The 72,089-nt window shown below is 40.5% G+C and overlaps 3 protein-coding genes and 1 pseudogene across 3 annotated transcripts; 2 read left to right on the forward strand and 2 right to left on the reverse strand.

Annotated features, from left to right (window-relative positions):
* The first annotated feature begins 19,757 nt into the window (after positions 1-19,757).
* On the forward strand, positions 19,758-21,805 carry LOC104232546 (isovalerate--CoA ligase AAE2-like; annotated as a pseudogene).
* A 98-nt stretch (positions 21,806-21,903) lies between these two features.
* Positions 21,904-26,541, reverse strand: LOC104232545 (protein STRICTOSIDINE SYNTHASE-LIKE 6-like). The gene is made up of 4 exons (XM_009785772.2): positions 25,911-26,541; positions 22,651-22,961; positions 22,430-22,562; positions 21,904-22,358 (listed from the first exon to the last, which is right to left on the reverse strand). Exons 1-4 carry the CDS (start codon positions 26,343-26,345, stop codon positions 22,080-22,082), a joined length of 1,158 nt encoding a protein of 385 aa, XP_009784074.1. The 5' UTR covers positions 26,346-26,541; the 3' UTR covers positions 21,904-22,079.
* A 21,926-nt stretch (positions 26,542-48,467) lies between these two features.
* LOC138885061 (uncharacterized) lies at positions 48,468-49,313 on the reverse strand. Its single transcript, XM_070165951.1, has 2 exons — positions 48,917-49,313; positions 48,468-48,808 (listed from the first exon to the last, which is right to left on the reverse strand). Exons 1-2 carry the CDS (start codon positions 49,311-49,313, stop codon positions 48,468-48,470), a joined length of 738 nt encoding a protein of 245 aa, XP_070022052.1.
* A 2,359-nt stretch (positions 49,314-51,672) lies between these two features.
* Positions 51,673-53,011, forward strand: LOC138885062 (uncharacterized). The gene is made up of 4 exons (XM_070165953.1): positions 51,673-51,742; positions 51,800-51,810; positions 51,897-52,352; positions 52,589-53,011. Exons 1-4 carry the CDS (start codon positions 51,673-51,675, stop codon positions 53,009-53,011), a joined length of 960 nt encoding a protein of 319 aa, XP_070022054.1.
* Positions 53,012-72,089: the final 19,078 nt, after the last annotated feature.

Here is a 72,089-nt window from a genome sequence, read left to right on the forward strand (position 1 = left end):
GATTCGACATGCCTATCGGACCTAAAGAAGCACCACGATTATCGAAATACAAATTTAATGTTGATGCGGCTGTCATCGTATCGGCTATCGAGCGCATCAAACATACCAAATGGCCTCGACCTTTACAAACCAATCCATCCCAAAGATGTCCCAACCAAATGTGCAAATATCATGGCACTTATGGCCACAAAACGGAGGATTGTCGACAATTGAGAGAAGAAGTAGCCCGATTATTCAACAACGGGCTCCTTCGAGAATTTCTGAGCGATCGAGCTACGAATAATTTCAGAAACATGGACTCTAACAAACATACCGAACCAAAAGAACCTCAATACGTTATCAATATGATCATCGGTTGAGTCAATGTCCCTCAAGGACCGATGTTGGAATGCACCAAAGTGTCCATCACAATGGAAAAACAGACTCGGGATTAGAAATCAGAAGGAACCTTGTTTTTCAGTGACGAGGACGCAGAGGGGATCGTGCAACCTCAGAATGATGCTCTGGTAATATCTGTACTCATAAATAAATCTCGGGTTAAGCGTGCGTTAATTGATCTAGGTATCTCAGCCAATATCATCCGGTCGAGAGTCGTAGAACACCTCGGTCTACAAGATGAAATTGTGCCCGCAGTCCGAGTCCTGAATGGATTCAACATGGCATGTGAAACCGCTAAAAAGGAAATAATGTTACCAGTCAATGCCACCGGGAGCATCCAAGAAGCCAAGCTTTATGTGATCGAAGGTGACATGAGATACAACGCCCTGTTCGGAAGGCCATGGATCCATAACATTAGGGCAGTGCCTTCAACCCTTCACCAAGTGTTAAAATTCCCGACACCGGGAGGGATTAAGATGATCTACAGAGAACAACCAGCCGTAAAGGAGATATTTGCAGTCAATGAAATAATTTCGATATCAACACTCTCGTTATCAAAGGAACCAAGCTCGAAAGCAAAACATGAAGCCAAATAGCAGTTACTGATGCCTGCCTCGACCCAACAAGACAAGGAGGGGACTGCAAAGATGATGATTATGGGGTTCCTCGATCCTTTATAGTCCTCGATGATTTTGACGCTACCAAATCAACAGTCGAAGAGCTAGAGCAGGTCATATTGATCGAACATCTCCCCAATCGAAAGGTATACCTGGCACAGGGTTAACTCCCGAGCTCAGAAAAAACTCATTCAGTTTCTTATAGCTAACATGGATTATTTTGCTTGGTCCCATCTTGACATGACATGGATTCCCCCATAAATAAGCACCAACAAGCTAAGCCTGGACCCGAAATTCCATCCGGTCAAGTAGAAAAGGAGGTCCGAGTTCGAGGTCGAACACTCTTTCATCAAGGACGAGGTATCTACACTCCTTAAAATAGGGTTCATTCGGGAGGTAAAATATCTGGATTGGTCAACAAACGTAGTGGTAGTCCCTAAAAGGGGAACAAACTAAGAATGTGTGTAAACTATAAGGATTTGAACAAAGCCTGTCCGAAATACTACTTCCTTCTGCCTAGCATCGATTGCATGATTGATGCCACGACCGGCCACGAGATCCTCATCTTTCTCAATGCCTATTCAGGGTACAACCAAATATGGATGGACCCAGATGATCAGGAGAAAACTTCCTTCATTACCAAGTACGACATGTACTGCTATAACGTGATGCCATTCAGACTAAAAATGTTGGTACCACTTATCAACACCTAGTAAATCGGAGGTTTGAGAAACAAATAGGAAAATCAATGGAGGTTTATATTGACGACATGTTGATTAAGTCCCAGCGAGCAGAGGACCATTTAAAACATTTGCAGGGAACTTTCAACATTTTGAGGAAGTACAATATGAAGCTGAACTTAGAGAAGTGTGCATTTGGAGTCAGATCAGGTAAATTCCTCGGGTTCATGGTATCCAATCGAGGAATCGAGATCAAGCTCAACAAAATCAAAGCCATCGAAGATATCATGGTTGTGGACAACGTGAAGGCTGTGCAAAGATAAACCGAACGCATAGCCGCCCTAGGTGATTCATCTCGAGGCCATTTGATAAGAGTCACCGATTCTTTTCACTGCTCAAAAAGAAGAACATCTTTACATGGACCCCGGAGTGTCAACGGGCCTTGGAGGAGCTCAAACGATATTTATCGAGTCCACCGTTGCTTCATACACCGAAAGTAGAAAAGCAGTAGTACTTGTATTTAGTAGTATCAGAAATAGCGATAAGTGGAGTCCTGGTTTGAGAAGAACAAGGTACGTAATTTCCAGTTTACTATGTTAGCGGGACCCTAGGGGAGGCCGAGACTAGGTACCCTCACCTAGAAAAATGGCGCTCGCTTTGCTAAGCGCCTCTAGAAAACTAAAACCTTATTTTCTGTGTCACCCTATATATATTGTAAAAACTTACCCACTGCGAAATATTATGCACAAACCTGAGCTCTCGAGACGATTGGCCAAATGGGTCGTTGAAATCAGTGGGTACGATATTGAATATCGACCGAGGACAGCCATCAAATCTCAAACTTTGGTAGATTTCGTGGCCGACTTTCTGCCAGCCCTAATACCCGTGGCCGAACGAGAGTTGTTGGTAAACTCGGGGACATCCTCGATAATTTGAACCCTCTTCACGGACGGTGTCTCGAACGCAAAAGGGTCCGGATTCGGAATCATTTTGAAACTGCCAACATGCAATATGGTTAGACAATCTATCAAGACTATAAAATTGACTAACAACGAGGCCGAATATGAGACCATGGTTGCAGGTCTCGAACTAGCCAAAATCTTGGGGGCGGAAGTGATTGAAGCTAAGTGTGACTCCCTCCTCGTGGTAAACCAAGTTAATGGAACATTCGAGGTCAGAGAAGAACGAATTCAAAGATACTTGGATAAGTTGCAGGTAGCATTACATCAGTTCAAGGAGTGGACCTTACAACACGTACCTTGGGATCAAAATAGTTAAGCCGATGACCTTGCTGACTTAGGGTCGTCGGTCGAAGACAATAAGCTTAATTCGGGAGCAGTAGTGCAACTCATGAGATCGGTGGTAGAAGAGGGTCACGCCGAGATCAACTGTACAAGCTTAACTTGGGATTGGAGAAACAAATATGTAGAATATCTAAAAATCAGAAAGCTACCTCTGAATCTAAAAGAATCGAGGGCCCTCTATACAAAGGCAACCCGATTTTGTTTATTCGAGGATGGAACCTTGTTTAGGAGAATCTTCGATGGTCCACTGACTATATATGTCTAGGACCAGAAGATACTGATTACGTTCTGAGGGAAATTCACGAGGGCACCTATGGAAATCATTCGGGCGCCGAATCATTGGTTCGGAAGGTGATCAGATTAGGTTATTACTGGATCGACATGCAAAAGGATGCGAAGGAGTTTGTATAAAAATGTGATGAATTCCAACGACATGCTCCGATGATACACCAACCCAGGGAGCTGATGCATTCAGTTTTATCGCCATGACCGTTCATGGTGGGGATGGACATTATCGGCCCCCTTCCATGGGTACCCAGCAAGGCTCAATTTATTTTATTTGTGACTGGCTATTTTTCTAAATGGGTTGAAGCCCAGACATATGAGAAGGTCAGGGAGAAGGAGGTCATCTATTTCATTTGAGACCACATCATATGTCGGTTCGGAATGCCGGCCGAGATCGTGTACGATAATGGGAAACAATTCAACGGTAGTAAGGTGACCAAGTTTCTCGAAGACCACAAGATCAAGAGGATCCTATCAACACCTTACCACCCTAGTGGGAACGGACAAACCGAATCGACCAACAAAACCATACTCCAGAACCTTAAAAAGAGGTTGACCGACGCTAAAGGAAAATGGAAGGACATCCTACCCGAAGTCCTTTGGACATAACGTATGACCTCGAAGTCCAGTACTGGGGCCACTCCGTTCTAATTAGTTTACGATACCGAAGCTCTAATACCATTCGAAGTCGGGGAGCCAAGTATCATATTTTGTTATGCAACAAAAAAATCAAATGACGAGGTCATGAATATGAGCCTGGAGCTATTGGATGAAAGGCGTAAAGCCGCCCTTGTCCGGTTGGCTGCCCAAAAGCAACGTATCGAGGGATATTATAACAGAAGAGCCAACCTTCGATACTTCAATGTCGTGGACTTAGTATTAAGAAAGGTCATGTTGATCACCCAAAACCCGAACGAGGGAAAGTTGGGACCGAATTGGGAAGGGTCGTATCATATCATCGAAATCACCAGAAAAGGACCTTACAACCTCAGAACGATGAACGATGAACAATTACTGAGCAATTGGAATGTAACTCACCTAAAACGATATTACTTCTAAGGTATGACCCCATTCATTTTCTTTTATTTATATTTTGGACTAACACTTGCAGGTGGTCGGCAAGAAGCAATATGAAGTTTTTAGGTCTGAAAGCACGCGTTGCACTCTTTTTTCCTTGAACGAGTTTTGTCCCAAATGGGTTTTCTAGTAAGGTTTTTAATGAGGAAATAATGGATCGTGCTAACTTAGAATCAAAGAACGATCATGAATCAGTGTCGAAGATCGCATTGACAATATTAGGGGACTGCCGTCTGAAAACAAACTCGGACGACCCAAGCTACTAGATCTCGAAGGCATAAGACCTATTAGGCAACCCCCAGATTTTACAGTCCACAGCCACCTCCGCTCGGGGACTATTATCTTGGGCAAGCCCGGATAACTCGGGAAATCAAGTCCACTAGGTGACTCCCGAACTAAAAGCCTACGACCATATTAACATGGTTCAGAGATGTCCGAGACCCTTAACAAAAACTAGGCCTTCAAAAAAGAAAATTTTTCATAACATCGGTTCTAAAGTCTACCCTCGACAAACTATAATCCGAATTACTTACTTTGGGAGAAATTTATGGTAACACCAAACCCCCAAAACGCCTTAAAACAGAATAATTCAAAGGCAAGATTTGTTTGAACCTTCGAACATAGCCTAAGTTATTTCATGCTAAGACATTTCAATCTTTGTGAACATAAATAATAAAGCAAAGGAAAAATTCAAAATCTGAAAGGGAAAGAAAGCCTTATATACATTTATCCAAAAATTATTTTATAAGGGCCAAATGGCCCCGATACATAAATCAACAACAACCAAAACGACCTCAAAAAATAAAAGACAAAACGTCTAAAAAGATCCTAAGTGGCCTAATCTTCACTGTGGGTCGCGTCGTTGCCTTGGGATCTTCACCACCTTCAGGCTCATCCGAATCTTCAGACCCCTCAAAATCCTCCTCCTCGGGATAAACTAGCTTCTTGGACTTGGCCTCAGATATCTTGGCACTCTCGATCTCACCTAGCAGGTTGAAGCCGTGAGCTTAAACTCCTTCGAGGGCCTCCCTTCGGGATTGCCACTTCATATGCTCCACCAAATGCTTCACTTGATCCTGAGTTGCCTCGGCATCAGCCTTATGCTGGGACACCTTCTCATCAGCTTTGGCCTTGACCACAACAATCTCTGACCTGGCCGCCTCAAGTTCCTTAGCCAGATTCTCTTGGCTGGTAACCGCCGATCTCAGCTGAGACCGAATCTCCTCGATTTTTTTGGCCTAGGTCGAGGCCTTTTCTTCTACAACCCGGATCTAGGCCGTAGGCGACGCTAGTTGTGCTTTAACAACCTCCTTTTCTGAGTCTAGGAGGTCCATGTTTTTCTTCCATTCATTGGCCTCAGCTTTTATCATATCCACCTTCGCCTGGAGATGATCGATCTGCTTAAGTGTCTCTTGGATCTACAGGTCGGATCATTAGCCACTATGTCCAAATCATCGTCACTATCTTCAAGTACTTGATTTACCTGCTCGACCCATTCGGCATGCTCCTTCCGAGCCGCTTCTAGCTCGGCCTGGAGTTTCTTACTGAGAAGCTTGTAGGTATCCCTCTTCTCAGTAAGCTCCCGAACCTCGACCTCGTGTTGGGTTAACTCCACCCGATATAAGAGGAAAGTTTCATGGTGAAGTACTGAGGCCTGCAAGCATAAAGAAAAGTGTTACGATTATTTGCAACTTAAAATCTAAAGTACATAATAAAGAGGCACTCGATGTTACCCGATTCAACGCCTGTTGAGCTTCATTGGACAGGCAAGGTAATTCCACCTCGTCCATTTTGGCCTGGTCCTCTTCGATCACCAAACACTGAAGATAGCTAAAGATCTCCATTGGGGCAGAGAGAACCCGGGCATCCTCCAGGATAGAGATAATTATTGACAATTTTTGATCAGGATCATTACTTAAAGTTGGAAAACCGATCCACTAACCTCGGACTTAAAGAAGACCCGCTGACTCCCGAAGATGGTGCCTTCTTTGGCACCGTTAAGTCAGCAAACCCGGTAACATCCTCCGAGGCGGTAGATTCTAAGCTATCGAAGAACTTATTAAGATCTGCCGCCCATTGAGGCCCCTCGTGTGAATTATTTTTTAGCATACTGGCCTCATTGATCATGGAATTGGAGAATAGAGAAGACTCGGAGAGATCAATCACCCAAAGCGCATCTTTCGGGGCACTTTCCTCTGCTCAAGGAATATCATCTCCGGTCTCCTTCTCGACCTCCCTAGCTTAGGGCAGAGCGGCCTCACCCCTCTCCAATTTAGAGACCCCGATCACCGCTCTCTCAGCAGCCTCTCTGGCTTGAGGCAATGCAGTGTGGACTCGTACCCGAGCTACTAGCTTGGAATTTTCTTCTTCTTATTCAGACTCATCCCTCAGTCGGTGGAATAATTCTGATGGGAGGGCGCCGATGCTTTTCTTAGGTTTGCGCACTTGCCTCCTTTTTGGTTTCTGCTTCTCCGAATTCGGGGAACTCGGAGCCGCTTTTCTTTTCTTCTCTTTATCCTGCTTCAGAGCAGGTGATTGAGGGAGTATGACTTCATCTCCAGACGGGGGCCTCATGGCAACATCCTTCCCAAGGCCTACAAAGAAAAAGAGATGAGTAAGCTCGAAAATAAACCCGAGTGATGTCAGTTCTAGGAAAGAATCTAACCATGAGAACGGGCCTCCCACTGGCCCTTTGAAAGTTTGCACCGCGCGCGCTAGAAATAGTGATTCTGTGATACAATGCACTCAACCCACTCCTTGAGTCGGGAACTACAACTGGAATCCGAGCAACAGTTGCACCACGAAACATCGCTAAGATGGGAGGAAAAGGAAAAGCAATAAACGAAATCATAAAGGTAAGGTTATACTTACAATTCATGTTTCATTTATCAGAAAATGGCATGTCCTCGACCGGGATTAGATCTGAGGTCTTAACTCGAACGAATCGGCCCAACTAGCCTCGGTCTCGGTCCTCGTCTATGCTCGAGAATGGGGCCTTAGTGGCTGATAGGCATGTTTTATCAATCCTCCTCGATAGAGTTGGAGACTGTACAGACGCTTGAGATAATCGATGGTGAAGGGGCACTTGTCGATTTTGCTTACAAAGAAGCGGATGAGAATTACTATCCTCTAGAAGGAGGGATGAATTTTACCGAGGGTCACCTCGTACCTCTTAAAGAAGGCGATGATGACCAGGTCTAGAGGGCCCGGTGTGAAGGGATAAGTTTAAACACTTAGAAAACCCTCCACGTGGGTAGTGATAGACTCCTCGGGCGAAGGCAACACCACATGCTTACCAGCCCAATTACAATCTTTCTTGACTTTGGAGAGGACATTGTCAGTGATGGAGCATATATATCTCGACGCCGACTCGCATCAGCCCGGTACGGAAGAGGTTTTTTCAACTTTAAAGTTGTCACTGGTTGGGCACCTCGCAGGAACGAACATAGTTAAGGAGGGCTCCGATGTCTTTTCCTCAGCAACAGTAGACATGAGCATTTTCTTCTTCACCCCCTCGCGAGGCAGAGGGAGTTTCTTTCTGGGGAACAGACTTTGAGGTCTTTGCCATTTTTAGGAAAGTTAAGAGGAAAGAGGAAATTAAAAGGATGTGCTTGATAATTTGAGTTAAAGGGCAAAAGTTCTTATGAAGTGATCTCAGAGTAATCAGAGAATTGGTGTTGGGGGAATATAGAAATTTCTAATGTAATAGGGCAGAAGTTTTAAAAGTAAAGTTTGAATAAAATAATGAGGGGGTATTTATAGTTTGTAAACGACGGTTCAAAACCCGTAATGGACGACCAACAACTGACGAACATTTAATGCCATTAAAGACGAGACGTTTTGTCAGTTTTGCCATTTCTGGCGCGAAGAATCGAGACGAAGATCGAAGGCTCATGTCGTTTCTCGTCATTTACTCTCCGAAAAATGAGTGGACTATCTGTATACGGTCAATACCGGACTCGCATACTGCATGAAAGATCGATACTGAAACAAGATGGGTTGGAGATCGACCTCGGGTCCCTTCGAATCGATGTATGAAGTTAGAACGTACCATCGAGCCCGTAACTCCGGAACCAACTCTGTCTCTGATTAAGCTCGAGGAAATACTATCAAACCGAATAACGAAAGGCCAAAATATCTGTAACCAGTCGGATATCACGGCGGGAATCTCGGCACGTATCCACGAGAGACTGACTAATTAGCTAACCATGAGATTTCTTACCTTTTGTTGAATTGTATCTAAAGTAGGACTCCCCTACTATATAAAGGGGGTCTGATTACTTGTAATAAACATTGTAAAACGCATCCTAAAGCAATACACTATTATTTCTAGTTCTTATTATCTTGTCATTCGATTTCGACATCGATTGAGGCACTTCTTAACTCTAGGGTGACCAACCTTCAAGGCTAAGACTATTCAATTTGTGTGGTTGACATTTATTTTCTTATCACTAATTTCAATATTAATCTATTTTCTCAATTTGTATCAAGTTATATCACGTATCTTTAAAACCGCGTATAAATTCAATTATTATTCGATTTTGAGGGTAAACATGCTAATACCAATATAAGCTTTCTTTTTTATAACTGTGGTTTCAGGACCAGCTTGTGTGTGCTCGACTAATGCCAATATAATCCATCATTAACCCCGTATAATCACAAATATTATCTAGCAAGATTGATGAAGTCTTCCTTCGTGTGATGTCTTGCCCTTGATCATGTGGGATACAGAAACAAAGGATGTATCATTTCCTAAATCTGAATCTGGAAGTTGGCTTTTGTCTTTGCCCATCTGAAATCTTCCTTTTGATTTCTCTTGGTAGATATTGTTGAATTTGGGCAAAACTATTTGTCCCACATCGGTGGGAAGAGAAGGGTTGGGGGATTTTCCCCCTATAAAAGAAGGCTTAATGTTTAGGATTTAAACACACCTCTCATTTGCCTTCTCATCTGTTTAAGGCATTTGTATCTTCTCTCTTTAGTATTATTTCACTTGTATTTTTGGAGTGAAATAAAATATTGGTTGTGTCCGAGGAGTAGGCAAAATTAGCCGAACCTCGTAAATTCTGGTGTTCCCTTTATTGTTGCTTTATTGTCTTATTTATTATTTGGTGGCTGTCATAATTTTTGGTATAGTAGTTGTGACTTATTCACACTATATACATTTGGCTTCCGCAACAATTGGTATCAGAGCCAAGGTACTGTCTAAGTATGCTCTGTGGTTGCAGCATAGTCTGATCTTCCACATCAGAAAAGATTTATCTTGGTAACTGAGTCAAGGTTCTGTCTGAGTATGCTCTGTAGTTGCAGCTTAGTCTGATCTTCTACATCAGAAAGGAAATAATCTTGATTTGTGTCGTCAGCTATTAAATAATATTTGTGTCAAATATGGGAGACAATAAACAAGAAGAATCTACATCAAGTGTCAACAATACGTCATCATTGGCATCTTCGCTTATGACAAGAATTGTGTCAAATGCGAAATTTGCGGTAGAAATATTTGACGGGTCCGGACATTTTGGGATGTGGCAAGGCGAGGTTCTAGATGTCCTTTTTCAACAAGGGCTAGATCTGGCCATTGAAGAAAAGAAACCAGATGTTATTGGAGAAGAAGATTGGAGAATTATCAACCGTGTTGCTTGCGGTACCATTCGATCCTACCTTGCTAGAGAGCAGAAATATCCATACACAAAGGAAACTTCTGCAAGTAAATTATGGAAAGCACTGGAGGATAAATTTTTGAAGAAAAACAGTCAAAATAAATTGTACATGAAGAAGAGACTGTTTCACTTCACCTATGTTCCTGGTACCACGATGAATGAACATATCACCAGTTTCAATAAGTTGGTCACAGATTTGCAAAATATGGATACAACTTATGATGATGGTGACTTGGCCTTAATGTTGTTGGCGTCACTTCCTGATGAATACGAGCACCTTGAAACTACTCTACTCCATGGAAATGACGAAGTTTCTCTCAGAGAAGTTTGTTCAGCTTTGTACAGCTATGAACAAAGAAAGCGAGAAAAACAGAAGGGCGGAGAAGGAGAAGCACTGTTTGTGAGGGGTCGTCCTCAAAATCAAACGAGGACAAAGAAGGGAAGATCCAAGTCAAGATCCAGACCCAGCAAAGATGAATGTGCCTTTTGTCGAGAAAAAGGGCACTGGAAGAAAGACTGTCCGAAGTTGAAGAATAAGGCCAAACATAACAATGGAAAGGCCATTATGGATTCAAATGTAGCTGATTGTGATGATTCAGACTTCTCATTAGTTACAACAGAGTCATCAACATCATCAGACATATGGTTGATGGACTCGGCTTGTAGCTATCATATGTGTCCCAACAGGGACTGGTTCGTGGAATTTCAAGAAGGAGAATATGGAGTCATCCACACAGCGGATAACAACCCTCTTACCTCATATGGCATTGGTTCAATACGATTAAGGAACCATGATGGAATGATCAGAACATTGATAGATGTTCGATATGTACCGGATTTGAAGAAGAATCTCATCTCTGTGGGAGCCCTAGAATCAAAAGGGTTCAAAATCATTGCAGAAAATGGAGTGATGAGAGTATGCTCCGGTGCACTAGTGGTAATGAAGGCTAATCGGAAGAATAATAATATGTACCGCTATCGTGGCAGTACAGTTATTGGGACAGCGACAGTGACATCTAGTGACGACAAAGAGGCAGAAGCAACCAAGCTATGGCACATGCGCTTGGGACATGCTGGAGGAAAATCCTTGAAAACTCTATCAGATCAAGGATTGTTAAAAGGAGTCAAGGCTTGCAACTTGGAGTTTTGTGAGCATTGTGTTAAAGGGAAACAGACAAGGGTTAAATTTGGTACAGCGATCCATAATACTAAAGGCATTTTGGATTATGTACACTCTGATGTTTGGGGTCCTTCCAAAACACCTTCATTGGGTGGGAAGCACTATTTTGTAACCTTTGTTGATGATTTTTCCCGAAGAGTATGGGTGTATACAATGAAGAGCAAAGATGAAGTGTTGGGAATTTTTCTCAAATGGAAGACGATGGTGGAGAATCAGACAGGCAGGAGGATCAAGTGTATTCGCACAGACAATGGAGGTGAATACAAAAATGATCATTTCAATAAGGTCTGTGAAAATGATGGCATCGTCCGACACTTCACTGTTAGACATACACCACAACAGAATGGAGTGGCAGAACGTATGAACCGGACCTTGCTGGAGAAGGTACGGTGTATGTTGTCCAATGCTGGCTTGGGCAAAGAATTTTGGGCTGAGGCAATTACATATGCATGCCACCTCATTAATCGTCTACCATCTGCTGCTATTGATGGCAAGACACCATTTGAAAAATGGTACGGAAAACCTGCTGTAGATTATAACTCTTTGCACGTGTTTGGCTCAACTGCATATTATCATGTGACGGAGTCAAAATTGGATCCAAGGGCAAAGAAGGCTATTTTTATGGGAATTACTTCTGGAGTCAAAGGATATCGCTTATGGTGTCCTATGACAAAGAAAGTAATATTCAGCAGAGATGTTACCTTTGATGAATCTGCTATGGTAAATAAGGTAACAGAAGACACCAAACAAAATAAAGGTGCTTCTAAGCAGGTGGAGTTTGAGGGAAAATTTATTTTTCCTACACAAGAAGCAGAGGAGGAAACAAATGAAGATTACCCTCTGGAAGGAGAGCCAGTAGAGGAGATTCCAACTCAGGAACCTCAACAACAACTTGAATCAATAGCAACCAGCAGGCCAAAAAGAACAATAACAAAACATGTTCGTCTCATAGAGACGGTTGCTTGTGCAACCTCAATTGTAGCTGATGATGTTCCTACTACTTATAAAGACGCTGTCCAAAGTTCAGAAGAAGATAAGTGGAGGATTGCCATGAATGATGAAATACAGTCCCTTCATCAGAATCATACATGGAGATTGGCCAATCTCCCGAAGGGAAAGAAAGCAATTGGGTGCAAATGGGTATTTGCAAAGAAAGAAGGATTTCCTAACCAATTAGATGTTCGCTACAAAGCAAGATTGGTGGCCAAAAGATATGCTCAAAAGGAGGGAATTGATTACAATGAAGTGTTTTCTCCAGTTGTAAAACATTCCTCCATTAGAATTATGTTGGCTTTGGTAGCACAATTGGATTTGGAACTAGTTCAGATGGATGTAAAAACTGCATTTTTACATGGAAACTTGGAGGAGGAAATCTACATGACTCAGCCAGAAGGATTCAAAGTTGCTGGAAAAGAAAATATGGTGTGCAAACTTGAAAAATCGTTGTACGGATTGAAACAATCTTCTAGACAATGGTACAAGCGATTTGACGAGTTTATGTTGCGGCAAGGGTACAAGAGAAGCAAATACGATCATTGTGTGTATTTGCACAAGCTTAAAGATGGTTCCTTTGTATATCTTCTCCTATATGTTGATGATATGTTGATAGCTTCCAAGAATTCGGAAGAAATTGATAAGTTGAAGATTCAACTGAAGAAGGAGTTCGAGATGAAGGATTTGGGTGAGGCAAAGAAAATTCTTGGCATGGAGATAATTAGAGATAGACGTTCAAAGAAACTCTGTTTATCTCAAAAGGAATATTTGAAGAGAGTACTTCAACGTTTTGGCATAGATGACAAGACTAAGCCAGTTAGTACTCCACTTGCTTCCCATTTTAAGCTAAGTACTATTATGTCGCCAATGGATGAAGCTGAACGAGAGTATATGTCAAAGGTACCATACGCAAATGTTGTTGGTAGCTTGATGTATGCAATGGTTTGCACAAGGCCTGACATTTCACAAGCTGTTGGAGTTATTAGCAGATATATGCACAATCCAGGGAAGGAGCATTGGCAAGCTGTGAAGTGGATTCTACGGTATATTCATAATACTGTAGATGTCGGGTTAGTTTTTGAGCAGGAAGACAATCAGTCTGTAGTTGGATATTGTGACTCAGATTTTGCGGGTGATCTGGACAAACGAAGATCAACTACTGGTTATGTGTTTACTTTTGCAAAGGCACCAGTTAGTTGGAAGTCTACTTTGCAGTCAACAGTTGCTTTGTCTACAACAGAGGCAGAGTACATGGCTATTACAGAGGCTGTGAAAGAGGCAGTTTGGCTTCAAGGATTGCTAAAGGAGCTTGGTGTTGAACAAAAAGGTATCACAATTTTTTGTGATAGTCAAAGTGCTATTCAATTAGCGAAGAACCAAGTTTATCATGCAAGGACGAAGCACATTGATGTTCGGTATCATTTCGTACGAGAAATCATAGAAGAAGGTGGAGTCACAGTGAAGAAAATTCATACTACGGAGAATCCTGCTGATATGCTGACAAAGGTGGTGACTGCGGTCAAGTTTCAACATTGTTTGGATTTGATCAACATTGTTGAAAACTGAAGATTGAAGATGAAGACACAATCAAAATTTGTTATTGAGAGAAAATTGAAGATGTGGAATTTTGCCAAGGTGGAGATTTGTTGAATTTGGCAAAACTATTTGTCCCACGTCGGTGGGAAGAGAAGGGTTGGGGGGATTTCCCCCTATAAAAGAAGGCTTAATGTTTAGGATTTAAACACACCTCTCATTTGCCTTCTCATCTGTTTAAGGCATTTGTATCTTCTCTCTTTAGTATTATTTCACTTGTATTTTTGGAGTGAAATAAAATATTGGTTGTGTCCGAGGAGTAGGCAAAATTAGCCGAACCTCGTAAATTCTGGTGTTCCCTTTATTGTTGCTTTATTGTCTTATTTATTATTTGGTGGCTGTCATAATTTTTGGTATAGTAGTTGTGACTTATTCACACTATATACATTTGGCTTCCGCAACAATTGGTATCAGAGCCAAGGTACTGTCTAAGTATGCTCTGTGGTTGCAGCATAGTCTGATCTTCCACATCAGAAAAGATTTATCTTGGTAACTGAGTCAAGGTTCTGTCTGAGTATGCTCTGTAGTTGCAGCTTAGTCTGATCTTCTACATCAGAAAGGAAATAATCTTGATTTGTGTCGTCAGCTATTAAATAATATTTGTGTCAAATATGGGGGACAATAAACAAGAAGAATCTACATCAAGTGTCAACAATACGTCATGTCTAATATTGTTAGGACCCGGTGGCACTAAACACTACTACACAACGGAATAAAATAAATGATCAACGAAACCAAAAATAAATGACACAATATTTAACGTGGTTCACCTAAAACGTTTAGGCTACGTCCACAAATCCGACACCAACTTCCACTAAAACATTTAGCAGGCATACAAAGAGAGACTTCCCCAATAATTTGGAGGTACAACAATTCCTGAGCTCTACCCAAAATAGTGGCGCACACAAAAGTGTTTCCCGAAAAATACCCGACTAGTATTTCTACTCACTATTTTGTCACTCCCCTGTTAGGAAACATTCCTAAAGGAACTATATCGCTCTCCCTCTCAAACTCTTTCTTCTTGAGTTTTGATATATTTTTTGGTGTGTTATACAATGAAATGGAAGGGGGTATTTATAGTTTTGAGATAGGGACCAAAAGTGCAAATCTCACCTACCAAGAAGGATCAATTTGCAATATTCCCATCTCACCTACCACTCATTGCATCATTGCTTATCTCACTAAGGAGAGTTGCATCATTGCTTACCTCTCCCATACATCACCATAATTGTTGGAAAAACTAACAATTCTCCCCCTTCCAACTATATGGTGGATCCACTATCCCTGCAGCTTCTCTACAGAACTCAAACTTCCCTTTCGGTAAAGTCTTGGTCAACATGTCCGATCCATTTTCGTCTGTATGGATCTTTTCAAGCCGCAACATCCTCTTCTCCAACACATCCCTGATCCAATTATATCTCACATCAATATGTTTGGATCTGGAATGGAATGAGGCATTCTTCGCAAGGTGGATAGCACTTTGACTATCACAAAATAACTGATAACCGTCTTGCGAAAATCCAAGTTCAGTTAAGAACTTCTTCATCCATATCAATTCTTTGCAAGCCTCCGTTGCTGCGATGAATTCAGCTTCAGTAGTTGATAATGCAACACATTTTTGCAACTTTGATTGCCATGACACAGCTCCCCCTGAAAAGTTAATCAAGTATCCTGAAGTTGATTTTCTAGAATCAACATCTCCGGCCATATCTGCATCAGTATAGCCAACCAACACAGGGTTGTCTTCTCCAAAACATAAGCATAGTTTGGAGGTTCCTCGAAGATACCTGAGAATCCACTTAACAGCATCCCAATGTTCCTTTCCTGGATTAGAAAGAAATCTACTTACCACTCCTACAGCGTGAGCGATATCTGGCCGTGTACAAACCATGGCATACATCAAACTTCCTACTACTGAAGCATATGGAATCCGCTCCATCTTTCTTCTCTCATCATCTGTTGACGGGCTTTGCTTGGTGCTCAATCTAAAGTGGTTAGCAAGAGGACAGCTAACTGCTTTAGTTTTCTCCATGTTGAACCGTTGAAGTACCTTCTCGATGTACTTCTCCTGAGACAACCATAACTTCTTGGCTTCTCGGTCTCGCATAATCCTCATCCCAAGGATCTGTTTTGCTGGCCCCAAGTCTTTCATGGCGAAGAACTTGCTTAGCTGTTCTTTTAAGCTATTAATTCTGGAAACATTCCGGCCAACAATCAACATATCATCCACATAGAGCAATAGGATGATGAAATCATCGTCAGAAAACTTCTGAGCGAACACACAATGGTCTGAAGTTGTCTTCTTGTAGCCGTGTTGCCCCATCACCGACTCGAACTTCTTGTACCACTGCCTTGGTGCCTGTTTTAAGCCATAGAGGCTTTTCCTCAATCTACAAACGCAGTCCTCTTTCCCCTTTTGCTGGAAACCGTCTGGTTGCTCCATGTATATCTCCTCTTCCAAATCACCATGTAGGAAGGCGGTTTTTACATCCATCTGCTCAACCTCCAGGTTGAGGCTTGCTGCTAATCCCAGCACCGTGCGTATTGAGGTCATTTTCACAACTGGTGAGAATATTTCATCAAAGTCAATGCCTTTCCTTTGATTGAAACCTTTGACGACCAATCTTGCTTTGAATCTCGGAAGGGAATTGTGTTCATCATGCTTCATCTTGAACACCCACTTATTCTTCAAAGCTCTCTTGCCTTTCGGCAACTTCACCAGCTCAAACGTCTTGTTCTCATGCAAGGATTTCATCTCGTCTTGCATGGCTTCTATCCACTTCTCCTTATGTTCATCATCAATAGCTTCTTCAAAGCTGTCGGGTTCTCCCCCGTCAGTGAGTAACACATACTCATGTGGAGAATATCTGGTAGACTGTTGCACAACTCTTCCAGATCTTGTGTGATAAGGAGGGTTATTGAGGATTGGTGGTTGAGGTTGATCCTCCTCGTCTGCATCATCATCACCATTGTCCTCGTTACCTTCAGTATCTGCTGGTTCATCTTCATTAGGAAGATCAGGGGCTTCAGGTTGATTATCCTGAACATCATCTCCAACTTGTCTCGGCACCACTGTTGGAGGCAACTCAAACTCAGCAGAATCATCAGTGGACTTCTCTACTTTGTCAATGTCTTCAATTGTTTGGTCCTCAACGAACACGACATCTCGACTCCTGACGAGCTTCTTCTGCACCGGATCATAGAACTTATAGCCAAGCATGTCTTGACCATAGCCGATGAATACACACTCCCTTGTCTTGACATCAAGTTTGCTCCTTTCATCTTTCGGAACATGGACATAGGCTTTGCAGCCAAATACCCGTAATTGATCATAAGAGATATCTCTTCCTGACCAAATCTTTTCTGGAGCCTCGTACTGAAGAGGGACACAGGGTGAATGGTTCAGCACATAGGCTGCTGTAACTAGAGCTTCACCCCAGAAAGCCTTTGGTAACTTTGAATGAGAGAGTAAACATCTGGTTCTCTCGATCAAAGTTCTGTTCATCCTCTCAGCCAAGCCATTCAACTGGGGAGTTTTAGGAGGTGTGAACTGATGTCGAATACCATGCTCTTTACAGTAAGCATCAAATTGACCCTGGTATTCACCGCCATTGTCTGTCCGGATGCACTTCAACTTCTTACCAGTCTCTCTTTCCACCAAGGTCAGAAACTGTTTGAAAACTTGAAACACTTGATCCTTGGTCTTCAGCGTGTATACCCATGTCTTTCGTGAATGATCATCAATAAAGGTCACGAAATATCGGGCACCACCGAGGGACTTCTTGAAAGGTCCACATACATCTGAGTGTACCAGATCCAACACATTTTGCCTTCTGGAAGGAGGGAATCTTTTGAACGAAACTCTGTTTTGTTTCCCAGCTAAACAGTCAGCACACTTCTTCAACTGGATCTGGTTTAGACCTGGTAAGGCGTTCTTCTTTACCAAACGCGCCATTGACTTCTCACTCATGTGGCCAAGACGTCTATGCCACAACTTGATATTGCTATCATTCTCCGCAACATTTATAACTTGTTGGGAGATGCTCGCCTGGGTCACGTACAACTTTGACTGCTTCGTGCCCCGCGCCACCACCAATGAGCCCTTCGTGAGCTTCCATTGGCCATTATGGAAGGTATTGCAGTAACCTTCCTCATCGAGCTTGTCTACGGAGATCAGATTCAGGCGCATATCTGGAACATGCCTGACATCTCTTAAAAGTAGCTTCATCCCATTCATGGTCTCTAGGCAAACATCACCTTTGCCTACAACTGTTGAGAAATTGGCATTTCCCATCTTTACACGACCAAAGTCTCCAGGTGTGTAAGATGAGAAGAGTTCTCTCCGTGGCGTCGCATGAATGGTAGCCCCACTATCAATCACCCAGGTCATCTCTTGGGTTGTCAGATTGATAATGTCGTCATCGTAGACAACGTTGAACTCACCAAAGGAGTTCGTTTCATCATCACTGCTTTCTTCGGGCTTCACCTTTTTGCCTTTGTTCTTCTTCTGGTCATTCTGGAACTGTCGGCAAAATCTTTTGATATGCCCCTTCTTTTTGCAGTAATGGCACTCAACATTTGCAAATTTGTTGGATTTACCTCTGCTCTTATCTCTGTTACTCTGGCTCTTATTTTGACTTCTCCCCCTGGTCGTAACAGCCAACACCTCTGACTGTGAAGAAGATGTTCCTTGTGATCGGCGTCTCATTTCTTCATTCAGAATGCCACTCTTGACTGTCTCCATGTTTACCACACCGTTGGGTGCAGAATTGGTGATTGAAACCTTCAAGGTTTCCCATGACTCTGGGAGTGTTGCCAGCACCATAAGAGCAAGTACCTCGTCATCGAACTTTATGCCCATTCCCGACAACTGGTCGACAATCCCTTGTATTTCATTAAGGTGATCTGCCACAGTTGTCCCTTCTACATATTTTACTTGCATTAATTTTGTCAAGTAAAATAATTTGTTGTTACCTGTTTTAGAGGCATACAACTCTTCGAGCTTGTCCCATAACGACCTTGCATGTGTCACACCAGAAATGTGGTTGTACACATTGTCTTCAACAAATTGCCGTATGTAGCCGCACACTTGGTTGTGCTCAAATTCCCAGTCCTCGTCTGACTTATCTTCAGGTTTCTGAGAACTGAACACCGGCAGGTGCATCTTTGTCACGAACAGGAGATCCTTCATCTTGTTTCTCCATAAGTGATAATTTGTGCCATTCAGGTTGACCATCTTGCTTGTCCTCGCCTCCATTTAGATCAGAATTTGACAGACTTCTGCAATCTAAAAAAAATTCCGACGGTGAATAGTAACCGTGGATATGAATAGTGCCCGTATGGATGAATAGTACCGTACGTATGAATAGTACTCTAACCAAAGCTCTGATGCCACTTGTTAGGACCCGGTGGCACTAAACACTACTGCACATCGGAATAAAATAAATGATCAACGAAACCAAAAATAAATGACACAATATTTAACGTGGTTCACCTAAAACGTTTAGGCTACGTCCACAAATCCGACACCAACTTCCACTAAAACATTTAGCAGGCATACAAAGAGAGACTTCCCCAATAATTTGGAGGTACAACAATTCCTGAGCTCTACCCAAAATAGTGGCGCACACAAAAGTGTTTCCCGAAAAATACCCGACTAGTATTTCTACTCACTATTTTGTCACTCCCCTGTTAGGAAACATTCCTAAAGGAACTATATCTCTCTCCCTCTCAAACTCTTTCTTCTTGAGTTTTGATATATTTTTTGGTGTGTTATACAATGAAATGGAAGGGGGTATTTATAGTTTTGAGATAGGGACCAAAAGTGCAAATCTCACCTACCAAGAAGGATCAATTTGCAATATTCCCATCTCACCTACCACTCATTGCATCATTGCTTATCTCACTAAGGAGAGTTGCATCATTGCTTACCTCTCCCATACATCACCATAATTGTTGGAAAAACTAACAATTCTCCCCCTTCCAACTATATGGTGGATCCACTATCCACAAAAAATATCTTTCCTGTAAGCTAGTCATCTCAACCCTTAAATTCTCAGGTTGTAATTTTAAATTCTTCTGTAGGTTGCAACAGTGGCCCCTAATGTACCTGCAGTACAAGAATTGCATTTTGCAGTGCCAATCGCAGGAGCAGGGCTTTGTACATTGAACCCACGCCATGATTCAGCTATGATATCAGTTTTCCTGAGGCATTCATAAGCTAAAATCATTTTCGTTGACCAGCAGTTGGTTGATGTTGCGCAAGGAGCACTGGATCTTCTTGCAGATGACAAAACAAAACTCTCCTCGTATTAATCCCTGATTCTGAAAATCTCCCTTATGTTGCAACTTCTTACATTAATGAATATGAAACTCTTCTGGCAACTGGAAACAATGATTTTGCTATAAGGCGGCCATTAAGTGAATTTGACCCTATTAGTGTTAACTGTTAACTATACTTCTGGGACAACATCACGAAGGAATTGTTTTCAATTACAGAGGTGCATATCTCAGTGCAATTGCTGCTTCTTTTATTCATGAGATGGGCTCAATGCCTACATATCTTTGGACTGTTCCAACATTTCACAGCAATGGATGGTGCCTTGCTTGGGGTTTGGCTGCACTTGGTGGCACTAATGTTTTCCTAAGACGCGTCTCTACAAAGGACATATTTGATAACATATCCCTCCACAAGGTCACACATATGAGCGCAGCACCAACTGCCCTTACTATGATTGCAAATTCACCCCCAAGTGACCGAAAACCACTTCCTCACAAGGTTGACATAATGACAGGTGGTTCACTACCTCTGGATATCCTTTCCAAGATGGAGGAGTTAGGATTTTCCGTATCTCATCTATATGGGCTCACGGAGAATGGTCGCTGTACATCTTGCCTTTGGGAGCCAGAGTGGGAAACTTTACCTCCCGATGAAAGATATGTTCGTAAAGCAAGACAAGGAGTGCCACACTTTTCGATGCAGGAAGTTGATGTAAAAGATACTCTCACAATGGAGCGGGTGCCAGAAGATGGTAAGACTGGGTGAAATTATGTTTAGAGGGAATACTATGATGAGCGGATACTTAAAAGATCTTAAAGCAACAGAAGAAGCTATAGAGGTGGATGGTTTCATACAGGTGATCTTGCTGTTAGACATCCAGATGGCTACATCGAAGTGAAGGATCGCGATCAAGGATATTATACTCTCGGGTGGTGAAAATATTTGCTCGGTTTAGGTGGAAAGAGTTTTATGCAGTCATCATGCAGTCCTTGAAGCAGCTGTAGTAGCAATACCAGATGATCACTGGGGACAGACACCTTGAGCATTCGTCAAGTTGGAGGAGGGATTCAACGTTGATGCTCAAGAAATAATCAAATTCTGTCGGGATCATTTGCCTCATTATATGGCACCTCGGACTGTCATTTTTGAAGATCTGCCAATAACTTCTACTGGAAAAGTAAAAAAGTTTATCCTAAGGGAAAAAGCACAGGCCTTGGGCAGTCTTTCTTAAATAGAAAGAAGCAGCAGTCCTCTTTATGCATCTTTCGAAGCTAAGAAAAGATTCCACTTGTGGTTTGGTTTTAATCCTTGTTTATCTTCAGTTAAGCCGGGTCTCATTACAACATGTGTTCTCTATTCAACTAAGCTTTAAATTTTCTTGTACTATTGAGGTCACATCATGTGCTGCCAAACTCAAATTTCAAGCAGGGCATGCAACATAACACAAAGAAAAACATTAAAGAAAGAAGAAGAAGAAATGTAAGGGAAAGGGGAGGGACGTAGACAGAATCCGAGCTAAATAAAGGAAAACAAAATATTCAAAAAAAGAAGAAAATGAAGCAGTATTGGCAATTGAGCAATTTAATGAAGGGAGGTCGAAGAGGGGCTGCTAGTGTCATTGATAATGTATCTGATGGCGGTTTCTTCCCGTATAAATTGAGGGTATGCTTCTCTCACTTGGATCATCCAAGTCACAGAGAAATAAATTAAAGTAATAAAATTAGAAAATATGAGCAATAGATATGAGATGATCCTGAGCAAAAGAAATGTTGTACTCCTAAAACAGTATATTTGTGTTTTATTAATCTTGCTCCTGCAGCTTTTATCAGATATCTGAGGAAGTCAGATCGAGCATAAACTCCAAGAAATCTCATAAAATATTATTAGCAGAAGAAAACTCATAAACTATTAAACATTCTATTAGAGTATGGAGCTGAAAAATAACCTTTTACAGCATGTCTTATGTAGTTTGTCTCTAGAGGATGATGACCCTAGTTCTATTTGGTGGTTGCAGCGCAAAAAAAACTGTGTTTTATGAAGTATGAACTGCAGGATTTTGTTTCAGATTGAGGCGAAGCATGAAAGGAGACTTTACAGAACCACAGTACAAATGATCACCAATCTTTGTGGCGCTTGACACCATTGTCAAGTCCTGATCATAATAGTGTTCAACCGGATTTCCTTGTAAATCAACAGATACAACACCCCCATTTTTCTCTGCATGAGGCTGACCAACATACTTCACCATTATAGCCATTATCTTTCTGATGAATGGGTATCTTTGTGCCAAGTCCCATGAATATGTCTTCGCCTGTGAAGTAATTATCAGCAAAAATATACTACTGAATATGCTCATGACAAACACTAGCATATTCAACTTACTGTGGCAAATGCAATCCAATAATGACTGTCACCATCGTAACGAATGTTGTCAGGATATCCAGGCAAATTCTCAACAAACACATCCACCGATCCTTTTCTTTCACCTTTTACGTAGTATTTCTTGCATATCCTCCTACAATTTATAACCATTGGAAATAGAAATAATTGAACAGAAAATCAAGGTGCCCGCTAAAGAAATACTAAAAGAATTGAAGACTTACAAAGGGGTTTCACAAAAAATAACAAAATTTTGATCTGGAGAGACTGCAACACCATTAGCAAAATACAGGTCGCGAAGTAGCGTTTTGGTCTGTTTAGTTAATGGATCATAACTTAACAATCTGCCGTAAGGTCTGCCTTCAAGAAAATCATAAATATAGTCCTTGAATTTGTATTTGTAGGAAGCATCCGAGAAGTATATCATGCCATCCTCTGCAATGTCTACGGCGTCTGCCAATTTGAATTTCAGACCTTCAGCTTCCTCTGTTAGCACTTTAACTTCACCCTCTGAAGTAACGTTGAGTAGTAAGCCCTGTCCAACATTCCCTCTAAACAATTATATGAGGTTATGCTGAGAGCAAACTGATCTTATGCTTCTTAGTACAGTCCCCAATTCAATATTGATCCTTAAAAACAAAAGGTTTATGAGTTTTCTTTAGTTTTCAAAGGATTCTTACAAATTTCGTGGTCTAAGTTTTTTCCAATTTTTTTTTTTTTTTTTTTTTTTTTTTTTGTATAGGTGATAGGAACATAGTACAAATTTTTTTTTCCTTTCAAAATTTTAAATATCATAACATAATGCTTGCTCAAAAGGGAGCTTTGGCGTAACTGATAAAGTTGTTATCATATAACTAGGAATCTCTAACCCCGCGCATAGCGGGAGCTTAGTGGATCGGGCTGTACTTTAATGCTGGCTCAATAGGTGCTCTAGTTCATCCAGAAGGGTTAAAAATACTCTGCCGACTCTGCAACCTGGAAAATGAAACTATCCAACATCTATTTTTTGGCTATGAGATAGCTGGTTTCATATGGAAAAAGCTATTGTTGTGGCAAGGTATTACCAGGGACAATTTGCAGTGGAAAGATGAGATCTGAAGGGCTGAAAGGGTGTGTAAAGGAAAAAGTGCAAGTGCTGGTGTTTATAGAGTCACTTTGGCGGCAGTTGTATACTAGTTATGCCCAGAGGCGGGTTCAAGATTTAAACTCTACAAGTTCAATCTTTAATTTCTTGCTACTGAACTCATTATCAGGGCCGACTCAACAAGATTGGGGGCCTAAAGCCAAGCTTCACAGAGAGGCCCTAGATTTTATTTTATTTTTACAAAAATAGAAAGATCATCATATATATTTTTATTAAATCTACTTTTCTAGTAATTTTACATGCAAAATCATTAATAATATCTTATAATCGATTTGTTCTAATAATTCCTTTCGAATTGATAATATATCTAATCCATTCAATCTCTCTTGGAACATTTGTTGATCTTAGATAAGATTTTATCAATTTTAATTTTGAAAAATTTCTTTCGATTGAGGCAATAGTTACGGGAACTTTAACATTATTCTATAAGCAATATATGTATTTAGAAAAGAATCAATATTTTTTTATTTGATTGGGTATTTAGATTAGATCATTATCTTCTACTTTTCTTATTTCTCTTAACACTTTTTATTCGAAAAATAAATCTAAACCATCAATATAAGAATAACTATTATGTTTTAAAGAAAATTCAAGGTTAAGACAATGTTTTTTTAGATTCTTAGTGATCTTAATTTTTTACCAATAAATAAGAAATCAAAAATATTTTAATATGTACGATTTTTTCAAAAAATAATATATAGAATACATCTTTTTAAAAAAAGCAGGGCCCCCAAAAAAGTTGGGGCCCGGAGCCATTGCTTTAGTGGCCTTATAATTCAGCCACCCCTGCTCATTATATAAGTTTATCTATAATTTATTGCGATTTTAGTGATTTTTTGCATATAAATTTATACCCGATGAACCCGATGTTATCGGGCTACGTACACCCCTGCTTATGGCAAGAGAGGAATAACAGGATCTTTCAGAACAAGGAGAAGACAACAGATGTTGTTATCAGATTGATCGTTCAAGAGGTTTATTTCAGAGCGAATCTAACCCCTAAGTTAGCAGCTTACATTCAACTGTTAAACTCATATCCTGTCTAGATTGCTAGTTTTGGTCATCCAGTATGTCTGTCTTAGGTGTGAGACATTAGAAGTCTTAGTTGATGCACGTTGAACTGGGGCTTGTTTGCCCAGTCTAGTGCAGTCGTTTTCTTTCTTTTGGTTTTGGCGCTGTAAATATTTCACAAGTTTGGTAACTAAAACACTTTAATTACCCAAAAAAAAAAAAAAAACTGTTTTCAGAACTCCACAGGCTAAGGGGTACTGAAATTTACTTATTTGAAGAAAAACTAATGGGACCTTAGTATAATTACTCTAAAATGGTGGGAGTTTTATATTTTGATAGTACTTATACTCGCTCTCCTCCAAATTTATGTGAAGGGATTTATGGTACGAGGGTCACGCCACTTAATTTTTAAAAATAAAATATATATATATTTAAAAAATAAAGTCCTATAAGTCAACATTGGCAATGATTCAAAATAGTTTTTTAAAAAAAAAAGTTTGAGAAATTTACGACCAAAGGAAAAACGGTCCGACTTTTCAAATAGTAATACTTCTCATGCAATGGGAGAGACAGAGAGGGACCAAAACAAAATACTGCACATGCAACTGATCCCATTATTTACAATACTTACAATTTAGTACTCCTCAATCTAGACAACACCCTTTTCTTATTAATCTGTTTAAAAAAGAATGACACATTTTTTACAATTAAAAATAATTTAATTTTAAACTTTTTATTTTTTCTCCGTTTTACTCTTAATAACTTTTTTTATAACCCCACAAATGTCATGGTCCCACAAAGTTTTTACCCCTTAGGGGTCGTTTGGTAGGACGCATTGGATAAAATAATGCATGCATTAGCTTTGTGTATTAATAATACCTTATTTGGTAGATATTTTGAACTTATGCATTAGTTATACATCCTATTTGGTATTATCATATGCATAACTAATGCATAGAAAATCATGGTATTAGCAATACAATGCTTTTTAATGCATGTATTAGCTTAGTTAAAGACGAAATTGTCCTTCAAAATTTATGCTTGATTAAAATGTGCTAGTTATTATATTAATGCAAGTTTAAAATAATCCAAATAGTGAGAAATAAAATTATATCTCTATATTTTTTTTTATAAATAAATATTTAGTTCTATATTACCATATAGGTAGACAAATCAAATATTTTTTTAAAAAACTTTTTCATACTTGTGGTCCAGGTGACTGAGTCATTTTTCTACCAGTAGTATACAGCTAAGCATCTCAACAACTCCAAAAAATTACGTGTAAAATATACCAAAAGAAAGGAAGATGACAAGAAGTCAACAACTAACCTTGTCTGCATCGGCTACGATAACTTCACCATAATGTCCTAGTGCAACTCCAAGTGGTCTACCGCCGGTGAAAACCCAGTCCTCCACCCTCGAATCCCCCACTGATTCATTAACTGTTACTCGTTTGACCCACCCATCAACACAGCCAGTGTATATAACTCCCCAATTCGGATCGTAAGCTACGTCTTCAGGTGACAATAGCTGGTCAACTCCGATCTTTTCTGAGCCGCGGAGCATCTGATTGTTGCGCTTTGGCACGACCATGGGTGGGTCGCTAGAGAGCACATGGGTTGGATAAGAAACCGGTTCGAAGGACTCGAGTTGGTAAACAACTACTCCTAGAATAACTGGTATTGATACTGAGATGAAAAGAGTGACAGGCCAAGAACTGGAAACAGTTCTTGTAGAAGAAGAAGTTGGGCTTGAGTTGGGCATGGCTAGTATGACTGCAAGTCGATAGCAGAGTTGCTCAGTTATGCAAGCAGATTAGGATTAACGTTGAGAAATTAACAGTATACAATTCGTCAGCAAAAGAGGAGGGATCTGAAGAGTGTAATTAGTTTACTCTTCCTCGTTAGCACTTAGCTTTCTTATATAGTATCAATATTATACTTCATTTGTTTCGATCTATGTGGGATTGTTTAAACATTATCACGACATTTCTGTGGCAGTAACAATATGTTATTAAAAATAAAAAAATTACAATTAAATTGTCTTCAACTATAAAAATATACTGTAATTTTTTTGGTTTAATAAGAAAATACTAACACATATAATGCCATGGATGGATTAACAAAACTAGTATTAGTATCCGCGCGATATGCGGACATGAAAACATTTTACAAATCTCATAGTGGATAACCTATTTTCTTTTTTTATATCCGTAATAACCAAACCCCTTGATTTTGACACTTGTATTATATTTTACGGTCAATATTAAAGAATACTAAACATGTAACGGTGTGATCTGTCTTGTTTGAGCACATTAAATTATATTATTTTAACAACATTCTTAATGTCACTTTATTTTTCATCTCAAATTCAAATAAGTCTTATTCTTCAACATTTTTAGACTGATCTTTTTTTTTCTTTTTTGGTCCTTGCTTATAATTTTTGCATTATTTGTTACTTAATATTGTTACACTGTAATATGTTCTTTTACTAGCTTATAAATTGACTTAATGCCTTATTTATTACCCTTTTAATAATCATCAATAAATTTATAATTTTTTTATTCTAGAAATTTAATATATTTTTACATTATTATCTCTTACTCAGATCTCATTCATCATTTAAATCTACTAATAGTTATTTTGAGTATTATTTAATAATTTAATTTATTTTATTGTTAAATAAATATTAAAATTAAAGTATGCTCGCATTATCTATCTTTTCCTGTTATACATTCTCTTCCCTACTAAGAAATTTTAATTAGCGTTTTACATATGCTCAAAATAATATCATATTTTATTTTAAAATATAACTTTGAATTAGTCTAAAATCTAAAACAAAAGTTCTTTTATAATATTTCAAATCTATTGAATTTTCTTATAAATATTTTTTTGCATTACGTGCATTTATTTTATTTTCTCTTTTAGTTTCAAAATATAAATTTGGCCTTTAATTTTTATTAGTTGTGATGATCTGATAGATTATCTTATGTTTTAAAACCTAATTCTAGGTTCTGAAGCCTTAAAACCCTCATTTTTGTCCTCCACAATTTACGTGTGCAGTCCACCGTGTTTTCGAAAAGCTTTTATGTTAAAAACTGAGAAAATAGGAAATTTTTCTTTGAAATCCATTTGAGTTGACTTCGGTCAATGTTTTGAGCAAACGGACCTGAATTCGTGTTTTGATGGTCCCGATGGGTCCGTACCATGATTTGAGACTTGGGTGTATGCCCAAAATCAAATTTGGAAGTCCATAGCCCGAGATATCGAACTTTACTGAAATTTGAAAGTTAAAGGTTTAATGAAATTGAGATGTTTGATCAATAGTTGATTTTTGGATATTGGGTCCGTATTTTGATTTCGGAATCCGGTATATGTCCAATACCATATTTATGACTTGTCGGTGAAATTTGGTGAGAAATGGAGTTGGTTTGACGTGATTCGGACGTCCGGTAGTGATAATAGAAGTTTCAAAGTTTTCTTTAGAATTCCATTTGATTTTGTGCTAAATTCGTAGTTCTAGGTGTTATTTAGGCAATTTGATCGCGCGAGCAAGTTCGTATGATATTTTTAGACTTGTCTACATGTTTAATTTGGAGCCCCGAGGGCTCGGGTGAGTTTCGAATATGCTACGGAGTGAAATTTGACTTGGAAAATGTTGCTGGTGTTTCAGATTTTATGCAAGCCTCTGATCTCGCATTTGCGAGATCAGGCATCACATTTGCGACCTCTGAGGGGTTTGCATTTGTGAGCTACTCATTGCAAATGCGAAGAGTAGCTGGGCTATCATATACTCGCATTTGCGAGGCTAAAGTTCGCGTTTGTGACTCAGTACTATTTTGAGAATCTTCGCATTTGCAAAAGAAAGACCGCATTTGCGAGGGGTACAGGGTTCGCATTTGCGGATGTTTTATCGCATTTGCGATCGCTGGGATTTCTGAAGGAGTTCGCAATTGCGACCTCTTTCTCGCAATTACGATGTTCGCAAATACAATTGCGAACATGACATCGCATTTGCAATATCTGCAGCTGGGTAATTATGACTTTCACCCATTCTTTAAATTTTCAAAATAAGAAAATCCTAGGGGCGATTTTTTCAAAATTCTTTATTCCTCAAATCATTGGTAAGTGATTCTATACTAGTTTCTTTCATTCTTTCACTACTGTTTCTAAGATTTCAACTTAAAATCTAGAGTTTTCATAGTGGAAATTGGGGGGTTTTGGTAGAATTAGGGATTTTGACCTCAAATTGAGCTCATATTCTAAAATAAATTACATAACCTGGCTCGGGGGTGAATAGGCAATCGGGGTTTGGTCCGAATTTCGGGTTTGGACCAAGCGAGCCCGAGTGTTGACTTTTGTTAACTTTTTCAATAATTACCTAAATTGAATTCTTTACAATCATGGGTAGTCCCTAAGGCTTAATTTGGATCGTTTGGTTGGTAATTTGCTAGATATTGTTGGTTCGGAGGCGTGTTTGAAAGGCAAAGCTATGGTTGAGCCTTGAGTGGTCTTTGGAGCGATATAAGTGTTTGTCTAACCTTGTCTTGAGGGAATTAGGAATCCTTGGAGTATGTGCTATGTGAATTTCATGTGAGCGGCGTATATGCAAAGTGACCAGTGCTTATACGCCGCCAGATTATCTGTTTTCCTGATTTACCGCTTTTCAGCAATTATTTTCTTTCCTGTCTTAACTGTTATATGCTCTAAATGATTTCCACGCTCAACTGCTACGTGTTAATCAATACTTTCTTCTGTTAATGATGTTAGCTCTTTTCATAGTTTCACGAATCCCTACTATTTGCTTAAATTGACTTGCTCGCACCGTTTAGTTATAAATTGCTAGGTCGGTCTCGCTGTGTAGTATTACTTGTGTAGATTCTTCTATTGTACAAGGTTTCCTTTTCGGTTCAATTTGACATTTATTGATCGTAAAGGTTTTGTGAATTGAACTATTGATTTGACTGTGTACATTGAGTGCTTGGTACTGATACGGTGAAATCGGGCTGCACGCCACAACAGGTGTAAATAAGGGTGGATTGATATGGTGGAATAATGGTGAATTTGTACTATACAGAGGGATCAAGTTGCACGCCGCAACAGGTGGAATAAGGGTGGATTGATGTTGCGAAATAAGGGTGAACTTTGATACTCATATTGATATATGGTTGGATCGGGTTGCGCGCCGCAACATATTTATATACATTATCTCTGTTGTTGATGCTATTGTGATGGAATAAGGGAGGATTATGTGTTGTCTGATGGAATAGGGTTGCACATCGCAACAACCTATATGTTTTAATTTCTTGAGTTGCATTGGTTTCCAATATTTTTATTTGAATTGTTAATGACTGGTAAATTTTGGGAGACACTGGTTTATTCTTAAGGTTGTGGTTATTATTTTCAGTTGGCTATTTAACTCTGTTCAGTATTCCCATTTTCTGTCATTATTATAGACTGCGTACAGGTTGTAGTGTAGGTGACCAGCGTTAGACTCAACATTACTTCGTCGAGGTTAAGCTCGTCACTTACCAGTACATGGGGCCGGTTGTACTGATACTATACTCTGCACACTGTGCAGATTTTGGAGTCGGTCCCAGTGGCGGCTACAAGAGAGCTCAGATTGGATAGCCTGTGGAAACTTGAGGTATAGTTTCTCAACGCCCGCAGCTCCTGAAGTCCCCGTCTTTATTTCTATTTAGCTGTATATTTTCATTCGGACAACTTTGTATTTATTTCAGACCCTTGTATGTATTACTCTAGAAGCTCGTGCACTTATGACACTGGGTTCAGGGATGTGTAGAAGATGTTTTACGATTTTAGCTTCCGCATTTATATTTGGATTATTGTAGTTAAATCAGTTCTTCTTTATTAATTAAGTTTAAATTGTAAAAAAGAGAGGATAAATTGTTCTAACATTGGCTTGCCTAGAAAGTGAAATGTTACACGCCATCACGGTCCCGACGGTGGGAATTCCGGATCATGACAAGTTGGTATCTGAGCACTAGGATACATAGGTCTCACGCGCAAACTTAGTAGAGTCTGGAGGATCGGTACGGAGACGTCTGTACTTGTCTTCCGGAGGCTATAGAGTTAGGAACAATTTCACTTTTATTCTTCTCTATCATGAAATATTATTCCATCATTGCTGATTGGACCCTTGTATTTTGTTCTCTCGCAGATGGCGAGAATGCATACCACATCTTCAGTTGTGCAGCAGCCAGAGCCCCCAGTGGCAGCTTCTACAAGGGGAAGAGGTCGAGGACGAGGCAAGGGCAGGGCTCAACCAGAGCTTGAGCACCAGCACCAGCAGCGGAGCCTCAGGTGAAGTTTGACGAGGAGGTTCTAGCACAGGCTGTGCCTGTCGGACCAACTCAGGTTCCGGAGGGGTTCATCGCACCCTAGTGCTTCAGCATGTTATGGTCCGTTTGGTGGGACTTATGAAGAGTGTGGCTCAAGCCGGTACATTTCCTATGGTACAAGCCGTGTCTCAAACTGAGGGGGAGGGGGAGCACAGACACCCGCTACTCATACTCCGGAGTAGATAGCTCCCCAGTTTTAGACTCCAGCAGCCCAACCAGTTGGGGTAGTTTAGCCGGGTGTTGCGACATAGGCTGGTGATGGATCAACAATGTCTTCTAAGGCTTTATGGAGATTGGACATATTTGCTAAGCTTTTTCCAGTTCACTTAAGTGGTGCATCTTCAGAGGACCCCCAGGATTATCTTAACAATTGTCATGAGGTGCTATGGAACATGGGTATAGTGGAGACCAATGGGGTCGATTTTGCTGCATTTCAGTTGTCGGATTCCGCTAAGAAATGATGGAGGGATTATGTGTTGACCAGACTAGCTGAGTCGCCTGCTCTTACTTGGGACCAATTTTCTTAGATATTTCTTGAGAAGTTCCTTCCTATCACTCAGATAGAGAGAGAGAGAGAGAGAGAGAGAGAGAGCTACTGCAGGCAGTTCAAGAACCTCTAGCAGGGTAACATGACCATCACCCAGTATGAGACCTGCTTTGTAAATCTAGCCCGACATGCTATTCTTCTGCTTCCTACTGAGAGAGAGAGAGAGAGAGAGAGAGAGAGGGTGAGGAGGTTTATTGAGGGACTCGCTCATCCTATCAAGTTTCAGATGGCCAAGGAGACCGAGAGTGAGATTTCTTTTCAGACGACTACCAATATCGCCAGACAGATCGAGGAATTTCACAGGAGAGAGGGCAGGGGTCAAATAAAAGGCCTCTCATTTTAGTGGTTTTACTAGTGCCTCATCTGGAGATAAGGGTACATTTTGTAAGGGTCATCCTCCTAGGCTATATCAGTCAGCGCTTCAGGCATCCCGCAGTGCTCTAGGGAGTCGTGGTCCTTATGTGCCTTATTCTGGGCAGCCAGCCTATAGTGCACCACGAGCTCTTATCAATGAACCTCCTATTAAGAGTTACTACCGTGGTCATCCGGTCCGTTCGGGCCAGTCTCAGTTTTAGCAGCCATAATACCGGGATAGATGTTATGAGTGTGGTGGTTTTAGGCATATCATGAGGACTTGTCCGAGATTATTGGGCGTCACATCACATCAGAGTTCTCATGCCATGATTCCGGGACCAGTTGCACCACTGCCTGCTCAGCCAGCTAGAGGTAGAGGTCAGACTGCTAGAGGTGGAGGTTAGGCTGTTAGAGGTGGAGGTCAAACAGCTAAAGGTGGAGGCCATCCAACAGGAAGCGGTCCTACAGATGTAGTTCAGAGTGGTGGGCCTAGCCTCGATGCTATGCCTTTCCAGCTAGCCCTGAGGCTGAGTTATCTGACGCGGTTATCACAGGTATGGTTTCAGTTTGCAGTAGAGATGCCTCAATTCTGTTTGATCTGGGTTCTACTTATTCCTATGTGACATCCTATTTTGCTTTATATCTGGTTGTGCGTCGTGATTATTTGAGTGCTCCTGTGTATGTGTCCACACATGTGGGAGATTCTATTATTGTAGATCGTGTCTATCATTTATGTGTGGTTATCATTGGAGGTCTTGAGACTAGTGTAGATCTTCTACTTCTCGATATGGTTGATTTTGATGTCATTTTGGGTATAGATTAGCTGTTAGCTTATCATGCTATATTGGATTGTCATGCCAAGACGGTGACTTTACCTTACCGGGGTTGCCTCGATTAGAGTGGAGAGGGACTCCTAGCCATTCTACTAGCAGGGTTATCTCTTATGTGAAGGCTCGACATATGGTCGAGAAGGGGTGTCTAGCTTATTTGGATTATGTCCATGATTCTAGTGCGGAGGTTCCTTCCATGGATTCAGTACTAGTTGTTCGTGAGTTTCTAGAGGTGTTTCCTGCAGATTTGTCGGGGATGCTACCCGATAGAGATATCGACTTCTTTATTGATTTGGCCCTGGTAACTCAACCTATTTCTATTCTGCCATAGTGTATGGCCCCACCAGAGTTGAAATAATTGAATGAGCAGTTGTAAGATTTGCTTGATAAGGGCTTTATTAGGCCTAGTGTCTCGCCTTGGGGTGCGCCTGTGTTGTTTGTAAAGAAGAAGGATGGATCAATGAGGATGTGCATAGATTATCGGTAGTTGAATAAAGTCACCATCAAGAACAAGTATCCATTGTCGAGGATTCATGACTTATTTGATCAGCTTCAGGGTACCAAAATGTTTTCGAAGATTGATTTGAGGTCTGGCTACCATCAATTGAGGATTAGGGCATCCGATGTCCCTAAGACATCTTTTCAGACTCGGTACGAGCATTATGAGTTTTTAGTAATGCCATTTGGGCTGACAAATGCTCTAGCAGCATTTATGGATTTGATGAACCGGATGTTCAAGCCCTATTTGGATTCCTTTGTGATTGTGTTTATTGATGATATTTTGATCTACTACCGCAGTCGAGAGGAGCATGAGCAGCATCTTCGGATCGTCCTTCAAACTCTAAGAGAGAGCTAGTTATATGCTAATTTTTCAAAATGAAGTTTTGGTTGATCTTAGTCGCTTTCTTGGGGCACGTTGTATCGCTAGAGGGAATTCAGGAAGATCCTAAGAAGATTGAGGCAGTTCAGAACTGGCCTAAACCCATATCAGCTATGGAGATTCAGAGTTTCTTGGGATTGGCGGGTTATTACCGTCAGTTTGTGGAGGGTTTTTTTTTATCTATAGCAGCACCTTTGACAAGGTTGACCTAGAAGGGTGCCTTGTTTATGTGGTCAGACGAGTGTGAGGCGAGCTTTTAGAAGCTCAAGACTACTTTGATACGGTGCCGGTGTTGGTGTTGCCCACAGGTTCAGGATCTTATACGTTATATTGTGATGCATCTCGTATTGGTCTTGGTGCGGTATTGATGTAGTGCGAAAAGGTGATTGCATATGCATCATAGTAGCTGAAGGTTCACGAGAATAATTATCATGTTCATGACTTAGAGTTGGCAGCCATTGTTCATGCGTTAAAGATTTGGAGGCATTATCTTTACAACGTGTCGTGTGAGGTATTCACAGATTATCGGAGTTTGCAGTATTTGCTCAAGCAAAAGGAGCTCGATTGGAGGCAGATGAGGTAGTTGGAGCTGTTGAAAGACTATGATATCATCATCTTGTATCATCCCGGGAAGGCCAATGTGGTGGCCGATGCTTTGAGTAGAAAGTCAGTGAGTATGGGAAGCCTTGCGTTCATTCCAGTCGTGTTTGTGTGCCTAATGTGGATGGACTTCGTGAGTTAATTCTAGAAGAGGCCCAAAGTTCCCAGCATTCTATTCATCCAGGCGCCACCAAGATTTATCAGGACCTGCGGCAGCATTATTAGTGGAGGATGATGAAGAAGGATATAGTTGCATATGTAGCTCGGTGTCTAAACTGTCAGCAAGTAAAGTATGATCATTAGAGACATGGTGATTTGCTTCAGAAGGTAGAGATTCCTTAGTGGAAGTGGGAGCGTATCACTATGGATTTCGTCGTTGGACCTCCACAAACTCAGAGGAAGTTCGATGCAGTTTGGGTTATTGTGGATAGGCTGACCAAGTCAGCGCATTTCATTCCTATGGTAGTTACCTATTCTTCAGAGCGGTTGGCAGGGATTTATATCCGCGAGATTGTTCGTCTTTACGATTTTCCCGTGTCTATCATTTCTGATCGAGGTACATAGTTCACCTCGCACTTCTGGAGGGCAATTGTGTACGGTGAAATCGGAGAGTCTAATTCCTCATCATCGAAGGAACTCGGAAGATAATTTCAAAGCATAAGCTATGGTCGAGTTTCCTCCTTCGAGGTTCATCGACGCCTGACCTTGGGACAATGTTGATCGCGACTATGGTAGAAATGGGGAGTTCCTATGGCACGTGACTAGGACTGACAGAGCCTAGTGGACTATTCTAAACCCGAATCAGGGTGTCATATAGTTGTCCCATCTCCGCTCCTTTGTCATTATTATATTTTGTACTATGTAGGGATTCCCCTCCTATATAAAAGGGATCCTTATCATTTTGTAAGCTTTGTTGTTGCTTCAGTTGCTCCACACGAAATATATAAGAACATTCTCTTTGGTCTCTAACATATTCTCTTGATATTATTGTTTTTATTTATTATCTTCATTATTGTTCATCATTTATTGCTTATCATTGGCCATAAAGAGCCTCCATTGATTTTACTATAGCTGTTATCCATACTTTGACACCTTCGATAGCTCACAGCCGAGCTCTGGAATTGCCCTCGAGGCCCCGATAATTACCCTACCAGTTTTATCATCACCCTATCCTTAACTCTCATTTCGTTTCTAAGTCTTACACATAACATCAACTGCTTAACAACTAGCATAAAAATAGATCACGTATTTCTAGAATCCCATAATCAAATTTAATTGTTTTTGTGATGATGTGATTTTTGCCCTATGTGAAATACTCCTATAAATTAAAGAAATAGATTTTTTCCAATTGTTTGCAATTTATAGGATTTTGTAGGAATTTTTGTTAATTATTTGCATTTCTGTGCATGTTTACTTTTATTAAAATCATAAAAAAATACCAAAAATACTATGCATTGCATTTAGATTTTTGTTTCCATGTTTTTAGGATTAATTAGTTAATTAATTGCTTTACTAAATTGGAAATCACAAAAAATGGCTCATTTTTACATTTTTGTTTTTAATTCTTAGATTAATGATTTTTCTTTTTTTTTTATTTAGGATCAAGTAACTATTATAAATATTATAATTAGATAATTGGTTAAATTTTACAATTTAGATTAATTTAGGATTTCTAATTAAAGAAAAAGAGAAAAAAAAGAAAAAAGAAAAAAAGAGAAGGAAATTGGAAAAAGGGGAAAAACTTGTTTATTAAAACTCGAATTAGGCTGATTTACACCCCAATCCCGCCCCAAATCCAAGCCCAAATTCAGCTTACCCGGTCCAGACCCTCATCTGATGTCAAACGACCCCGTTTCTGATCCATTGAATCCCAACTGTTGATCTCGTGTGATCCAACGGTTGGGAACTAGCCTTGACTAAGCATATAACTGTCCGAAGCCCTCACCCCCCATTCGAACCCCCTCATTTTCAGTCTCTCACCCAAATCCTAGCCAAACCCTAGCCGCCCTAAAATTCTCCGCCGCTAACCACTACCGAAAATCGCCTCACGGCGGTTTCGATGCTCCAAACCTCCCCAAATCGATACCATACAACCCCTGTCCCCTCCTCTTCCTAAATCCATAATCAATTTCCCCAAAAATATTTCAGACATGAGTTTCAATCCCAAAACCCTAGCTCACCCAAGTCAACCCAAAAACTTCATCATACCGTCTCTTCACTCCCTTCACCGTTCATATCTCACTGACTTCCCTAAACAAACCCTACAAAACTCTGCAATTTCGAATCCAAGATTAAAGTTCTGTCCAGTTCGAAGAAAAGCACCAAGGTGCTGCATCAAGCTTTGTTTGAATCCCAAGCTCCTTTGTTGTTTTCCTTCGAAGATTAGGCTTCCAGGAGTCTTTTCTTTCAAGGAGATCCGGTCAAAGCCATGCAAGACCAGATCCCTTGAAGGAAAAGACCTTTGTTGGTCAATCGAGGTGGAGACGGACCTCAATAGCTGTCTTGTTTGTTTTCTACTCCTCAAATGGTAAGGTTTCATTTACCTCTCCATTTTCCTTATCTTTTCTTCAAAATTCGAGTCAGTTTTCTCTTAGGTTATTTTCAGTTTATAGATCTGTTTGGCCTTCATTTTTAACAGTCATCCCTGTTTCAACCATTGGTCATATTCAAAATCATTTGCTTGGGGAGTAATTAATTTAATTTATCCTAAGTCTTGAAGTAGCTTCTTTTTTGTTGTCATAAGTTGTTAGTTCCCTTTTGGATCTCTCTGACTGCATGATTAGCATAAATTGTTAGTTATTTGTTTTAATTAATGCATAATTATTTTAGTTTCAGTGTTATTCAAGTTGTTTGTTTGTTTGTTTAACTCGTCTGCCTTTGCTCATCATTAAACTGAATAGTCTGTTAAGCTTTATGATATTTTCTTATGGATTTTGTTCAGTTTAGAGATTAGGTTTATTTTTAAAATTTTCAGATGTTTTACCTTTTAACTTTTATTGTTTGCTTCAAATACTGTAGTGGCCTATTTGATTTTGTTTGTTAGGATTTGTAATTGGTAAAAAACTCCTAGGGTCTTAATTGAGCAATTGAAAACTTAGGAGGTTAATTTGGGAATAGGAAATAGGATTTTTAGATGAAAAACTTCTAGAATGTGGGGCAGCTGGCTCAAATTTTTGCCAGTACAAATGCTGAAACCAATCAAAAGTTCCAACTGTCCCAATTTTGTTAAAAAAGATGCTGTGTGAGGGAATAATTCCGATTCTGTTTCTGCAACACATGGCACTTTTAAGGGCTATATATAGACCTTTTCCTTCACACAAAAAAGGAGAGATTCAGACCCTAGAAAAATTAGGCAAAAGTTTCTACATTACTTTCATTGAAATTTGGCTCGAAATTTTTTGATTTTTCTTTTAGGAAGAACAAAAAAGGTTTCGTGGGGATTTCGGGATTTCTGGGTTTAAAGATGGTCTAAGGAAGCTGAATATTGCTATTAATTTGCTGTTCTGCTCATACTTCTGTTCTTGCTGAAATTCTCACTCCCTGTTTTGATACCCAGGTACTTCTTGGACCATGAATGATATGAGAAGTGCAAGCATATTTTTTCCATTTGAGATATGTAGCTCAAATGTGAAGATCCAATGCTAAATGTTCTCCTTTTAATTTTAGTCACATGTTTTTCCAAGTTCATTTAGTTTCTTTACTAGTTTTAGCTTTTCTGCAGCTTTTATGTAGTTTTGTTCTAGGATTTGTTTGATGACCACTCGTTTAAGGGGAAATGTTATATGTGAGGGTCTTATTAGTTCATTGTTATGAAACATGCAGAACTTCAAGTTAGTATAAGCTTTCTGATAGCTTATTTGTGATGAAAAATGTAGGCTTATGAATCATGTATGCTTGAAAGACAGTATTTAGCATGTTGTACATTCTCATAACTTCAGCCTTGATAGAATAATTGTATGCGTAATAGTATGATTAATGAGTAGGTTTTTTTTCAGGCTCGTGTTGTCAGTGTTAATAGTAACACAGTGTTTTATAAAGTTCATAATATCGTTGTTTAGTGTTGTGATTTTCATAATTTGCATATTATATTGTTGTGTGTGAATTATAGTTAGTTGGGCCTCATTAGGGCCTTAATGTTTGAAGTACTCTTGCCAATGTTTAAGGTTTGGATCCGGCCCAAATGGGGCCTCCTGGATCGTGGCCAAGCTTGTTTGGTTTCTAGTATTTCCGTTTCTTTCTTTTGGGCTCAATCTCGAGCCCAGCCTTCATCAACATGTAGTTTCCCAAAATAGCTTATTTTTTAATAGTGCAGAATTGGGCCTGGATCTGTTGGCCCACTTGAAATAGGTGACCGTCTGCCTGGTTTCACTTCTGGGCTCGATCTTGAGCACAATTTTCTTTCAAGTAGTTTTAGTTTTAGGTTCAAGCTAGATCTTGCTTAAATAAAAATGGCCTAACATCTTATTCTAGTTATTTACAAATCAGCTGGTTGTACATTAAATTCTGAGTTTAGTTTCAAAAGAAGAATATTCTTAGACCGTTTTAATTAAGTATAGTTCTTTAAAAATAGATTGAGGTGTGCCATCCACAATTGAATCACCTAACCTATGGCCCTCATTTTAATTGTCTTAACTAATGTAAAAGAATGCCTTGAATTCTCGTAGTTTACTTTAGGCGCGTCAAATAAAGTATCATAGCTACGAGTACGGTTCCTGTGTCGTAGTTGTGATACACAATTTTAAAATCTGGGGGTATATTTATGTGATCCGGCCACAATTTAATTTTTATTAATAAAATAAATATGTTGTAGATCGTGGGTACGGTTCCCATAACATGATTCGCAATATGTAATCAAATAATTAGTTGTATGACAATTGGATTATTAAAAGCGGTTTTAAAAGGAATAAAATGCACATATGTTTCACAATATTTTAAAATCAGATAAATAGGCCAATAATAATAATTGAGCGACCGTGCTAAAACCACGGAACCTGGGAATGCCTAACACCTTCTCCCGGGTTAACAGATTTCTGTATTTCACGGACTGTAAAACGGAGTCAAACTTTCCTCGATTCAGGATTTTAAATCGGTGACTTGGGACACCATAAAATCATCCCAAGTGGAGACTCTGAATTTAATATAAATAATCCCGTTTCGATTATCACTTAAATTGAAAAAAACTCCCTTATATACCCTTGCGGGGTAGGAAAAAGGAGGTGTGACAACTCTGGCGACTCTGCTTGGGACAAGAACCCAGAGCTTCTAGTTCAAGGTTCAAGAATTCGAGCTTAGAATAATTATTATATTTGGCTTTTATTTGTTATCTGATTTTATTACATGCTTGGGCCTAATGTTCTAAATGCCGCTTTTTACCGCTTTGATATTATTTGAACTGTATATAAGCTGTTGTGAAACCCTTCTCTTCTCATCTCCGGGAAAGTTCACGCTGGCGTGAATTCTTTTCTGTTAGTGTCATACCCTAATTTAGAAAGAGGTTTGGACAAGTTATAAAGCCGGATGGCCTTTTAGTTCCCGGTACGTAGCCCCCCCTCGGCTCGAGTTGTCCGCTCGGGTACACAAGTCTAGAACAACATACCCAGGTTTTGAACCAAGAATAACTCAGCTTCATGCCGGATACCTAGTAGGAACTCTTGTTTGCATCATTTGCATTTGACTTTGGGGACTCAACATAGGGGTTAGATCCGTCTAAGACAGGCGTACCCGAAAATAAAGAGACCAACCTGATGCATTTTTATGTGCTACCTGTGCATTTAAATCTTAAACACAAATAAGTTTGCTGTTGTAATTAACAACATGAAGGTGGTTAGTTTGTTTGGCATTCTAGCAACTCACTCGTACAATACTAGGTCTAAGAACAAGTTGATCATGGCTGGCAAAGAAGTGGACGCAAGTATTATTGACCCACCGAGAGAGGAGAAGGAATCTGAGCCTGGTCTGAAAGAGGAGTTACATAAGCTAAAGCACCAAATGGTCGAAATGTACCAGGCATGGATGAAAGGGCATCCTCCACCATCATACCCCGCCAACCCTGCTTTCATCCCACCACTGGCTCAATCTCAAGAGCCCTCCGTTGTTAATTTATTCCCACAACATGCACCAAGCTTCACCCCTTACCGCCACTATCATGACTCCACTTCCCAAACTACCCAAGCTCCACCAGCTAAAGCAACCCCATACCCCCCTCCGCCAGCTACCTCTGTCTTCATGGCACCTCTGCCAGCTACACTCCATCGATCTTCCAGTGAGCCATTATTCCAGAACTAAGATAATCAATACTATCCCCCAGAGCCTACCTTCAAAATCCCAGATCGCTACTCCTACACTCCTCATTTTGAACTCCCTGTCAAGACTGAAAAGTCACCCAAAAATACGGAGTAGGAGGAGATATTTAGGAAGGTAAAGAGCTTGGAGAAGTCGCTGAGAAATATGCAAGGGTTAGGGGGCCAAGTGAGTGTGGCGTACAAGGATCTGTGTTTGTTTCCTGATGTCCAGCTACCTGTTGGATTTGAAATGCCTAAGTTCAATTTGTATGATGGGCACGGAGACCCCGCAGCTCACTTGAGAGGATTTTACAGCAACATGAGGGGAGCCGGTGGGAAAGATGAACTGTTGATGGCATTAGCCAAAGTCTGAGCGGTGCAGCATTGGAGTGGTATACCCACCAAGACAACAGTCGTTGGTACACTTGGGATGATTTAGCCCAGGCTTTTGCTCGATATTTCCAGTATAACGTAGAGATTGTCCCAGGCCGCTTGTCTTTGACAAAGATAGAGAAGAAGCCTAGTAAGAGTTTCAGGGAGTATGGTTTTCGTTGGAGAGAACAGGAAGCACGAGTCAACCCTCCAATGAAGGAAGATGAAATGGTGGAATACTTTCTTCAGGCCTTGTAGCCTACTTACTTTGGTCATTTGATCTCGACCATAGGAAAGTCTTTTAATGAAGTGGTAAAAATGGGAGGAATGGTAGAGGAAGGACTCAAATCAAGCAAGATCATGAGCTACTCTACCATCAAAACAACTACGCAGGCAATCCAGAATGGAACCAGAGGCGTGCTAGGGAAAAATAAGAAATAGGATGTCGCTATGGTCGTCTCAGGATCGTGGCATGGCCCGGGGGTTCTCCTCCCCACTACACCCAACCTCGACCCCAACCTCAAACCTATACCCCAACTCCATATAATCCACCCCAACACTACTTCCTACTACCAGAGCCTCAGTATTCAGTCAGGCCACCCCTATACCTTGTCTATCATGCACAGTCATATGATCAACCCCCACTCACTCGCAATGGCGTGCCCCAGCTCCACGGAACCTTTACCCACCTCCACAAACATACCGAAACCCTACTGGCCAAACTTTTGGGCCAAGCCAGAATACAGAAATGAAAGGTTACAACGGAAGAAAACTTTCACCCCGCTTAAGGAATCTTATACCAGCTTATTTCAAAGGTTGATGCAGTTGGATTTTCTGAGGCCAATTGAGTCAAAACTACCAAACCCCCCTCCAAAGAACCTAAATTATTCCCTCAAATGTGCGTATTGTTCTGATGCTCCGGGGCACGACACAGAAAAGTGTTGGCATTTGAAGAACGCCTCCAAGAGCTTATTGATACAAACCAAATTGTGATCCAAAGCCTAGAAGCGCCCAATATCAATCAAAATTCGTTGCCAGCCCATGCCGAAACGCACATGATTGAGATAGTGCATAAGGATGGGGAGCCCAAGAAGCCTTCAAAGTCTGTTATGATGATCCAAGCCGTTGAAAATAAGCCAGTAAAAGCTCCAATTGTTACAAAAGCAATGTCTTCGATAGCTGAAAAGCTGACAGATAAGCCAAGCACGCCCAATGATAAACCACCTATTGTAGTCTCGAAGGGTATCCCAGATGATGTTGAAAAAAAGCAAGAAAAACCGAAAGTGGTCGTGACGGGGGTAGCAAGTAATCCTGTCATTGTTGCAGAAAGGGCTCACATTGCCCCTGTTATTATCAAAACTATGACCCAGTTGCCGATAGATAACACCAAGGCTGTTCCATGGAATTACAAGACAGTGATAGTAACTTACAAAGGGAAAGAGGTGGAAGAGGAAGTTAATGAAACCCAGGGTTTGACTCGTTCGGGGAGATGCTTTTCCCCAGAAGAGTTAAGGAAAGATAAGCCACTCAAAGATGGTCCAATTCTAAGGAAGAAACCAGTCACTGAAGAGGAAGCGGAAAAATTCTTGAGAAAAATGAAGGTGCAGGATTACTCCATAGTAGAACAATTAAGAAAGACCCCCGCTTGGATTTCTCTTCTATCATTGTTGATACATTCAGACGAGCATCACCGGGCCCTCATTAAAATTCTGAATGAAGCTCATGTACCTGACAAGATCACAGTGAACCATTTGGAGAAGATTGCTAATAAGATATTTGAGTCAAACAGGATTACCTTTTCAGATGATGAGTTGCCTCTGGAGGATACGGAACACAATCGGTCCCTCTATCTCATAGTGAAATTTAAAGATTCTATGGTCACAAGGGTGTTAGTTGACAATGGTTCCAGTGCAAACATTTGCCCTCTCTCCACTCTGGACAAGTTGAAAATTGATGCTGAGAGGATCCACAAGAACAGTATATGTATCCGAGGTTTTGACGGAGGGGGAAAAGATTCTGTTGCCGATATCATGCTCGAACTGACAATATGACGAGTTGAATTTACCATGGAGTTTCAGGTACTGGATGTGGCCATTTCTTACAATTTTCTATTAGGTAGGCCCTGGATACATGTTGCCAAAACAGTTCCGTCTTCTGTACACTAGATGGTGAAGTTCGAGTGGGATAGACAAGAAATCGTCATGCATGGTGATGAGAACCTATATGCTTTCAATGATACATCAGTTCTGTTTATTAAGGCTGAAGAAGATAAGGGTCGTGGGTCTATTAAGTTTCTGAAACAGTGTCGGTTGAGAAGGTTCCAGAAGGGGAATACATTCCAGGTCCAAAGCTAGCTTCTGCAACCGTCATGGTAGCAAGTGAACATTTGAAGAATGGTTTTGTGCCGGGCAAGGGTCTGGGCGCATCTTTGCAAGGTATCGTGCAGCCAGTGTCTCTACGTGAAAATCTGGGTACATTTGGTCTAGGGTTCAAGCCTACCGGGGATGATGTGAAAAAGGCTAAAAAGTTGAAAAAGAAGGCATGGTCGCTCCTTAAACCTATCCCGCGTCTCTCCAGGTCTTTCATCAAGTCCGAGGTCGTGAAACGTCCAGTGTCAACAGTTCCAAAGCTTGTGGTTGATTTTGATAAAGAATTGGCTAAAAGATTCCATAGTTTATTTGATGAGGTGAACACCGTAGAAATTGGGGAAGGTTCCAGCAAAGCGGATGTGCAGTTTATTGGGCCAAAAGTGAAGCTTCACAATTGGGATGCTACTCCTCTCCCTACCCGGAAGAAGTTTTGGTAGTTTGCTTTCTTTTCCTTTCTGTTATCTGGATTATTCCAGGGTTGTAATTCAGATTTTTATTTTTCGTCTGTTTTGATGTACAAACTCTTCTATCCTTTATTTTCAATGAAATGCAATTTCTCTTTTCTATTACTCCTGAGAGTGTTATTTTTTTTAAATGTAAAACAAAATGTCGTGGAATCCTAATAAATGTAAGGAATCAAATTTGAAAGCTACATAAAACCTATTACCAAAATTGAGGGAGAATCTCAACAATGGTAGCACATGATAGTAGGATTTATAACTAAGTACTAGTCCTTGAAGCCAATTAACGTAAGTGTCTAGCTGCTTGCACCAACCTTCAACCTCTGCCCAGTCCTTGCACTCCTAGCAATTAGTCACTGCCCATAACCCTTGCTTCTGACTCGATGTTAATCTTGTGATTCCTTGCATGATCCTCAATGACCAATTCCTTTTATTCACATGTGACAATGCTTGCTGGACTCGTGCAATTTTAGAGGAAAACTGCACTGCCCGCACAGTTGGTGCACTGCCTTTGCCATAAATTTTGCTTGACCTCCATTGCTTATTTCTTGAAACCATCACTTGCAGCTCTTCCTATGATATCCTATTGCCTTGCCATGTAAGGGTGTTAAGCCTTGTTGTGTCAAAGATACCCGCATCCATCTGCCAAATGAATGCAGATTTTATATTCTTTCCAGCGATACTGTTTTTGACTCCAAATTCGTGTGTTTTCTCTTTGTATGTTGTTGATATCCTTGCCCTGTTTGATACTTCATGTGCTAGTGAATGATGCAACACTGAAGTTTTATGCCTAAATGCCTCCATTTTTCCCAGAATTGGGTGCCAAATCCAGTGTTTGAAATGGCCAAATCTTAGGAATTTCCAGAAATCCTTCCTCATGCTTGTGCATGTCACCTTTCCTTCTTCAAGGGAATGAGCACATAGTGCTAATACCACCCATAGAAGTCGTAGTAAGTGACAAGAAATGAGCACAATAACGTTTCCTGCAAAAAAGAACACAAGATTAGTGAAAACATTGATCAACACCATCTCCTCCAAAAGGATTTGAAGATGTTGATCCTGCTTGTTAACCACTTGTATTACACCAAACTTTGCCTGACTCCCTGTATCCATTGAGATCACTCTACCTTTTCCTGAATCACCTAGCCCATATTGCCCATTTCTCTTAACCATTCTGGGCATCTTTTCCTTGTTTTTCTTGGTTGAAAATACCCCATGATAAGACTTACGTTCCTCCCTACTGTTAGACTCCCTATCCCTCTTGACTACTACATGGTCTTTTGCCTCAATACCATTTCCTAGCCTTAACAGTCTTCCAGTAGAAACCACATGTATTTCCATCCAAGCATAAGCAATAGACATATAAGGATGTTTCCAGTTGTGTGTGTTATTAGCTTGATCCATCCAAATCCATTGTTTTATTTGTTTCCTTCTTTCTCCTACACTTATGCCTATCCTAGATTTCCTACCAATGGAATGAGCACAATGTGCTAATACCACCAACTGATATTTCCTCAAAGGATACGACATAAGTAAAGTAACACCTCCTGCAAAAAGGAAAACATCGTTAGTAATAAAATCAATTACCCCCTTCTCCTCCATCTGGATTCGAAGTTGATGATCCTTATTTTTGCCCTGCCATGTTTCCATCTCCTTTCTCCTACTTCCTTCATCCTTTACTAGTATCTCGCTGCCTTGATTCTCAAATTTGGACATAGTAATTTATCCACATTCACAAGCCTCCTTCCATGAGTGTCCAACTGATGAAAATCATGGCATACAATGTTGCCCACATCCAATGCATAGTTGGCTAAGTGATCAGCAAGCTTGTTTCCCTCCCTATAGATATGTGTTATCTCTCCATTACACATTATAAGCAGCTTTTTTATCTCTTCAATTTCATCCTCAATAACCCAAGGTGGCTTCCATATTCCAATGATAACATTTTTCATCATCATAGAATCTGTTTCTAACCAAATCTGGCGTATGTCCTGTTGCAAACAGTACCTTAAGGCTTCTAAAATTGCAATAGCTTCCACCTTTGAGTTAGTAGTCTCCTCTATCTCCTTTCCTGCAGCATATACTAAGTCCCAGCCTCATTCCTCATACAAATGCTTATCGAACTCCTACCAGGATTACCTCTTGACGCCCCATCCATGTTTATTTTAATCCAGCCATCCCTAGGGAGTTCCCATGTAACCTTAGTAACCTTCAGATGTGGTCTATACCTCTCCATTATATACAATATATCTGGCCATCTGTAAGGTACCTTTTTCAATGCCAGCTTTCTCACCTTAATTAAAGATTGGATTGTTGTGTTGATTTGATACACCACTCTATTGATCGACACCGCATCACCATGCTTATTACTATTTCTCCTCTTCCACAACTCCCAAACAATGATGCAAGGTAATGCTAGAAATATTGGTTTAAGCCTTGGAATAACCTCTACTGTCCAGTATTTTACTATTGCCTGTTGTAAATTCATCCCTTGCATAGACAGTCCAGCATGAGAAAAGAAATAATTCCATACCTTTTCAGCAGCATATGATGAAAAGAACACATGACTTAGAGATTCCTCCTCCGGATTTGCACAGCACCAACACCTTGAGGGAATAAAATATCCCATCCTACTTATTGCATCATCTAGTGGCAGCTTCCTTTTCCATAATTTCCACATAAAGAAAGAGATTTTGAATGGTAATCCCCTCACCCACATGTTCTTATATGTAATGGCAGAGTCCTTTCTTCTTATAAGGTATTCCCAAGCAGATTTGACTGTAAAATTTCCTTTTGTTTCTAAGTTCCAAACTGCCTTATCCAGAACATTCTCCTCCACTGGAGGAGCTACATTTTTCAAAATATGTGTGGCTAAATCTTCAGGCAGCAGTTGATACAACAATTCTTCATTCAATGCATCATTGTGATTCACATCATAAACAATATGATATGTTTCATCACAAAAGAAATTAGAAGGAGTGACAAAGTATAATGCTCCCAAACCAGTCCAATTATCAAACCAAAATAAAGATGATCCCATTCTTAGTTTCCAGACTATTTGGTGCTCAACTAAGTCCCTACATTCAAGCATTTTCCTCCACACATGAGATCCATGTCTCCAAGGAACAACCAATGCATTTAATTTCTTGCAATATTTTTGGCTCATGAAAGAACTCCAAAGAGATGGCTTAGTTCTGAAATTCCACCATAACTTGCAAAACAAGGCCTTAGACATATCATGTAAGGAACGAAATCCTACTCCCCTTCTTCACAAGGTAAGCATAAAGTGTCCCAAGAAGCCCAATGTCTGGCTGGCTCTCCCATCCACAAAATTGCTCCAAAAGAATCATGCAAACAATTTGTGGAGCTTGTTGATCACAGAGTTAGGTGGATTCACAGCTGATAATAGATGAATGGGCATACTTTGTAATACATGTGAGATCAACACTTCTCTTCCTCCAATAGATAATAGTTTTCCCTTCCATGATTGTAACTTATCAAGAACTTTAGTGATAAGTCCTTGATAATAATCCATCCTCCTTCTGGAATAAAAGATAGGGCAACCAAGGTATATGAATGGGAACTCTTGTTTCCCAATCCCGGTTATCCTCTAAACTTTCCTAATCACCACCTCTGGAGTAGAATGATGCAAATAAATTGCTGATTTAGACTTGTTCACCTTCTGACCGGATGCTGCTTCGTATGCATACAAAACTTCCATAATCAATTGTAAAGAAGTAGCATCTGACGAGGAAAATATGATTGTATCATCTGCATATGATAGATGATTTATCTTGGGACTCCACTTGAGCAATCCAAAACCACAGAAGTATAAATTCAAGTGCAGTGAATTTAAACCTCTAGACAATGCCTCAGCCGCTAGAATGAATAACGTGGGTGACAAGGGATCGCCTTGCTTTACTACCCTCGTAGAATTGAAAAATCCATGAGACTTTCCATTAATAAGAACTGAATACCAATTATTGGAGATAATCCCATACACCAACCCTATAAACCTTTCATCAAACCCTATTTCCCTTAAAACCTTGGTTAAAAATAACCAAGATAATCTATCATATGCCTTCATCATATCTAACTTGAAACATTAGGACCTGCTTTAGTTCTCAATCTCATATCAGTGACTTTCCTGTGTAAGCAATACATTCTCCATAATACTTCTTCCTTGCACAAATCCAGCTTGCTCATCTGAAATAAGATTAGGGAGATAGCCAACTAACCTCTCATGGATAACCCTAGAAAACACCTTGTTGATGAAGTTACTAAGGCTAATTGGCCTCGTATCAGAGAATGTCTTCACTTCTTTCTTTTTTGGCAATAATACTAAGTTTGTATGAGTTACAAACCTAGGTAGATCCTGCCCATTGAAGAAAGGCCTTACCATATCAAATACATCATCGCCTATAATATCCCAACAAGATTGAAAGAAGCTGCCATTAAAACCATCTAGACCTCCGGCACTTTCACCACTCGATCCAAACACTGCCTTCTTCACTTCTTCAATTGTGGGCTGTTTAATAAGCTCTTGATTCTGCTCCTCATTCAACATATGTGGGATATGATCTAGGATACCGAAGGAACTGGGCACAGATTCTTCACGAAACTGATCTGAGAAGAACCTTACTGCTTCCTCCGCAATTTCATCCTGTTCCTCAAACCACTGCCCTTTACTAGACTGAATTCTTTTCAGTTGTAGGTGCTTCCGCCTTCCTCTAACTTGTATATGAAAGAATTTCGTGTTTTTACCCCCATCTTGAAACCATTGCATTCCTGATTTTTTCTTCCAAAATTCCTCCTCTATTGCCATATATTTTTACAGATCAGCTTGAACTCGATGAAGTCTTTCTCTATTCTCCAATGTAGGCCTTAATATGAATTGAGATTCATGTACTTTCACCACCTCTTCAAGACTACTTATCTTCTTAAATATATCTCCATATGTATCCTTGCTCCAAGTAGCTAGAGCCTTCTTTAACTTCTTCAATTTATGATTGAATAAGGTGAATGGGTTTGCATGAAAATCCACATTCCAATTCTCTTGTACTACTGCCTTAAAGGAGTCATTTTTGATCCAGAACTTTAAGAATCTAAAGGGCTTCTTAATATGTGAAACTTCTGATTTCAAATTGATGAGCAATGGGCTATGGTCAGATCCTGTTTTAGTTAGATGCTCGATCTCTATCCCAGGCCATAAATTCTAAAATTCGACATTAGCCAAACACCTATCCAATCTCTTAAAAATACAATCTTATTCAGCTCTACCATTCCACCATGTGTAAATACTCCCCTTAAAACCAAGATCAAACAAGTTGCAAGTACTGACGCAATGCCTAAAATCATCGACTTCAATAATATGTACAGGCAATCCTCCAAACTTTTCTTCCTCGTCCCAGATAACATTAAAATCACCCCCAACTAGCCATGGAAGATTCATATCACTGGCCAAGGCATATAGAGAATCCCAAAGTTCCATTCTTTCAGTTGCGTCACATTTTGCAAATACCAGCGTTAGGAAAAATTCTTGCTGATCTTCCGTATCAACTATCTTCAAAGTTAATTGCTGCACCATATCCATAACTACACTGACTTCATATTTTTCATCAAAAAATGCCCAGATTTTATTAGACACGTTTTTGATGGCCAACGGAAAATCAATCATTCTTCGATATTTATCCAACTCCTTCCTTGTTGCATTGGTTCCATCAAGCCTATGAACTGGAACTTATATCTTTTATGCATTGATATGAGCCTCTCAAAGGCTCTCTTTGTTTTTACAGAACGAATATTCCAAGTCATAGCATTCATATCTAATTGATAGATTTGGAAATCGTTCTCCTCGTTTGAACCCCAGGTGCTTGTACACTAGGAGCTTCCTTGGTCTGCCTTTTCTTACCTCGACCTGCTGATCTTCCTTTGTCCATCGGTCGAGGAGATATATTACCTTGCCTTGTAACATGCATGAAATTCTGGGTAGTCGATTCCGCATCTAAATCTTTTCCTTTGCCCATCTGAGAATCTTCATCTTCTGCTTGAACATCTTTGACTGTCATCTGGTTCTTTGCTGTTTTGATGGTTAAACATTTGTCTCCCTTCTCCTTCATAATAATTCCTTTAGTACCTTCTAGCTGTATTATCATCTGACCATCATTATGAAATTGATTGTCCTTTCGTGTATCTCCATGATCAATAGGAATTCCACTGCTTGGTTTTTCTGCTACAGGGCTATCTGCATTGTTTAAAATTTGAGCCTCCTGTAATTTGGAGTCATTCCTGGGCAGCTCCTCCATCGATTTTGAAGTGTTATCCTCTTGTTGAATTGCCACCTGATCACTGTTGCCATTTACACTGTGCTCTTCTTCACCTTGACCATCTTCTTCAATCTGATCCTTTTTTTTTATTTTCATCACCCAATTCTTCACCTTCTTCTTCTGTGTGTTCCTCAGCTTGTTCACTCTATAACCTTCCTTCAGTGAACTTAACTCGATCTTGATAATTCTCCTGCTCCTCAATGGCCGTTGTATCTAATGATTGTGATGTAATTTCCTGGCATGTTTGATTTGTAGTGACATTGTTTACCCCAAAAGCTCTAATTACCCATTGACTTGTTGATTCTTTCTCCTTTTCCTTCTGTGAATTGTCTTCCAAATCCACTAGATTATTTTCTACAATCCCAGTTGAAGTAGGATTATAGGCAGGAGCAGCTGCGTTCAGTCTCCCAGGTGTATTACGCTTGGCAGGTGACTTGGCATTCCCTTTCCCAGTAGTAGTAGGATTTAGAAGGGCAATGCTTTGTGGCACTAATGCCAAATCATTATTATTCTCCTGTTCCCCATCCTCAATCTCTAAAATTGAAAATTGATTATTTGTTTGTACCCGATGATTTGCTGCATTCTCCATTGGAAGTTGATGCACATTTCCTTGATCTACTGGGATAATTTCTTTCCCAGTAATTGTTTGTCCTTCGTTATTGCCCTTCTTTGTACCGTTATCCCTGACCTCTTTCCATTTCTCCTTACCTTTGCCTGTCATATTTCCAACGACTTTACCACTAGATAGTATCATCAAAGGGCCTTGTTGATTTATATTACCTGAATCAGTATCCTGATCCACATGTTTTCCAGCTTCATGCTCACCTTCAGAACCTCTGCTTTCCATCAATTCTGGATGTAATTTCCAGCAGTCTCATGCCATGTCCCTGCAATTTGCACTCCTTGCAATACTTTGGCAAATAATCATACTTATTATTAACCCATTCAGCTCTCACTTCACCTGTTAATTCATTCTGTATATCCATTCGAACCTTCTTAGGTAAATCAGCCAAAAGATCAACTAATACCTTAACACGCGCACAACTTGGCCTAGTTTTATTAATAGTTGCCATGTCTAGGTGAAGGGGCTTACCAACTGCTGAAGCCAATGAGAATAAGCATTCTTTAACAAAGAAAGTAGGCAGCAAGTTAGGGAAGGAAATCCATGCCATTACCTTTGGTGTTTCTTCTCCAACTTTGAATTTGTGATCATATATCAAAGTTCTCAATTGATATTCACATCCCGCCTTGTCTTTGACATAATAAACACTCTTCGACGAAAAATCAACGAAGTCTTGCCACAATGTCATTCGAATTAAAACATGTCTGTCACGAAGATATCCAATATTACACTCACCTTTGATTCCACATTGCATTGGAACAATACGACGTAATTCATTAAGTTCAGGCCATCCATATGAAAATTTGCAAACAACAACATATTGCAAACCTTCAATTATATTCATTCTCTCAATTTCCGCTTCAGTAAACTTAACTACATGCTGTCCATTAAGTAAACTGGCTCATCTCAATTGAATTGGTTCGACAGAATTTACTCGCTCTTGCCTGGCAGTGTTCAACGTTGATGGTTGGAGAATTTTCGAGTAATCTAACTGCTCGGGATTATTGTTATTGGTCGTAGCTGGTGGGGTGAGGGTGGGGGAGAGCTGACCAGCCTGTTGTGATGGCTAGCCACTAGCCATATTGGCCATGGCAGCGGTGAAGCAGTATGTCGCCTCAAAATTGCCTGTTTCTCCAGAGCTTCTCTCTCCTTGCCTAGGTTAATGTTTTCGAACGAACGATAGTGATAGTGTCATTTTTATCTTTCTTTTTACAGTTTTTATGCTGGTTTCAATGATATGACATGCATGAGGAATCTTCGGCCAAGTCTTAAAAGCCAATCTAACTCTGAAATAATAATCCAAGAAATATAGTGTGATGACGAAACAGAATATGATGAAGAGGAGGCATTTGAGGAAATTAGTAAAGAGTTAAATCACTTTGAAGAGAAACCCAAGCCTAATTTGAATGAAACTGAAACAATCAATTTAGGAGATCCAGATAATATCAAGGAAACCAAGATAAGTGTGCACTTGGAGCCACAAATCAAGGAAGAAATAATCAAAGCACTGTTTGAATATAAAGACATTTTTGCATGGTCATATGACGACATACCGGGTCTAAGTACTGACTTGGTAGTTCACAAATTGCCCACTTACCCGGCATTCCCTCCCGTCAAGCAGAAGTTAAGGAAGTTCAAAACTGACATGAGTGTGAAGATCAAGGAAGAAATCACAAAACAGTTGGATGAAAAGGTCATTCGAGTAATGCGATACCCCACTTGGTTAGCTAATGTTGTGCTAGTGCCAAAGAAGGATGAAAAAACTAAGGTGTGCGTTGACTACCACAATCTCAACAAAGCAAGTCCAAAGGATAACTTCCCATTGCCAAATATCCACATTTTGATTGACAACTGTGCCAAGCATGAGATCAGGTCTTTTGTGGATTTCTATGCGGGGTACCACCAGATCTTGATGGATGAGGAAGACGCAGAAAAAACAACATTCATCACACCATGTGGGACATATTGCTACAGGGTAATGTTATTTGGTTTGAAAAATGCTAGGAAACTTACATGAGGGCAATGACTACTGCGTTTCACGACAAGATACACAAAGAGATCGAGGTTTATGTAGATGATGTGATCATAAAGTCAAACCAACAGTCCGACCACGTCGGAGATTTGAGGAAGTTTTTTCAGAGGCTCCGCAAGTACAATCTTAAGCTCAACCCTGCAAAGTGCACATTTGGTATGCTGTCTGGGAAACTGCTGGGATTCATAGTCAGTCGGCGAGGCATTGAGTTGGATCTGTCAAAGATCAAAGCTATCCAAGAATTGCCACCTCCAAGGAATAAGACTGAGGTGATGAGTCTGCTCGGGCGCTTAAACTACATCAGTAGGTTTATTACTCAACTCACAACAACTTGTGAGCCCATCTTTAAGTTGTTGAAAAAGGATGCTGCAGTCAAATGGACTGATGGGTGCTAAGAGGCATTTGATAAGATCACGGGGTACTTGTCAAATCCACCTGTGTTGGTCTCGCTGGAATCCGGTAGGCCTTTAATTCTTTATTTGGCAGTCCTTGATAATTTATTTGGTTGTGTATTGGGTCAACATGACATCATTGGCAGGAAGGAGTAAGCCATCTATTCTCAGCAAGAAGTTCACATCCTATGAGGTTAAGTATTCTCCCCTTGAAAGGACCTGTTGCGCCCTGACTTGGGTGGCACAAAAGTCGAAGCATTATCTGTCGTCCTACACTACTTACCTCATTTCTCGTCTGGACCCTTACTTATTCCAGAATGAAGATAACAAGGATGCTGGTGGAAGACAGGATACATTGGAAGAAGAAACGGCTCTATGAGGTAAGCAATAATTTGAGAATACTCCTCCTTAATACAAAATGATGATATGTAGATAATGTAAATACGCATAATGCTTTGTGTAGACTTGTGAAACCATATGTTGGGCTTAATTACTTGCAAGTTTTGCTAGTGACCATTTTATAGGGGAAAATTGATCGGAAATTTCCATTGGAATCCACGATGATTTAAACTCCCCATAAACCCTTACATTCGAGGACGAATGTTCCTAAGGGGGGGAGGGTGTTACAACCCATATCCACATGTGTTAGTTCATGCCATATATTAGTTAACATAAATCCAAGAAGGAATTATCTTTGAGATGATAAGAAGTCAATCCTATTGGTCTTAAGTGATACAAGAGTGTATAAGGGTGATTAACCAATATTAGAAGTTAAACGAATCAAGGATGTTGTAACTCGTATTTTCAGGTAATCTAGCGGTGCTTAATACACTCAAGAGGTCATTTATTAAGGTATTTTAATCATATAATATCCGTATCATAAGTCTTGAAGTCAAACGAGTTATGAAACAAAAGTCGACAAAAGTTGTCGCAACTTAGGTTCATAATTTTACTTAAACATTAGGTCCAATGTTTCTAATCTTTTCTCATAATTTACAAGGAATTACGGGGTGATATACCAACCAAATTAAATATCTATGAGTCTAGTTTCCAACGCATTAAACCGTTCATCGATACGATCTCGGAGTAGAGAGATATTCGCGTTTTCGCGAGACTGCGCCAAGCACCTCTCTATGGGGCCCACTAAGTCGGTTTAAGATATTTGGACCTATATAGGATGACTACAACCCGTTTTTAGTCATTTCTTTTCACTATTTTCAGACCTTAGAACCCTAGGAACATCCTCTCAAGGTTCTCTCAAGATTCAAGACCCAAAAAAGGGCAAACAACACAAATCAAGTGTCGGGAATTCCGTGGCGCTAGTAAGTCTCTTGTTCTTCTTGTTGTTGCTCATTTTTGTGTCGTTCCAACTCGTGTGGGAGGTTGTTTTAAAGGGTATATGTTCTGTAAATACTCCCTAATGTTCTTAATATCAATCCTAGGTGATTTCAAGCCTTCTAAAGTGATTCTAGTGCCGAAAAACACTAATTGATCGCTAGTTTCATTTTTTTGTTGTTGTGGCAGCATTGGAGGGATATTTCTTGGAAATTTAAGGTCAAATTGGAGTTGTTCTTTCTGTATAAAGGTAAGGAACCTCTTACTCTATATGTATTTAAGATTATCCAAGTTGCGGCTAAGCCATTGAAGCTAGAACTTGTGAGATATATATCGAAAGGTTTGGTAGTAGTGTTATTGTTTTGTGGACTGTTTTGCGTTGTTGTTGGGCTGCGTATTTTACTACTATCTTGTGGAGTTTTGGAGGAGGAAGGGTGTGGAGAAACACTATATATATGTAGGTTTATGGGCTGATAGTTATTCGTAACATTTCCAGATTGTTTGACACGACTATGGTGGTCGTCATATGTATGGAGTGATTAGGCTGTGTGTGGACTATATTGGGAGGCTCAATATGTTTATTATTGATGTTGTTTGGGCTGTTTGGTGACTATTTTGAATGGTGTGAGGTCATATATATAGGGGAGGTGCTGTCCGTTTCATCGTAAAATAGGTTGTGGTCGATACATAATAGTTATGACGCTTAAATGATAACGATAGTATCGTTTCTCTTATTGTAGACTAAGGAGTTTTGACAATTGCATAGCTTGAGATTGGGGAAGTATATACAAGGTATGTGAGGCTATCCCTTTCCTTCTTTTGCACGACTCTGATTGTACATAATGTAATGAACGAGCTTCCAAAGATACTCTACTCTTAGAAGCTAGCAGTACTTACATTGTTTTCCCTCTTATGGAACGATTGATGTTAATGTTGCTTCTCTTATTCTTATGTTATCAATGTTATTGGTACTTCCTGATTCTTATAAGGTTCATAGTGAAGAGTTAGTCCTAATAACGTGTACAGAGGATACCGACCTTACGTCACTCCGAAAGGTTTAGAATGTGATTCCATGAGTCGAGCATGCATTATATATATGTATCTATTTTACTCTACCGAGCCACGCTATAGTTGGCCGGGTACGGCACCTATTGTGCAACCACTGATCAGTTGGGTTTTACCGAGCTCCACGTGGCCGGGTACGATTCTACCGAGCCTATTATGGCCGGGTACGATATGATGATGATGATGCCCACAGAGGCGAATGCTTTAAAGGTTTATGTATTTATACATATGTATCATGCATTTCATGTAAGTAGCCCTCAGAGGTACTAAGATGTTACAGGTTGTATATTCTCTATCCTTGCTTACATTACTGATCGTATTTATGGTTCCTTGCCTTACATACTCAGTACTTTATTCGTACTGACGTCCTTTTATTTGTGGATGCTGCATGTCGTGCTGCAGGTCCTGATAGACAGACAGGTGCAGCTCCCCCACCACAGTAGACTGTCCAGTTCAGCGGTGATTGGCGAGATCCCTTCTCCGGACTTGCCTTGGTCTTGGTATGCAATTTTTGTTATAGACATTATGGGTATGTCGGGGCCCTGTTCCGGCTATGTTGCAACACTTATGTTCTTTTAGAGGCTCATAGACAGGTGTCGGCTCATGTATAGTTTGGTATGCCTTGTCGGCTAGTTTTTGTTGTATAGTCTTTCATAGTAGCGTGGTAGCTCATACCTTATATGTAGTTTCTTGATTGTCTGGTCATCCCCTGCTATGTATATTCATGCCATCATATTTTATTGCTGGTTGTCCATGATCTAGGTCTACCATTTATATTGATCTCTTTAGCCTTAAAAGATAATAATGAAGGTTAGATGAAATATACGTTGGTGCTCAAGTGTGGTCGGGTGCTAGTCATGGCCCTTTAGTTTGGGTCGTGACAAACTTGGTATCAGAGCAAGTCTGTCCTAGGGGTTGTCTATGAGCCGTGTCTAGTAGAGTCTTGATTATGGATGTGTAGCGCGCCACATTTATAATCAGGAGGCTACATGACATCTAGGGTTGTTACCTTCTTCCTGAATCTAGATCGTGCGTAGAGTTGAGTCGTAAGTGTTCGTCTCTAATATTCACCTTGTTTTTTTCCAGTGATGCCTTCGACTAGGAAGCAAACGATTAGTAGACGGCTTGATACAGCAGCGGGAGAGGGTACCAGTCAGGTGCCCCAAGTCAGAGCAGGACAAAGTGAGGCTCAAAGTGAGATGCCCTCTCATACCTCATCTACTCCATCTCCTCCAGAGGATATTAGAAGGCACCCAGCGCCTCCAGTTCCTCCGTCTGGCACTCCAGACCAGGATATGCGGAGTGCTTTGCAGTTATTGACTAGCTTGGTAGCTGCTCAGGCTCAGAGGCAGAATACAGGTGCTGCTGAGAAACCAGTTAGTACAAGAGTTCGTGATTTTATTAATTTAGACCCTCCAGTGTTTACCGGATCAGACCCCAAGGAGGACCCACAGACTTTTATTGACCAGGTTCATCGTACACTTCGGGTTATGCATGTTAGTGATACAGAGGCAGTAGAGTTGGCTTCTTATCGGCTACGGGATTTAGCGGTTCTCTGGTATGATAGTTGGGAGAGATCCAGGGGTCCGAACCCTCCTCCAGCTGTGTGGAAGGAATTTTCTGAGGCCTTTCTTCGTCACTACTTGCCAGTTGAGATACGACGAGCTAGAGCTGATAAGTTCTTGAACCTTAGACAAGGTAATATGAGTGTGCGAGAGTACAGTATGCAGTTTGATTCTTTGGCAAGGTATGCTCCCCATATGGTGGCCGAGATGAGTGATAGGGTGCATATGTTCGTGAATGGGTTGGGACCACATCTGATAAATGAGTGTACGACAGCCTCCTTGGTGGAGGGCATGGATATTTCCCGTATTCAAGCTTATGCCCAGACCCTAGAGGATCGTAAGCGCCAGCAGAGGGCAGTTAGGGAGCAGGATAGGGGCCAGCATAAGAGGGCGAGATTTGCAGGGTATTCTGATGACTTCAGAGGCCGCATCAGGCCACAGTTTTCGAGGAGTTCGGCGCCACCTGTAGCTAGTGCTCCTCCACAGTTTCAGAGGCCTCGATATGATCGATCCTATTCTGGTCCAGGTCAGAGTTCGCGGGCATCTGGCTCGCAACATCACAGGGATACTAGTCAGATGAGACCCCCAACACCACATTGTGATCAGTGCGGCAAGGCCCACTTTGGACTGTGTCGTCGAGGTTCTGATGCATGCTATTCGTGCGGGCAGCCTGGCCATATGATGCGGGATTGTCCTAATAGAGGAGGTGATGGTATGGCTCAGCCGACTGGATCTGTGTCTGGTTCTTCCTCATCAGTTCGACCTCCAGCACGGGGTTTTCAGCAGTCGACAGGTCGTGGTAGGGGTAGAGGTGCAGTGCCGAGTTCGAGTGGTGCTCAAAATCGAACCTATGCTCTAGTAGGTCGACAGGATCTCGAGTCGTCTCCAGATGTTGTTACAGGTATTATATCTGTGTTTTCTTATGATGTATATGCGTTGATTGATCCGGGATCTACATTATCATATGTTACACCCTTTGTGGCTAATAAGTTTGGCATTGAACCTGAATTGATAAGTAAACCCCTCGCGGTATCTACTCCGATAGGAGATTCTGTGATTGCTAGAAGGGTATATAGAGGTTGCACTGTGATGATTTGTAGTCGTCAAACCTCGGCAAATTTATTTGAGTTAGAAATGGTTGATTTTGATGTGATAATGGGAATGGACTGGTTGGCCTCATGCTATGCAAATGTTGACTGTCGTACGAAGATGGTTAGGTTCCAATTTCCGGGTGAACCCGTCATTGAATGGAAAGGGAACATTGCTACACCGAAAGGTAGGTTTATTTCCTATCTTAAGGCAAGGAAAATGATCTCAAAAGGTTACATTTATCATCTCGTTCGCGTTAGGGATGCGGAGGCGAAACCGCCTACTTTACAATCAATCCCTGTGGTTAACGAATTCCCAGATGTTTTCCCAGATGAACTCCCAGGCCTTCCTCCTGAAAGGGAGATTGAGTTTAGCATTGATGTGTTACCTGACACTCAACCGATCTCTATTCCTCCATACAGAATGGCCCCGGCAGAGTTGCGAGAGTTGAAGGTGCAGTTGAAGGACTTGCTGGATAAGGGCTTTATTAGGCCTAGCACTTCACCTTGGGGTGCACCAGTCCTATTCGTGCGGAAGAAAGACGGGTCGTTACGGATGTGTATCGACTATCGACAGTTGAATAAGTCTACTATAAAGAACAAGTATCCACTTCCAAGAATTGATGACCTGTTTGACCAACTCCAGGGTGCCAAGTATTTCTCTAAGATTGATTTACGTTCAGGGTATCATCAGGTGAGGGTTAGGGAGAAGGATATTCCAAAGACGGCCTTCCGGACAAGATATGGGCACTTTGAGTTCTTGGTGATGTCGTTCGGGCTAACAAATGCCCCAGCAGCTTTTATGGATCTCATGAATACTATATTCAGGCCCTATCTTGATGTGTTCGTGATTGTATTCATTGATGACATTCTAGTGTATTCTCGTTCGGAGGCGGAACATGCGGGCCACTTGCGGATAGTATTACAGACGCTTCAGGATCGTAAGTTATATGCTAAGCTCTCCAAATGTGAATTCTGGCTGAACTCAGTAGCATTCCTTGGCCATGTGATATCTGATGAGGGTATTAGTGTCGACACTCAGAAGATCGATGCAGTAAAGAATTGGCCGAGACCTACAACACCATCAGAAGTCCGCAGCTTCCTAGGGCTAGCAGGATATTATAGGCGGTTTGTAGAAGGATTTTCCTCTATATCATCACCATTGACTAAGTTAACACAAAAAGCTACCAAATTCCAGTGGTCTGACACTTGTGAACGTAGTTTTCAGGAGCTGAAGAATCGATTGACATCTGCACCAGTGCTCACTCTTCCTGAAGGAACAGAAGGTTATGTGGTATATTGTGATGCCTCAGGTATAGGTTTGGGGTGCGTATTGATGCAGCATGGGAATGTGATTGCTTATGCATCAAGACAATTGAAGAAGCATGAAAAGAATTATCCAACCCATGATTTGGAATTGGCTGCAGTAATATATGCTTTGAAGATATGGCGGCACTACTTATACGGCGTCCATGTTGACATCTACACAGATCACAAGAGTTTACAATACATCTTCAAGCAGAAAGAGTTGAATTTGAGGCAGCGTAGGTGGCTTGAATTATTGAAAGACTACGACGTTGAGATATTGTATCATCCCGGTAAAGCCAATGTTGTGGCAGATGCTCTCAGCCGTAAATCAATGGGAAGCTTAGTACATATTGAGGCAGGTAGATGGGGGTTGATTAAAGAGCTTCATCAGCTAGCCAATATGAGAATCAGATTGTTAGACTCTGATGACGGAGGTGTTACTGTACAGAATACATCAGAATCATCTTTGGTAGCCGAGGTAAAAGCACGACAATATGAAGATCCTATCTTAGTACGATTAAGAGAAAGCATTCAACAGTGTAAAAGTATGGCTTTTGGGATCGGAAAAGACGGGGCACTGAGATACCAGAGCCGATTGTGTGTGCCTAATGTGGCAGGGTTGCGAGAGAAGATTATGAATGAGATTCATCAATCCCGATATTCCATCCATCCCGGCTCGACAAAGATGTATCATGATGTCAAGGAGCAGTATTGGTGGGATAATATGAAGAAGTCTATTGCAGAATTTGTAGCCCAGTGTCCCAATTGTCAACAAGTAAAGATAGAACATCAGAAACCCGGTGGATTGCTTCAAAATATAGAGATTCCGACCTGGAAGTGGGAGGTGATTAATATGGACTTCATTATTGGATTACCTCGCTCTTATCATAAGTTTGACTCCATCTGGGTGATAATTGATCGACTTACAAAATGTGCCCATTTTCTGCCAGTGAAGACAACTTACACGGCTGAAGATTATGCAAAGTTGTATATCAAGGAGATTGTTAGGCTTCATGGTGTGCCCATATCTATTATATCAGACCGAGGAGCTCAATTTACGGCTAACTTTTGGAGGTCTTTCCAGAAGGGTTTAGGCACACAAGTAAATCTCAGCACTGCATTTCATCCGCAGACTGACGGACAGGCTGAACGTACCATTCAGACACTGGAAGATATGCTACGAGCATGTGTTCTAGATTTTAAGGGGAATTGGGATGATCATCTTCCACTCATAGAATTCGCCTATAACAATAGCTACCATTCCAGTATTAAAATGGCCCCATATGAGGCACTATACGGGAGGAGATGTAGATCACCAGTTGGATGGTTCGAAGTCGGTGAAACAGAATTATATGGGCCAGATTTGATTCACCAAGCTATTGAGAAGGTGAAAGTGATACAGGAGCGATTGAGGATGGCACAAAGCAGGCAAAAATCTTATTCTGATGTCCGACGTCGTGATCTAGAGTTTGAGGTTGGTGATTGGGTTTTCCTGAGGATCTCACCAATGAAGGGTATTATGCGTTTTGGGAAGAAAGGTAAGCTGAGTCCAAGGTATATCGGGCCGTATAAAATTCTTCGACGGATTGGACAGGTTGCTTATGAGTTAGAATTGCCATCCGAATTGGAATTTGTCCACCCGGTATTCCATGTATCTATGTTGAGAAAATGTATTGGAGACCCTTCTCGAGTCGTCCCTATCAAAGATGTACAAGTTACAGAGGACCTATCATATGAAGAAGTGCCAGTGGCGATATTAGATCGGCAAGTCCGCAAGCTGAGAACAAAAGATGTAGCTTCCGTCAAAGTATTGTGGAGGAACAAAAATATGGAAGAAATGACATGGGAAGCAGAAGAGGAGATGAAGTCTAAATACCCTTACTTATTCCAGAATGAAGATAACAAGGATGTTGGTGGAAGACAGGATACATTGGAAGGTGAAACGGCTCTATGAGGTAAGCAATAATTTGAGAATACTCCTCCTTAATACAAAATGGTGATATGTAGATAATGTAAATACGCATAATGCTTTGTGTAGCCTTGTGAAGCCATATGTTGGGCTTAATTACTTGCAAGTTTTGCTAGTGACCATTTTATAGGGGAAAATTGATCGGAAATTTCCATTAGAATCCACGATGATTTAAACTCCCCATAAACCCTTACATTCGAGGACGAATGTTCCTAAGGGGGGAGGGTGTTACAACCCATATCCACATGTGTTAGTTCATGCCATATATTAGTTAACATAAATCCAAGAAGGAATTATCTTTGAGATGATAAGAAGTCAATCCTATTGGTCTTAAGTGATACAAGAGTGTATAAGGGTGATTAACCAATATTAGAAGTTAAACGAATCAAGGATGTTGTAACTCGTATTTTCAGGTAATCTAGCGGTGCTTAATACACTCAAGAGGTCATTTATTAAGGTATTTTAATCATATAATATCCGTATCATAAGTCTTGAAGTCAAACGAGTTATGAAACAAAAGTCGACAAAAGTTGTCGCAACTTAGGTTCATAATTTTACTTAAACATTAGGTCCAATGTTTCTAATCTTTTCTCATAATTTACAAGGAATTACGGGGTGATCTACCCACAAAATTAAAGATCTATGAGTCTAGTTTCCAACGCATTAAACCGTTCATCGATACGATCTCGGAGTAGAGAGATATTCGCGTTTTCGCGAGACTGCGCCAAGCACCTCTCTATGGGGCCCACTAAGTCGGTTTAAGATATTTGGACCTATATAGGATGACTACAACCCGTTTTTAGTCATTTCTTTTTCACTATTTTCAGACCTTAGAACCCTAGGAACATCCTCTCAAGGTTCTCTCAAGATTCAAGACCCAAAAAAGGGCAAACAACACAAATCAAGTGTCGGGAATTCCGTGGCGCTAGTAAGTCTCTTGTTCTTCTTGTTGTTGCTCATTTTTGTGTCGTTCCAACTCGTGTGGGAGGTTGTTTTAAAGGGTATATGTTCTGTAAATACTCCCTAATGTTCTTAATATCAATCCTAGGTGATTTCAAGCCTTCTAAAGTGATTCTAGTGCCGAAAAACACTAATTGATCGCTAGTTTCATTTTTTTGTTGTTGTGGCAGCATTGGAGGGATATTTCTTGGAAATTTAAGGTCAAATTGGAGTTGTTCTTTCTGTATAAAGGTAAGGAACCTCTTACTCTATATGTATTTAAGATTATCCAAGTTGCGGCTAAGCCATTGAAGCTAGAACTTGTGAGATATATATCGAAAGGTTTGGTAGTAGTGTTATTGTTTTGTGGACTGTTTTGCGTTGTTGTTGGGCTGCGTATTTTACTACTATCTTGTGGAGTTTTGGAGGAGGAAGGGTGTGGAGAAACACCATATATATGTAGGGTTATGGGCTGATAGTTATTCGTAACATTTCCAGATTGTTTGACACGACTATGGTGGTCGTCGTATGTATGGAGTGATTAGGCTGTGTGTGGACTATATTGGGAGGCTCAATATGTTTATTATTGATGTTGTTTGGGCTGTTTGGTGACTATTTTGAATGGTGTGAGGTCATATATATAGGGGAGGTGCTGTCCGTTTCATCGTAAAATAGGTTGTGGTCGATACATAATAGTTATGACGCTTAAATGATAACGATAGTATCGTTTCTCTTATTGTAGACTAAGGAGTTTTGACAATTGCATAGCTTGAGATTGGGGAAGTATATACAAGGTATGTGAGGCTATCCCTTTCCTTCTTTTGCACGACTCTGATTGTACATAATGTAATGAACGAGCTTCCAAAGATACTCTACTCTTAGAAGCTAGCAGTACTTACATTGTTTTCCCTCTTATGGAACGATTGATGTTAATGTTGCTTCTCTTATTCTTATGTTATCAATGTTATTGGTACTTCCTGATTCTTATAAGGTTCATAGTGAAGAGTTAGTCCTAATAACGTGTACAGAGGATACCGACCTTACGTCACTCCGAAAGGTTTAGAATGTGATTCCATGAGTCGAGCATGCATTATATATATGTATCTATTTTACTCTACCGAGCCACGCTATAGTTGGCCGGGTACGGCACCTATTGTGCAACCACTGATCAGTTGGGTTTTACCGAGCTCCACGTGGCCGGGTACGATTCTACCGAGCCTATTATGGCCGGGTACGATATGATGATGATGATGCCCACAGAGGCGAATGCTTTAAAGGTTTATGTATTTATACATATGTATCATGCATTTCATGTAAGTAGCCCTCAAAGGTACTAAGATGTTACAGGTTGTATATTCTCTATCCTTGCTTACATTACTGATCGTATTTATGGTTCCTTGCCTTACATACTCAGTACTTTATTCGTACTGACGTCCTTTTATTTGTGGACGCTGCATGTCGTGCTGCAGGTCCTGATAGACAGACAGGTGCAGCTCCCCCACCACAGTAGACTGTCCAGTTCAGCGGTGATTGGCGAGATCCCTTCTCCGGACTTGCCTTGGTCTTGGTATGCAATTTTTGTTATAGACATTATGGGTATGTCGGGGCCCTGTTCCGGCTATGTTGCAACACTTATGTTCTTTTAGAGGCTCATAGACAGGTGTCGGCTCATGTATAGTTTGGTATGCCTTGTTGGCTAGTTTTTGTTGTATAGTCTTTCATAGTAGCGTGGTAGCTCATACCTTATATGTAGTTTCTTGATTGTCTGGTCATCCCCTGCTATGTATATTCATGCCATCATATTTTATTGCTGGTTTTCCATGATCTAGGTCTACCATTTATATTGATCTCTTTAGCCTTAAAAGATAATAATGAAGGTTAGATGAAATATACGTTGGTGCTCGGCAAGTGTGGTCGGGTGCTAGTTATGGCCCTTCAGTTTGGGTCGTGACAATGGGAGTCCAGGAAGTCTTAGTCATGGGAGATTCGGATCTTTTGGTGCACCACATTCAGGAAGAACGAGAGACTCGGGATTTAAAGCTCATACCGTATCGACAATGTTTGCATGATCTTTTCCAATAGTTTCAATCAATAGAATTAAGGCATATTCCAAGGATCCATAATAAGGTTGCTGATGCTTTGGCTACCTTGGCGTCAATGTTGCACCATCCGGACAAAGCTTATGTTGACCCTCTGCATATTCAAGTTTGGGATCAGCATGCCTACTGTAATGTGGTTGAGGAAGAACTTGATGGTGAACCATGGTTCCATGATATCCGGGAGTACATCAGGATGGGGGTGTATCCAGTACAGGCCTCAGGTGATCAAAAGAGAACAATTCAACGTTTGGCTAATGGATTTTTCTTGAGTGGGGGAATTTTGTACAAAAGAACTCTAGATCTTGGACTGTTTAGGTGCATAGATGCTAAACATGCCACGTCTATCATGACCAATGTGCATTACGGAGTTTGCGGACCGCATATGAGTGGTATGTTCTGGTAAAGAAAATCCTTCGAGCAGGGTATTATTGGCTCACCATGGAATGAGATTGCATCAGCTTTGTATGCAAGTGTCATCAATGCCAGGTACACGGTGATTTGATTCATTCCTCGCCATCTGAGTTGCATACAATGTCCGCACCTTGGCCCTTTGTTTCTTGGGGCATGGATGTCATCGAACCAATTGAGCCAGCGACATCAAATGGGCACATGTTTATCCTGGTGGCCATAGACTATTTCACTAAGTGGGTTGAAGCTATGACTTTCAAATCTGTGACCAAGAAGGCAGTGGTCGATTTTGTTCATTCAAACATTATTTGTCGGTTTGGAATCCCTAAGGTAATCATCACGGACAATGGCACCAATCTTAATAGCCATTTGATGAAAGAAGTATGCTAGTAGTTCAAGATTATGCATCGAAATTCCACTCCGTATCGCCCCAAGGCAAATGGAGCTGTTGAGGCAGCTAACAAGAACATAAAAAATATACTTCGAAAGATGGTGCAAGGTTCTAGGCAATGTCATGAAAAGTTGCCCTTTGCTTTGCTGGATTACCACACTACTGTTCGCACTTTAGTAGGTGCAACTCCTTATCTGTTGGTATATGGAATTGAAGTAGTAATACCCGCGGAAGTTGAAATTCCATCCTTTCGGATTGTTGCTGAAGCCAAAATTGATGATGATGAGTGGGTCAAAACCCGTTTAGAGCAATTAAGTTTGATTGACGAGTAAAGACTGCAGTAGTGTGTCATGATCAATTGTATCAAAAAAGAATGGCAAGAGCATACAACAATAAGGTGTGTCCCCGAAAATTTGAAGTGGGTCAGTAAGTGTTGAAACGCATCCTTCCACATCAGGATGAAGCTAAAGGCAAGTTTGCCCAAATTGGCTGGGGCCGTTCATTATAACGAGAGTGTTGTCCAATGGTGCTTTGTACTTAACAGATATAGAAGGCAAATGTGTAGATATGGCTATCAATTTTGATGCGGTCAAAAGATATTATGTATGATTTCTTTGGTTTGTCTAATTGTTGTTTGTACTTGGCATGTTTTGAAGATTGGAATGACGAAGGCATTTTATTCTGCTATCTAAACCCTTTATCCTTTGTTAACCCTTTGAGTCTTACTTATTTTCTTTCATACCCCTTTTTTGGAATCAGTAGCAAAGTTCAGAAACACAGATACAGAATATGAATAAAGAAGAAAAAGAGGAAAAAGAGAAGAGAAAAAGAAAAGAAAAAAGAAATTGAAAAAAGTAAGTAAAGCAAAAGAAAGAGAAGAAAAGAAAAAGAAAAAGAAAAGACAGGTAACAAAAACAAAGCAATTCATATATCATGAACTACGTTCCACCTGATTCCTTTTAAGGATACGTAGGCAGCCTCACGGTTCGGTCCCATCAAAATAAAAATTCAATGTTCCCCAGGCCAAGAAACTGGGGCAGAAGTTGTGGTTTCGTAAAAGATCTAATTCCAAAAGTTGTAATTCTGAACCTAATCAAGTTGTTTTGAGCCTTTATGATATCCTTTCTTTCTAACCCTATCCAAAGCCTACATTACGGTCCAAAGAAAGACATTCCGATCAGCCTTTGAGAATGCCAAGTCAAGCGAGATAGAGGTATGGTTCACATCAGGGGCAACACTCCTTTCTACACAAGGAAAGTAAATAAATGAGAGAGTCCTATTGGTGAAAACCCTCACGGGCACCGTAGGGCGATGGAAAGCTGAGAGAAATTAAAATAAGAGAGTTTTATTGTTGAAAATCCTCACGGGCACCGTAAGGAGACGGTGAGTTGAGAGATGAACAAATGAGAGAGGTTTGTTGGTGAAAACCCTTCAGGGCGCCACAAGTCGAACAAGGTTTGTGACTTTGCAGAGAGATTGGGTTATGGAAACCCCGGGGCATAAAGTATGAAAACTGAAAGGTGGTTGGTTGAACAGGCTAGGCTGATTAACCTGAAGTGCATGTCATGATCATTGGTGCCAGCTGCCTCACTCAGATAAGTCTCTTTTCTATTTCTTCCTCAAACAGTCTTCCTGTTTCGAATTTTCTTTTTTTTCCTAACTCTCGAAGTCATTGCATTTCATTTTCTTTTAGGTCCACTTCTATAAGTCTTTTCCAATGTTAGCCTTGTTATGCAAGCAAGAAAGGATTTTAAAGCTTATTATCAAATTTTAAATTGCACAAAGCAAAGTGCGGCCAAAGCATACAGGAAATAACATGATGCAAAATTGAAAATAAGGTGTTAGTGGAAGCTCGAGTGGTCGGTTGGTTTCGTTAACTTTGGGGAAATACAGAGGTTCAAATTGGAATGGTTGAAATGTAAAATAGCAAGATGAGTGTGGGGCACTCAGGTCATTCAGGGTCCTATGGTTGAGGTTCAATCAGAAGGTCAAACAATTCTTTCCTAGTCCAAGACAACTAATTAGAACAAAGCATGGCAGTGGAAAGGCTACCTTCAGCAAGAACGCCGCAAACTAACCACCACATTTTCAACTGATAAGATTTTCTGTAACTGAAATAGGGGAAGGAATTTTCATTTGTTCCGGAGGAACCTTCCGAAAGGAAAGCATGTGCCAGACAGGTTTTGCTGTAAATATTCAGGACCCTCTTGGATTATGGGACCTAGTTAAATTTCAAGACCTTCATAGATAACAAGATTTGGCGTAAGTTCTACCTTTAGGAAATATAATTTAGATTTAAAGTTTTCACTCTTAAGATGAGATTTAATTTGAAATTTATAGGGCCCTCCTGAATAATAGGATTTAACTTTTAATTTCTTAGAGCTCTTTTGGGTAATATGATTAGATTAACACTCATAGATGTGCCTAGATACCAAACTGGGGTCGAAAAGTTTCTTTTGTTTTGTCTGGTTTGTTATAATGGAAGGCGCCCACCTGGATAAAAAGGAATATAGTTCAAGTTTTTGTCAATCAGGCGCCCACCTAGAGAACAAGGGAATACATTTCAAGTTTTGGCAATCAGGCGCCATCCTGGAGAACAGGGGAATACACTTCAAGTTTTGGCAATCAGGCGCCTACCTGGAGAACAAGGGAATACAATTCAAGTGTTGGCAATCAGGCGCTCAGCTGGAGAACAAGTGAATACAGTTCAAGTTTTGGCATTCAGGCGCCCACCTAGAGAACATGGGAATACAGTTCAAGTTTTGGCAATCAGGCACCCACTTGGAGAACAAGGGAATATAGTTCAAGTTTTTGGCAATTAGGCGCCCACCTGGAGAATAAGGGAATATAGTTTGAGTTTTGGCAATCAGGCGCGCACCTGGAGAACAAGGGAATACATTTCGAGTTTTGGCGATCAGGCACCCACCTGGAGAATAAGGGAATACAATTTGAGTTTTGGCGATCAGGTGCCCACCTGGAGAACAAGGGAATACAGTTCAAGTTTCGGCTATCAGGCGCACACCTGGAAAAAAAAAGGGAATACAGTTCAAGTTTTGGCAATCAGGCGCCCACCTGGAGAACAAGGGAATACAGTTCAAGTTTCGGCAATCAGGCGGCTACCTAGAGAACAAGGGAATACAGTTCAAGTTTTGGCAATCAGGCGCCCACCTGGAAAATAAGGGTATTCATTTCAAAATTCACTTCTAGTCAGTAACAAAAGAAGCTCGCCTCGAGAGTGGAGTCAATAGTTCAAAATGCACAACAGAATTGCAGAAGTGGCAAGATCAAGTTTGAAGATGTGTAGATAGGATTCTTGTAATTCATAGATCACAGTTTAGCCTAGCTTCTTTTTATTTTGTTTCGGTGTAATAAGGAGTTCAGCAAGCAGTAGCAGCAGCAGCAACAATGAAATTATTGCTTCCCGGTAGTCCCAGCTACTAAAACATCCTGAACTATACTAACCTGATTCCTTTATAGCCAAGGATATGCAGGCATCTAGGAAGCAAGGTTCGGTCAGATCTTTCAAAAATGTTTCCCACGGAGTATCTAAACAGCCAAAAATTGCTCGTATCCGCTCACTTTATCTTTGCCGAAAGCTCTTCATGTTTTCGAGCAAAGAGGGGCAGCCGCGAGCACGTAATTTTGCCCTATGTGAAATACTCCTATAAATTAAAGAAATAGATTTTATCCAATTGTTTGCAATTTTATAGGATTTTTGTAGGAATTTTTGTTAATTGTTTGCATTTCTGTGCATGTTTACTTTTATTAAAATCATGAAAAAATACCATGCATTGCATTTAGATTTTTGTTTCCATGTTTTTAGGACTAATTAGTTAATTAATTGCTTTACTAAATCGGAAATCACAAAAAGTCTCATTTTACATTTTTATTTTTAATTATTAGATTAGTGATTTTTCTTTTTTATCTTAGGATCAAGTAATTGTTATAAATATTATAATTAGATAATTGATTTAATTTTACAATTTAGATTAATTTAGGATTTTTAATTAAAGAAAAAGAGAAAAAAAAGAAAAATAAAAAGAGAAGGAAATTGTAAAAAGGGGGAAAACCTTGTTTTTTAAAACTCGAATTCGGCTGATTTACACCCCAATCCCGCCCCAAATCCAAGCCCATATTCAGCTTACCCGGTCCAGACCCTCATCTGAAGCCAAACGACCCCGTTTATGATCCACTGAATCCCAGCCATTGATCGCATGTGATCCAACGGCTGGGAACTAGCCTTGACTTAGCATATAATTGTCTGAAGCCCTCACCCCCCATTCGAACCCCCTCCATTTCAGTCTCTCACCCAAATCCTTGCCAAACCCTAGCCGCCCTAAAATTCTCCGCCGTTAACCACCACCGAAAATCTTCTCACGGCGGCTCCGATGCTCCAAACCTCCCCAAATCGATACCATAGAACCCCTGTCCCCTCCTCTTCCTAAATCCATCATCGATTTCCCCAAAAATACCCTCAAATTCCCCGAATTTTAGATATGAGTTTCAATCCCAAAACCCTAGCTCACCCAAGTCAACCCAAAAACGTCATCACACCGTCTCCTTAGTCCCTTCACCCTTCATATCTCACTAACTTCCCTAAACGACCCTACAAAACTTTGCAATTTCGAATCCATGATTAAAGTTCTGTCCAGTTCGAAGAAAAGCACCAAGTTGCTGCTTCAAGCTTTGTTCGAATCCCAAGCTCCTTTGTTGTTTTCCTTCGAAGATTAGGCTTCCAGGAGTCTTTTCTTTCAAGGAGATCCGGTCAAAGCCATGCAAGACCGGATCCCTTGAAGGAAAAAACCTCTGTTGGTCAATCGAGGTGGAGACAGACCTCAATAGCTGTCTTGTTTGCTTTCTACTCCTCAAATGATAATGTTTCATTTACCTCTCCATTTTCCTTATCTTTTATTCAAAATTCGAGTTAGTTTTCTCTTAGGTTATTTTCAGTTTATAAATCTGTTTGGTCTTCATTTTTAATAGTCATACTTATTTCAATCATTGGTCATATTCAAAATCATTTTCTTGGGGAGTAATTAATTTAGTTTCAATTCATTGATTAATTTAGCCTAAGTCTTGAAGTAGCTTCTTTTTTGTTTTCATAAGTTATTAGTTCCCTTTTGGTTTTCTCTGACTGCATGATTAGCATAAATTGTTAGTTATTTATTTTAATTAATGCATAATTAGTTTAGGTTTAGTGTTATTCAAGTTGTTTGTTTTTTTATTTAACTCGTCTGCCTCTGCTCATCATTAAACTGAATAGTCTGTTAAGCTTTATGAGTTTTCTTATGGATTTGGTTCAGTTTAGAGATTAAGTTTATTTTTAAAATTTTCAGATGTTTTGCCTTTTAACTTTGATTGTTTGCTTCAAATACTGGTAGTGGCCTATTTGAATTTGTTTGTTAGGATTTGTAATTGGTAAAAGACTCATACGGTCTTAATTGAGCAATTGAATACATATGAGGCTAATTTGGGAATAGAAAATAGGATTTTTAGATGAGAAGTATCTAGAATGTTGGGCAGCTGACTCAAATTTTGGCCAGCACAAATGATGAAACCAATCAAAAGCTGCCAGTTGTCCCAATTCTGTTAAAAAAGATGTTGTGTGAGGGAATAATTCCGATTCTGTTTCTGCAGCGCATGGCACTTAAAAGGGTTATATATAGACCCTTTCCTTCACATAAAATAGGAGAGATTCAGGCCCTAGAAAAATTAGACGAAGCATTAGCCTTAGAAGCTAGAAGGCAGAATGCATGCTCACCCGTGACAGGAAATTACCTGCTACTTCAAGTAGCTCTCATAATTCAAGCTACGGCTCAACTCATACTGCAATTGTACCAACTCGACTTCCTTTTCATCACAAAGGGGCCTAAGGGATCTCTCGTCATCCAGAGCTTTCCGCATCCTGGTTCTACAATGAAGCAACCCAGACTTAAGCTTGTTGAAGGCCTACAAAAGAAAACCTAATAAGGAAGGGAAAACACGAAGCTTGAGAGGCCTGTGCCGAAACTCACCACGAAGTGAAGCCGCTGGGATTCCTCAAAGTTCGAGCGCACATCTTCCAACCCAGTTCTCCCAACTCTGAAAGGGTCAACTCCGGTCGAGGAACAGTTGCTCGGTGTATGCGACCCCCGGGTTTCTAGTATCCCTCGAAGTACTGCCAACGGAAAAAGAAGGCGACAACAACGGATAAACCGTCTTCCCAGAACCAGGAACCACGAACGCGGTAGGCTCGGATGATGCTTCCGCTCCGAAGCCCCGGTCCCGTTTCGCCTTGCTTTGAGAACCATCGTCCTGTAAAAGCATCTCTCGCTTATTGTTGTCATTCTTTAGCCCGAAAGCCGACAACCCTTCCCCCTCTCCAGAGGAGCGCGACCTTGCCTCGGAAGGCTCTCCGATGCCTACAACAACAAGATTAATACCCATAAAGGGAAAGTGCCTCTACATGTGAGGGAAGGGAAAGGAAAAAATAGCACAACACGCACCATGATATTTTGCTTCCCATCTGCCTTGGGACAATGCTCGCCATTTATGCTCATCATAGGTCGAGTGGGTCACTAACTTTCAAACCCAATCCGGCAAATCAGGAATGTCGCCCGGTGCCCATGAAATCGATGCAAAAAAGAAAAATAAGGCACGGTTATGAAACCAGTTTTCGCTATAGATAAAACTGAGAAGGCACAGAATGCACCACTTATGTGTATAATTCCATTCCTTAGGGAATAGCATAAGCTCCACGGGGATAATGTTGGCAGTCCGCAGTTAGACGAAATGACTCATCCACTCTCGGTCTCCATTTTCCTCATCATCAACAATGAAGGGCATGGTTGATCGACATTGCAAGGTTATCATACCTTGATGGTGAAAGGGCTGGTACAGCCTAACAAGATGACTGAGCGTAAGTTCAAGCCCCA

The sequence above is a fragment of the Nicotiana sylvestris genome, chromosome 2, assembly GCF_000393655.2.
Source record: "Nicotiana sylvestris chromosome 2, ASM39365v2, whole genome shotgun sequence".
NCBI lineage: Eukaryota > Viridiplantae > Streptophyta > Magnoliopsida > Solanales > Solanaceae > Nicotiana > Nicotiana sylvestris.

Bases quoted from the DNA above. Each gene is read 5' to 3' on its own strand.
- LOC104232545 (XM_009785772.2), bottom strand. From the start codon at position 26,345: ATGCCCAACTCAAGCCCAACTTCTTCTTCTACAAGAACTGTTTCCAGT. The intron at 22,563-22,650 runs GTAAGTCTTCAA...TATAAATTGTAG, and splicing joins ATTTTTTGTGAAACCCCTTT to GAGGATATGCAAGAAATACT. The intron at 22,359-22,429 runs GTAAGTTGAATA...ATTACTTCACAG, and splicing joins ATTGGATTGCATTTGCCACA to GCGAAGACATATTCATGGGA.
- LOC138885061 (XM_070165951.1), bottom strand. From the start codon at position 49,313: ATGATTGATTTTCCGTTGGCCATCAAAAACGTGTCTAATAAAATCTGG. The intron at 48,809-48,916 runs GTAGAGCTGAAT...TAACTAAAACAG, and splicing joins TATTTACACATGGTGGAATG to GATCTGACCATAGCCCATTG.
- LOC138885062 (XM_070165953.1), top strand. From the start codon at position 51,673: ATGGCAGCGGTGAAGCAGTATGTCGCCTCAAAATTGCCTGTTTCTCCA. The intron at 52,353-52,588 runs GTGTGCGTTGAC...GAAAAATGCTAG, and splicing joins AGAAGGATGAAAAAACTAAG to GAAACTTACATGAGGGCAAT.